This window comes from Rousettus aegyptiacus, unplaced genomic scaffold, assembly GCF_014176215.1.
Source record: "Rousettus aegyptiacus isolate mRouAeg1 unplaced genomic scaffold, mRouAeg1.p scaffold_m13_p_1, whole genome shotgun sequence".
NCBI classification, from domain to species: Eukaryota; Metazoa; Chordata; class Mammalia; order Chiroptera; family Pteropodidae; genus Rousettus; species Rousettus aegyptiacus.
The window spans coordinates 165,204,206-165,276,294 of record NW_023416284.1 but is presented as its reverse complement, the minus strand read 5'-3'; the positions used below and the strand labels follow the sequence as shown (position 1 = coordinate 165,276,294).

The 72,089-nt window shown below is 39.3% G+C and overlaps 1 protein-coding gene, 1 long non-coding RNA gene and 1 pseudogene across 4 annotated transcripts; 1 reads left to right on the top strand and 2 right to left on the bottom strand.

The window, feature by feature from the left end:
* Positions 1 to 19,833: 19,833 nt before the first annotated feature.
* TNFAIP3 (TNF alpha induced protein 3) lies at positions 19,834 to 34,962 on the bottom strand. 2 transcript variants are annotated; one of them, XM_016135580.2, is made up of 9 exons: positions 34,844 to 34,962; positions 31,422 to 31,731; positions 27,971 to 28,161; positions 27,151 to 27,298; positions 26,813 to 26,983; positions 25,777 to 25,957; positions 23,781 to 24,673; positions 22,932 to 23,113; positions 19,834 to 21,985 (listed from the first exon to the last, which is right to left on the bottom strand). In XM_016135580.2, the coding sequence occupies exons 2-9, from the start codon at positions 31,714 to 31,716 to the stop codon at positions 21,701 to 21,703; spliced, it is 2,346 nt and encodes a 781-aa protein (XP_015991066.2). In that variant the 5' UTR covers positions 31,717 to 31,731; positions 34,844 to 34,962; the 3' UTR covers positions 19,834 to 21,700. The 2 variants fall into 2 exon arrangements, with proteins under 2 accessions (XP_015991066.2, XP_015991065.2); XM_016135579.2 differs by lacking the exon at positions 34,844 to 34,962 and having other exon boundaries at positions 31,422 to 34,318.
* A 4,798-nt stretch (positions 34,963 to 39,760) lies between these two features.
* On the top strand, positions 39,761 to 67,715 carry LOC118603779. Of its 2 annotated transcripts, none has more exons than XR_004951241.1 (2): positions 39,761 to 39,880; positions 64,034 to 67,715. It is a non-coding gene; the product is annotated as an uncharacterized LOC118603779 (long non-coding RNA). The 2 variants fall into 2 exon arrangements; XR_004951240.1 differs by lacking the exon at positions 39,761 to 39,880 and adding an exon at positions 47,664 to 47,912.
* Positions 41,853 to 41,971, bottom strand: LOC118606606 (annotated as a pseudogene).
* Positions 67,716 to 72,089: the final 4,374 nt, after the last annotated feature.

Sequence of the window (72,089 nt, the reverse complement as noted above, 5' to 3'; positions counted from 1 at the left end):
ATCAAGAACAAAAAAGGGAAAAGCATACTAAGGGAAAAGGGACCCAATTATTTCATTAAATCTCAAATAAACCTTTCAATTTTTCTGTGGTCATCCTCAATACCCAGCAGAGTACACACTTAAGAAATGCATTCATAGTCATCTGACCTGATATATACACGCATTTTTTTATATTCTAATAGGCAGTTAGTAGTACTCAATGTTTATGATATGTATATCATCATATGGGTTCATTAAGAATACGAGTGACTTTACACTGAACTGAGCGCCTTTACAGGTCAGGAGTGGTCTTTGACAGAGTCAGGTTAAATCCATCACAAGGCCATCTCTTGCAAGTACCAATTGAATAGTGTGCACATTAGTGGGGGAACAATAAGGCCAAGCAGAAGGATTTTTTAAAAATAGCAGAACACAGCACAGACCTTTTCTCAAGAAATCTATTTTCTAACTGGACAGATTACTCGATCACAGTATCATCAAGTCTAAAGAGAACACCGGGAATGTAAATGCAGATACATTGAGAGAATCATAAACTTGAGTTGGATTAAATAAATCTTTAGCAAGAAGCACATTTTCAATTATACTGATAAACACCAGACTGCTTTTGGATATAGTTCAATTTAATTTCAAAGAGTTTGATTAAGAGAGTTAAAAATGGTAGAGGATAGAGTAGGCTGACAAAATAGGAAGCAATTGTGCTTGCTGGACAAGTTTGTTAGGACACCCTCAGGGCTTGCCCATAAAGAATCTCTAAAAAGGAAATGAATTAAAATGAAAAGAATGGCCACCAAAGAAGAAGAGCTTAAGGGGCAGGAGAGAGACAATTTGGCTCCAGGATTCTGTTGTTTCCCTAACATATTCCCTGCCTGTCCTCCTGCCAATGGACCTGTTTTGTAGCATAAAGGTGTTTCCCCAGAACAAAAGAGCTGTGAAGATGCCAAAAACGAGTACAGCTTTAGCCATCAATCCTCACTTTCATTCACTCCCTAATTCTGCTTATTTTTCTGTTTGATTTGATGGGAGGGGAGTTTTTGATGGAGAACAGCCTGGCTGACTGAAGCTATAGAGGGATTTATTATATAGATTGGCACCTGGCCTGGGAATATTAGCTGCAATCAGCTGAAAGTCATATGACCAGATGGGGCATTTCAGATTCTTTCCCTTCATTTTCATGCAATCAGCATTTGTACAGTGTCTATGTAGAGGTCCCATTCTAATCTGGAGGTTACGCTGGGCTCAGGGATTATGAAGTGAGTGCAGTATACTTGCACTTGAGGTTTCTGGTGGTGTCTGTAATACACATGACCGAATGGTGAAAACATGAGAGACTGCGAAAACACGTGAGGGCAGAAGGCCCAGATTTCAACCTTTTGAAGACTTTAGCCCTTGGGAGATCATAGAAGACTTCTCATGGGCATTGTGAGCCCATAAAAGGCACTCTTAAAGAATAGAAATAACAGCTTTTGTTTATTTATAGGAAAGTAAAATAGGAATAGAAAATTCCTTTGTTGCCGAAAAGAAAAATTACAGGGGTACAGGCAGATTTTGAAGAAGTTAGAGAATTTGTGGATCTGTAGCTTACCTAATGAAAGCAATAAATAATCCTCTAATGACTTCTTCATGTCTGCTGCAAGGATAGTTACAGCCACATTATACTTGAAGCCAGGGGATTTATAAGTCATAGATGCCAAGGAAGAGGCAAGGGACCTAAAAAACCTATTAGGTAAGTAATATCCCAAGGAAAGAATTGTATGGGTATGATAAAAATTAACGTTTAAAAAATACATATAGGTGTGCTGGCTTTATCGTAGTCTGGGGAAATTCCATAGGTTTGTGTTTTCATCAAAGGAACATACTTTAGAAGTTGGACTTGAAGGCATGAAGGAGGAGAGGAGCATAGAATGGGCTCCCAGCCAAAAGAGGGATGAGTGTGTGGAAGTCCCTTCGGTTTGGCTTCCCCAAACTGTACTCAACCCCCTTCTCCTGTCCCTCTTCCCAGGTGGAAGCGGAATAGCCACCCTCTCTCTTTCCCACGCTCCCTTGAAACTGAGAGTGGCCAGTTGACCCATTTCTGGTGAAGAAAGCATTAAGTAGATTTGCAGAGGGACTTTTGGGAAAGATATTTTGCTTTCTGATTAAAAGGACAAAAACTTCCCCTTACCCCAATTCCTACTTGAGATGCTGACTGAGGTCAAAATTTTATAACCATGAAACAAAATCAGAAGGACAGAGGCAATACCTGGAGTTTGGCAAAACAGAAAGACACATGGTTTGGGAGTTTAATAGTTACTGAGCCATCTTATGAATTCTGGAAGTGCCCACTCCAGACTTCTTGAAAAACAATTTCACTGAAAACATGTGTTTTTCTGTATATGCCATTACAGGCATTTTAATTTATGAAGAAGAATTAAAGAAGATGTCAGATAGTAGAAGCAATATTTTTCTCGCCTAGACCCTGACTTTAAACACACACCTTCTCTTTTACCATTTGAATTAAGGTAGATAGAAGTTATACAAAAAGAAAAACAAAACAAAAACAAAAACAAAAAGAAACCCCATAAATACATGCAAATGTATAAAAGGAGACCAATAGCTCGTGTTTATTTATGATTTGTGAAAGTGTAGACATTTAAAAAGAGTTAAGGAAAATTGAATGGTGCGATAAACAGATCACTGAGGAAGCTTACAGCATCTCCATCTATAATATCTTAAGTAATTATAGTCCTGTTTGAGAGCTGGGCATTGAATTGCCTTGCCTTTGAGACCCACTTGCACTCTAAGAGTAAGAGCATATGAGCAAATGGGAAAACCGACTTTTTTGTTTCTTACATTTTGGCTTATCTTCCTGTCTCATCTGAGCCTTGGGCATTGTTCCATGTGCCTCCTTTTCCTTGTCTATCAGTCTTCCTCTGCTTTAACTTCCATCTTCCCCACCAATTTTTCACTCAACATGTGTTTAATGAAATTCTTGCTTGCCTTTCACAGGATGCCTCCACTCAGCTATTGATCTGTTATTCCTCTGTACTTTCCTGTTCTCCTATATGGTTTTATTCATTCTTTCTCTCCTTATCCTCATTTGTGCCCTTCACATTTTGTTATGTTCTCTCTCTTTCCCTTTTCCTTCCCCTTTACCTCTATTCTTACCTCCTTTCCTTGAAAGGAAATGAAAAATAATGAACTATAAAATTATGCCTTTTGAAGATACTCATGATATATTAAGCAGATTACTGAACTGAAATGAATGTACCAAACATGATGACGAACTGATGAAGTTACTACACTATCTAATGTTTATAAAGCAGCATAATTTAAACTTCTCCTTTAAAATCATGTTTTATTACAAAAAGAGACTTTCACTCTGGCTTCTTGAGTATCCTCCTGCTCAGTTTCTTTCCCTTTTCTAGCTTCATTTTTCTTTGGAGAGGTCATTTCGATGATCTAGAATGGTGATGGATAGATAAAACTAAATGGGCTGACAACTGAGAAAAATTAAACCTGAATCTCAAGAGAGGGCTCAGACATAGACATAGCAAACAAAACAAAACAAAACAAAACAAAAAAACTTCTAAGTGATTTTAATATGTAACCAGCAGTGAGTACCTAGTACAATAGTCTAGATTAGGCATTGTCAATATAGTACTACCTATAAAAATTGTGTAAGTCAAGGTTGGACTGGAAATATAAGGAAACCCCCCATTGCTTTGAGGATGGTAAAATAAAGGAGAAAAAAACCTCTCCTCATGAGGGTATCAGGACTTCCCAAAAGGGTAAGAGGAGGTTGAGATGACACTGTGTGGGCGCTGCCCACGTTCAGGGGTATGCCCGAAGTTAAAATTGTTTCCAAAAACCCCTGTGTAACCACAGACAACGCTGAGCTTGTCATATTTATATTTAGAAACAAAGCAATAACTACATGAAGGAATTCCATCAGACGTGATAAAATTAAAATAAAAAGCTCTCTCTAGCTCAGAAAGAAAAATTAAGTTTTATACTCTAGCCATTTAGTTGAAAAATGCCTGGAGAAAACACGGTGTTTAAAAAAAAAAAAATCAGTGGGAGCAAGCATAACAATTTTTAGGGTGGGTAATTTTGCAAAAAGTTTTCCCAGGTAGTTTTACTGAAACTTTTAGGAAGTTTTTTTGTTCCATTTAATGATTCAAGTTTAGAGTGCTGGAGCGTGTGTGTGTGTGTGTGTGTGTGTGTGTGTGTGTGAGACAGTCAGACAGACAGACAGACAGACAGAGACAGAGAGAGACAGAGAGACAAAGAGAGAGACAGAGAGACAGAAAGAGATAAAGATTATAAAATGGATTAGACACACAGTTGGTGAAAGTTTATATTAGGACAAAACCTCTGGCAGGCAACCTGGCAGTACTATTTTTTTAAAAACTTAGAATTTTGCATTCTACTTCCATAAATTTTTCCTGAGGAAATGATCATGGAATTATGCATAGTTATAACTATTTATATTAGCAAAAAATTGAACACAGTCTGTATGTAACAAAATAAAATAAGTAAATATAATACACACACATATATAATTCCACATATAATGGGATGTACTTTGCATTCATCAGAAATAATGTTACAGAAGAATTTTCTGTAATATGAAAAAATGGTTGTATGAATTGTTTATTAAAAACATCAGGTTACATAATTGCATATATGATATTACCTTGCTTGTGTTAAAATATGTATTTATTGTTATAAAAAAGACTGAATGAGTATAACATCAAAAAGTTTATAGTAGGTATTCACAGAAAGCAAAATCCTTAAAAATAGAGAGTAAATAGCTACATTTGGATACATAGTGAGTTATTAAAAATATATTGTTGAATTTTATTAAATTGTGTGATAGAATTATAGGTGATTTTTATTTTCCTGTTATGCCTATTTTCTGTTTTCTGCAACTAATAGATATTACTTAAAAATGAGAAAACATACCAAAATTTATACTATAGAAAATTTGCGTATCCAAACAAATAATAAAATAAATAAAAATTAGTTTAATCTTTGTTTAAGTGGTAAAATAACAGAATAATGAATACTTTCTTAGTGTTTAATATATCTTTATATACATTTACATGCACACACGCACATACCCCTTGAAAATCACACTTTTGATGATATAATTGTGTTCATAGAGAACTCAGAAGAATCTATAGATAATTCATTAAAACACAAAATCTATATAGAAAAGTCAATTGTATTTTTATATAACAGCAAACAAGTTAGAAAAAGTAATCAAAATTTTTAAAAAAGACAGTAGTCACAAAAGCAGTTAAAAAAACTTAAGGTTCCTTTTCCAGAAGAGGAACAAGGATGCTATGGAGAATATTGTAACATTTTAATTATTAAACCCAAGTGGTCTGAATTTAGCCTATCCGGTTTTCCTGAATTCATAGGGGGAAAAAATCAAATTCCTCGCTATTTTCTACCATAACTCAAAATCAACTTCTGAGATAATAAATACTTATATATGAAAAACAAAACTTAAAAATGTTTAGATGAAAATATAGAATAACATTTTAATGACCTATGGAAAGAAAAATATTTCTTAACTAAGATTTTTGCTTATACAGAGAAAAACATTTGAGAACATTAGAATTAAGACTTTCAGTTTGTGATAACCCAGCCAAAAATTTGGAGAAGATCTTTGCAATATACATGTCTAATGAAAAAAAATGTGAAGGCAGCCTACAAATTAATAAAAATATGGCAAACAGAACGATAGAAAAATAATGGGAAATTGAGCAAAAGATATGAGTAAACTTATGACAGAAGAGCTAATTCGAATGATCAAAAAGTATATGAAAAAATTTTCAAACTCATTAGAAACAAGAAAAATTTATACCAAATTCAGAATGAGATACTAACTGTTTCATACCTACCAGACTGATAAAAATAAACAGCTTTTTAAACAACATCAACTGTTGGTAAGAATGTTGGACAATGAAATATCTAAAATACTACTTAAAAATCAAAGTATAAAACTATTTTTTCAAAATAAAAAAATGATTGGCATCATCATGTAACATTGAATGGTTATATACCCTTTGACCTGTCACTTTTAGTCATGGATAAATACCCAGGGTAAATAACGTATTTAAGAGACACAGACAAAAATGTTCATTTTTTTTTTTCTAACAGAAAAAACCAGAAACAACACAGATGCAGATGAACAAGAGAATACATAAATAAATGTGGTATATTGGTACAGCTAAATACTATGTCACAGTGAAAATGAAGAACGACACACTACACTCAACAGCATAGATCGTGATGAATGAAAAAAACAAGTCATAGAAGAACGATTATATGAAGTTCAAACCTAAGTAAAATAAACAATACATTCTTTAGAGGTAAATATCTATGTAGTATAACTAGAATGAAGAACAATAGAATCATAAACCTGTAACGAAAAACACTGCTCTTTTCTTAAGAAACCTACTTTCTAACTGGGGAGATGTGTTCACTCACATGCACTAAATTTCAAGTCTCTGGGATAATGAAGAAGAATGGGCCTGGGGAAGGGTACATGAGACTTCAAAAGTGTTGCTAATGTCTAATTTTCGTAAACCCAGTGGTGGATAAGCAAGAATGCATTTAATTATTATTTTTTGCACCTTATACAGACATTATAAATTTGCTTTTTTATAATATTTAGTCCAGTTTTTTGTTAAAGAATAAAAATATTAAAAATGAGAGAAACCTTTATTAAAGCAGTTTGAGCAGTCTAAACATTCCTCTTAGACATGGTGATGTGGGCTTTTGAGATGGATAAGTAAGTCATTTTTAAACTTGGCTGTGAGACATCTCTGAACCTTCGTTTTCTCATTTGTCAAACGGGAATAATACTTAATTCACAATGTATTGTTAAGAGTAAATGAGATTTTTTAAAAAGCCCGGCTCACGGACTGGCATATAATAAGTATGCAGTATGTGTGCTTTATTATTATTATTAAAATATATATACCATAATAGTGGAGTTCTTTAAAAATAAACAGAAATAGAAATTATGGTCTTCCAAAATGAAATATGCTGAAGTTATATTAAATTAGTGCTGCATTATTTATAATATTGCTCCCAAATTTAAAGAATATATTTTGTTCAAATAACTCCAAAAATCGCTGCACATTGTTTAGACTTTCTCACAGCTCATTTTCAAGGGGACGTTTACATGTCACTTGTATTTTGTTCATTACATTAGGCTTGATTACTAAAAATTAGAATGGGTCGCCAGATGGCATTGATGATCATTCATATTAATGTTCACTTCCCTTCAAAAGAAGATAAAGGGAGGTTAAGTTCAAAGAGGAGACTGTTAGGCGACAGGTCTAAGCAGACTTGACTGAGAAGTGCCGGCTTAAATTACACAAGGATTTAGAGGCAGGCAGGGACCAGGCTCCTCCTGAGGTTAAGTTTTTATGTGGGCACTCCATCTGGATGACATCATTTGATAAAATTATTTCAAAGAGAATTGGTTTTACAGCCCCGGAGAGTTGGACTTGGGGTAGCTCCCTCTGGCAAAAGTCAAACTACTTAAAAAAAAAAAAAAATGTTATACTGCTGAAACTTCTGAACCAAAAGAAGACAGTTTCCTCCAATCACAAGGAACTAAGACAAATATCACATTTCCTGGCTGCCCACTCAACTTACCACACCCCTCCCCCAGCTCCCCTTCAGCAACAGAGAAAGAAATCACAGTAATGAATTAATAATTCTGTGAGGCAGACTTTCCTGTGTGATTCAGCCCCGCAGCCGGAGGAGGGGCAGGCAGCAAGTTCTTTAACTCTGCGCGCTCTGGACTGGCTTTCAATATTAGACATCTGGAGTTTTTGAAAATTAACACTGGAACAAAAGTGACTATCATACTCCGTGTCCCCGTCACCCACCTTCAGTCAAAACTTTATTTTAGATTTCTTTGGGGCACTAAAAATGAAAAAGAAAAGAAATGAATGGGAAACACTATCTAGAAATATAGAAATCAAACCAATACTAAAAGTGTATTGTAGCAATTACCACCACCTATGATTGATTTTATGACAAACTAAAGGAAAAATGCGTTTTAACCATAAATGACACTTCTTTAACTCTGTACTCAGCTCCTTCCTCTCTCTTTCCAGCATATCTACTTAATCATGCATGACTGCAGCAAGGTGATGCAACAGTTTCAATGTAAGTACCTCATCTTGCCCTGGAACAAGAAACCTGTGTGTGACTGAGGAGCTGTAGACAGCACATCCCTTGGGCATAAGAATAGCAGTGAGAGTTTTTCCACTGTGGTCTCGCAGGGGTATCTGAGGCACCTGAACCCCCTGGGAAGTGCCCTCCAATGATCCACAGACCAGATGGGGACTCCAGAGCACTGTGCTGACTTTCCTGCCCTACACGTTTCTAAGATAAGAATCTAATAATAAATTCAATTTCCAGTCCCGTTGTCTGCTTTCTGGGTTTTCGAAACCTGAAATATTTACCTAAATACACGTCCAGAGGACATCCCGTTCACCCTCAGTGGGATGGAGGGACTCTGAGATGTCCCTTTGACGCATTTTTCAGTACTCCCCTGACATCCACAAGACAACATCCATGGGATATATGTTTCCAGTAGGTGCGCTTCCCACTAACAGGAAGTGTGAATTTTTTCAGGTCACTAGAGTAAAATCAACATCTTATGCTAAAACCTCACAGAACGCCCTAACCTAGGGAGGGTGAATTACTGTACAGACAATACTGCTGTATCGACAATCACATGGGATGGCTGTCTACCCAAGCACAGACTGAGAGGATCCCCAAAGCGTGACTCTCTGGGACCACTCAAAATTCACTATTATTGTTCTCCAACACATGACAAAACATTCTAGAAAGTGTCCAAAGGCTTCTCACTCGCAAAGGAATAAGGAACTTCAGATATGACTTCAGGCTGAGGGGTATTTGGACAACGGCCTTTCTCTGAGTAGGAGCGTTTGGGCTTTGGTTCCCAGGGTAGCAGAGAGAAGTCACCTCACCTCCTTCCCACCCTCTCTGAGAAACCTCTGCCTTGGATTTTGATATCACAAATTAATAAGATTCTAGTCATTAAATGCATTTCACAGAAGCTACATATAAATTGCTTGAATATAGACTGCCTTCCGGAAACAAGTATGTTCCCACAGTTAGGAAACATTTTGGCCTCGATCTTTTTAAATAATATTAACATTTACTTTAAGAAGAAACTGAGATTTAACCTTTGTGCATTTGATTCTTTCCCATAGCTTTCCCTGAAACTAGGGTAGATGGACACAAAAATTCTTATGATTTTAATACTGATTTAAAAATATTCTACTGGACCTTGCTGTTATTTATATTTTAATGCCTTTTATGAAAGATGTATGCTAGTAACAAGATATTTCTAGTTTGTTGAACAACATAATGGATTCTGGGTTAGGGATTTTGGAAGAAAGAGCTGGAGGGGAGTGTAATTGTTGATTAAATTTATCAATCTTTGCTTTCCCTTTCGAATAACATGCATTTGGTCTTGTTTAAGAAATTCTTTTCTATCCTCAAGTCAGAAAAATGTTCACTATTGTTTTCTTCTCAGAGATTTAAAGTTTTGGTTCAGACACATGAATGCTTGCTCTAAAGTTGATTTTTGTATGTGATGTAAGCTAGGACTTCAACTTTAATTTGGTCTGTAATGATATCTGAGTACCTTCCTTTCTCTACTGCTCAGCTATGTCACCCCAATTATGTAACATATTTCCATGTATGCATGTGCATGTGAAGTGATACTCAGTCTTACTGGTGATCAAGGTACCATTTTATACCCATTTAATTGATATAAAATGTGCCAACACCAAACTCTATTATTTACTATCAATTGTTTATCTGGGATAAATCCAGCTAGCTCTTGGCATATTATCTTTGTATACATGATTAGATTAGGTTTTCTAATAGTTTGTTTCACATTTGTGTACTTATATTGATGGCTGAATTTTTCTTTCTCAGGCTATTTTTCTCTAATTTTGGTAGCAAGGTCATTCCGAATTCATAGAATGGGCTGTGGAGTGTTCTTTCTCTATGAATTATAGGGCTAATATGAGGGATAGTTTATAAGAAAACTTTTTTTTATGATTTCAAAAGAAATATTTATTACTGGAAATTATAAAAATACCCAAAATTATAAAGTTAAAAATAATTTATAGCATTATTATGCAGGAGGTACTACTAATTTACTACTAAGTATATTTTGGTACTTTTCCTTCTAGAACTTTTTGTCAATTTCTGCAAGATGTATTCAATTCACTCATAAGTCTCTTTCTTACCTGTGGTTACTCACACACACACACATACACACACACAGAGTTATGATCATAGCAGCATATGCTATTTCATCTACTTCTTTGACTACTTTATTAGCACTTCCCCATGGTATTAAATATTCTTCAAAAGCAGGAATTTTAGTAGCTGTATATTAAAGCTAATTATTAAAATGAATCCATATTAAACTTTTTCTGGGTCTCAAAGCAAAATTTTAATATATTTTTAGGTGAGTAGTTAATTTAAAAAACTCAGTACAATAATATAGTAATGCATATTTTCATTTCCTGTTAAGCTTCAGACACCTGCCACCTTTATTCTTAGCTCCATCCTAGTCCTGAGCCAGCTGGCCTGACCAAACCTTGAAATACATCAGGTGCCCCAATCCTACCCATAGATGCCGTCTTCAGTTTGTGTCAGAGCCAAGCTATTGTGCCTGAAGTGGACGCCAATACCTTCAGTCCACTGAGACCCATCATTTCTCCTCCTCCTGGCCCGCACCGAGCTTGCTTAGCCCGTGACTCTGGGCAGCTTGTCTTGATTAATGCCAACACTCTCCATACAGGCCTGGTGTCAGGTCATGAACTGTACTCAGATTTCCTGGGGCCTTGATAATATGCTGTCCTATTGCCAGATATTTATTCATTTATTTTGCTAGTCAGTTGGTCAAATCAACAAAAGTATACCCATTGCCTACTCCATGCCAAGCTACCATGTGGACTTTGATTTTTCGCTGAGATAGCATCACACATATACAGACCCCAGTGAACCCTGCCTGACAAGTGCCTGATTCTGGAAATCACTTCTTCCTGGACACTCCTGTTTTGCTCCAAATTGGACCTCTTAGATCTTGATACCATGTCAAATTTACTATATCTCTTTGGGCACTTAACTTGAAAATATGGCCGCCCATCCTAAGAGCCACTTTTATAGCCAGACTGTCCTCCGTTAATTCTGGCTTCCTCTTCTATCCTCATTTCCCCATCGCCAAGGTCAAAGCAGCTTTTTCAGGTAAGCTTTCTTGGGTTCCGACCTTCATAACATTTATAGTTTACCTAAATGTCTTCATATATATTTTCCTTTTCTAATTTTTAAATCTTAAAATGACTCTGTGAGATACAGGGGAAGCTCGTTGAATATCTATTTCAGGGAAGAGGAAATTGGCTTTAAAAAGTCGGTGACTTACTTATGTTTATATAGTTAATAATTGGCCCCTTTTGGCCTTAAATGAAGACCTTTTGTGTCTTATTTCAATATTCTTTCCACTTGATGAGGGCTGGAGATGACTAATCTCCACTTTGAATTGCCCTTCAATTCATCTCAGGAGGCAGCCAATTTTCCAGCATGAAAGATTAATGTATCAGGCCTCCTAGGGCAACACTTTAACCCCCAAATAATTACACAAAAGGTATAAATATCAGATACTGTTACAGTTAGTAAGGCAAAAACCAGCGGATGTGAAGGACCTTTCAGAAATATCTCTTAAGTTGTCCTGGTCTCTTGTATATAGGGCCAGAACCAATGTGAGAATATGGTTCTTAGTAGGCACATATCTATCAAGGGGAAAGCTCTGTACAGCATTTCAACAGACTCAAACTAACTTGGCTATTTCAGGGTGCAGAAGTTATCCTAACATACACGCAGTCACATAGCATTTTAGTTAATGATACACTGCATATGTGATGGTGGCCCCATAAGATTATAATGGAGCTGAAAAATTCCTATTGCCTAGTGATGGACATTGTAGAGCAATGCATTTCTCACGTGTTTGTGATGAGGCCGGTGAAGACAAACTTACTGCGCTGCCAGTCATATTACAAGATAGCAGCTGTAATTATGTACAGTACGTAATACTTGATAATAATAATAAATGACTATGTTATTGGTTTGTGTATTAACTATACCTTACTTTTGAGCATTATTTTAGAGTGCACTCTTTCTACTTATATATAAAAAAAAAAAGCTAGCTGTAAAAGAGTATGCCGCGTGTTACGCTGGCAGCGGCCTCGTGTATCTTGTGTTTGCCATGTCTCTTGATTGCACCTTTTTCTCTCGTGCTTGATTTAATCTCACGTTGTTTTCTACAGGAACATGCTATACGGGCTTGCAGCCTGTCAGCAATAGGCTATACCATACAACCTAGGTGTGTAGTAGGCTATACCATCTAGGTTTGTGGTAAGAGCACTCTATGATGTTCACACAACAAAAGCGCCTAACAAGCACTTCTCAGACTGTATCTCCATTGTGAAGAGGCGCGTGACTGTCATGTAGAGGCAGTGCTAGGTGCTACCATTATTGCTGGCCCTTTCTAGCTCTCCTATCTGTACAGGAGCTGAAGGCTATCTTGCTAGCAAGATTCTTGTTTAGATGGCCCTTCTGAGAGGAACTCACCAGAGATTTAAAGCAAAAGAAAAGGAAAAAAATCATTATCCTCTGAAAACAGCCGTAGGTAGCAAATATAGGCAGAATGAAAATGCAACTTTTCCTGAGCTTTTCTCCTGCAACCATTCTATCAGTTTTGTTAACATTATATTTCCTATATTAAATCTCTTCCTGCTTAGAATTTCTAGATGTTTGTTTGCTTGTTCATTTTCCTGACCTAAGTTTGACTGATCATAGCCTTTTCACCATGGTGTTGTAATTTTGGTATTCATGTTTGTTTCTTTCTCTGAATGGGAGCTCCTGCAGATATGGGTGAGTCTCATTCATGTTTGTATCTCAATACTTTCAATACAGAAGGCACTCTCTAATTGTTATTAAAAGAGTAAACAAAGAATACATTTGAGTGGGGACAGTGTGAGATATTTTTGAGCAAACCATGAAATGCATATCCTGAGTAGGGAAAAAAGAACATCTTCAAAGTGTTAACTTTAATCTATACTTTTTTTGTGTGGGTCAACTAGTTGATTAACGTTTACGGCACTACCTTGATTAAGAAATTCTATGCTTGTTAGGGATCAATTCAATGGTGAAGACCTTCTCATTAAGGTTCATTAGTGGTGATTACTGTAAGAGAAACTACATATATGGTTTTCATTTTACTAGCCCCTAGCTGGAGGGAGAGAGGGCTGGGTAAAATATAAAATTCTGATTCCTAATTAACACTGTGTCAACTTTTGCTTCTGGAGAAAGTCCAAACTGTGTCAGACATTGAGTTAAGCATTTGGGACCCAGAAAAAGAGTCTCTTTACTTTAAGAAACTCACATTGGTGATAAACGAGTTAACCAATAATTATAAAATAGTGACAGAGAGCGCACAGAAAATCAGCTAACTCAGATTGGAGAATGTGTGTGAGAGAGATGTTTCTTGAATCAAGGGCCCCTTAATTCAAGGGGCCAAGGGGCCCTTAAGTTGAATCCTGAGGGCTGCACAGAAGTTGGCTGGGGAATAACGGTGGTGTGGGTAGTGGGAATGGCAGAGGCAAGCTGAGTCATGGGTTCTTGGACTCATGGCATGCCTGGATTTTATGCGGGCGTGCATATATGCAGATCGCTGCAGGCCCACATCACAGAGGGCCTTGTGGGCCACACTAAGGAGCTTGGACTTGGCTGAAAGTCCAGGGAGGGCTTTTAAAAACCAGTCCTATGTTTTGCCAAAATCATTCCCAGAGTTCAGGGTACCCAAGCTTCATTCAAATTCTTGCCTCTGAAATCCTCCTGGTCTAGGGTTTTCTATGGTTCCAAGGGGAGAACATGATTAAATGGACATTTAAAGAGATCCCACAGTCTGCAGTGTAGAGGATGGTTTGTAGGGGTCTTAATTAAGAGCAAGAAGACCAATTACCAAGCTGGTGTGGTGGTTGATGGGCATGGGGGCCTAGAAAAGCTGCTAAATTTCAAACAAATAGACTAAGTTTTCTCATCTTTCTTTCTTTCTTTCTTTCTTTCTTTCTTTCTTTCTTTCTTCTTTCTTTCTTTCTATTTCTTTCTTTCTTTTAATGAAAAAATATTTCTTTAAAAATTTCTGGCTTTATTTTATTTTTATTTTTATTAAATAATATTTTATAGTCTAATTCTCCATTTACCTTATGGTTTTCAACATATGCCTACTATACTATTATGACATCTGTTAGCAAATTCTCTGACAATGCGGTATCATCATTAATGTATTTTAGGGATAGAAGAGACATTAGTATATTTACTCAGACATGGAATAACAAGTTGTCTTTTCCTCAAAAATACAAAATCCTACATAGACAATAAGAAGAGGCATGAAATCAGTTTAAGAAATATGTTTCTAAATTCTGTAGATAAGTAATTGTGGTACATTTCCCACGGACCCACAAACTATTCTGCTGCCTCTAAAGGCTGTGTTTAGCTTGTGCTGGGCCAATGGGGCTGATCTTTTTGTGGATCCAGAAGCCTTTGTGTCAATAATTTCCTTTTCAGATGTCCAGATGACTCTGGTTTTTTTTTTTTTTTTTCAATGTGCAAAAGGCTGTTTCTTTTTAATGTCTTTATAAAATGGTTTTTTTTTTTTTTTTTTACATTCTTTCTCTTCCAGTCTGTTCATAGCTTTTGGAAGGCTAGAGATCTCAGCCTCCGATAAAAAAAATTTAAAAAATGTCAGTCTCCTACTTTGAATATATTCTACACTTTGAATATGGTGTTTTAAGTAAAAAGTAACTTCACATATGAGTTAGAAAACATAATAGTTTCAAAAGTGGGGAAAAGGTTGTAACATGACAATTATTTTTACTTTAAAGTGCCTGCTTTAAAAACCACAAACCTGATATTTTTAAATCCTCAAGAAGGCATAAGACAACTACTAGGCTTCTATTTAGTCATTTTAAGTTTTCTAAACTTAAGTTTAAGTCATTTTTAGTTTACGTTTTCTAAAGATGATTATCCAAAGTGTGAAGTGCTAACTGCTTCCTATTTTCTGACTCAATATTCTACTGGAAAATCTAACTATAAAACTGAAATTCACAGAGCAGCATTACATACTTGTGAAACTCGTTCAGCATTCGACTAACAGGTTAATTGATTTCACCTTTATTAAACTGCTGGTGGGAAGGGACATGCGACATCCCGAACATGGAGGATTTGAAGAGCAAGGACTTGGATTACGGTCGGTTCCCTAAAACCTGAAGAGAATTTCACTGACTCATATGATTGGAAGACGTTAGAAGGCCCCACACCTCCGCCTAGTAAATAGATCAGCACTATTTTAAAGGTAGGGGGTGGGTTGGGGTGGGGGTGGAGAGAACAGTGACAGAAGGATTTATTCTACTTCTTTCCTTAGTCATTTCAGGATTCTAAGTTTCTTAATATAAGGAAATTCATGCTAGCGCTTGCTGTGATTCCTCATGCTTTAATTATGTCTTCTCTTATTTCGATTTCTCTGTACTACGGCAGCTGAATGTCATTTTTAATATAATAAAGCATTATAGTAACATTTCAAAATATGTCCAATCTCATGATTGGACTACCTAAGAAATTCCAAGGATTTCCCAAATTAATAGCATTTAACTCAAGATTCTTAGGTAGAGACTGGAGAGAGTTATGTCTTGGAAATAAGATTTTCCCTGGGAGTTAAAAAATAAACCAGCTCAGAAATGTACAAAGTCATCAGAAGAGATAGTGTGTGGCCTAATTGAAGGTGTTGACATGATTAGGGGAAAGTGGGCCAATCAGAAAGTAGAGATGGTGACACAAAGATCAGGTAGAGTCTCAAAGGTATACATGGTCCATCCAAACACCACATGCAGACAATAGCGTCCTGGAGGAATCCTGCTGTATACGGAATGAAGACTTTACCTGTTGGAACCTGGAGATGGTCCTATCCCAATATACAGAAGAATGCATTCATTACTAGCTCCCTGAGATCTGATTCTGGGCTCACCAGGCATCCTGATAACAGGGATTCCTATGGAATAAGCCTCTGAGGAGGATGGTGCACTGACTAGTGGGTGCAAGTGTTCATCTCTTCTAAGTTGTTCTCACGTAAATTATCAATTTAGTAGCATATCTTTGATCTTGGTCAATATGATGGAGATTTTATTCCACTTCTATGCCAAAGAAAACTCACAATGATAATAAATGCCACCTAGAGAGAGTGCAAATGACAAGATGATCACCCGCAGAAGACAACACCTGAAAGAAGTTACCTGCCCTCTTCAAATGCCCTAGGTACATTTGTGTAATTGTGTTTCTTCTCCCTTCATCATCTGTGGGAAAATTGTTTATACTCTTTTGGCTATTAGTGATTTCAAACCCTGGCTACATACTACATTCACCTGAACTTAAAAAAATTAAATACTTGAGAATGCCATCCCACGCCAGTTAAAAGTGGAATTCAGCATGGACTCGGTTTAAAAGACTTCTAGAGGATTCTACTATGTCCTCAGGGTTGAGAACCATTTTACTGTAGGATGAGGGGAAGAATTTCCCTAATATATTTTTAAAAAACATTTAACGGGCATTTTACAGACGGAACCTGAGACTCAGACATGAATTAACTTGTTTAAGTCTGAATAACTAATAGGCAATGGGAGAGGGGTCCAAACTTATAATTTCTTTTACATAATATCAAGCTCTTTCCATGATATCTGGGAGAATGCAGAACAGAAGGCAGGGACTCTACCAGATTCTGGTGAAGGGAGAAGAGAGAAGGGAGTTGAAGGCAGGTGGGGAAACCAGAAGACTTTTAAAGATAAGGCAGAGATGTAGAGAAATTTGCAGAATGTTCTCCAGCATTTGTCTCTGGGGTGCGTGCAGAAGACTCACTGGGGCTTGGCAGGAAAACGGTATATTTTTTTTTAATTTAGTTTTTATCTCTTAATTTTTCACATGTTATATTGTGGGATACATTGATATGGTAATATGTATATATAATTTATAAAGAAATAAACACATCTCTGGGGAGTACATGCTGAAAATTTTTTTACTGGTAGGGACACACAGTCAAAAAAGCAGAGTCCATTGTTTATAGAAAATCTTCTCAGCCAGGGCTTGGTGCAGTGAAATTTACCCAGGCCCATGATTTACAATATACACTGAAGTCCCAGCCGGACTCAGGGCATGGCCACTGTGTCTATTTATTTATGAATAATTACATTTCACATCTGGCTATCAATTATAATAAGGTTTTTGTTGAAACTCAGCCAGTAAATTTCAATCTTTGATGTCGATTGGTTGGGAAGGTGTAGCTATGTTGATATTTCCAATAAATGGGTTCAAAACAGCCTGAAACTTTTTATCTGGATAATTTTTAAACATTAGAAAATTTGATTTCTGAGTTTAAATGTGTAAATAAGAGAGTTTATAGGTGGCACAGCTATATCGATTTTGTCAATAAAATCACCTAAAAAGGGTTCGAATGTAATTGTGCCATTATGCAGGAAGCAAGTAAAAGAGGTTGCCACCGCTACCCCTGTGCTGAGAACTCACAATTCAGAACCGCTCAGGTGACCATGACCCCTGATGCTGACAAAGGGAGAACACCAGTGGTAATTCATACCAAATATTAGCTCAATGAACTCAGAGGTTTCATGTTTTCTTCCTGCATCTCCTGGCTGCATGCACCCAGCATTGGGAGCAGTGGAAAGCCATCAGGGAGTTTTAATTAAAGGAGACGTATCCCCAGGTCTATGATTTACAGGCACAGGTAACTAGTAAAGGTATAGCAAATGAGTGGGCTAGAAGGGGAAAAATAGAGGCAAAAAGATAGAAGGAGGCCAAGATAGAGCAGCAGAAGGATAGAGGGGAAGGAATGGAGTTGAGAGGCATTTTGAAGATACACTTCATGGAAGTTTGAATGTGAGAGGAGGGGAAGAACATCTAGAGATGGCCAGGAGGATAATACTCTTCCCTGAGCATGGAAAGAGGGCAGGGATGTTATATAGTGAATTTAATTTTGGATGATATTGAGCTTACATCCTGGTGTGGTATGAAAGTGACATTCTACAGCATTGGAAGTGAAGGTTTAAACAAGCTGAAGCAAAGCCAGTACTTTCCAAGTCTTATTTTTCAGACCTTTTACACTTAGGTTTTGGAAAGTCGGCATTTTATTTGAGACCGAAGAAAACCATTGATTGGATCCACTTCAGAAAAACAATGTACACAGCCCAACATAAAATTATGCATATGCTTTATAGAGTCCCCAACCCCCAGACCTGCCCTAGTTCCCTGTCTAGGAGCCAGTCTTCTGAGTCAGAGATAATTTGCTAATCATAGATCACTTCCTATTTTAAAAATCCTGATGACTTATGGTCAAATGCTTATGTCCCTTATGCTGATTGAAGAATTGTAATTTTTAATGCTGGGAGAGAGATATAAGGAAGAACAAAGAAAAAGAGGGCAATGTGAGACTTTGTGATTCCTCCACAAAGGGTTCATACAGCTCGTACAGGATGAGAGGCAGTGGGCGCGCATACACAGTACCACCTGCAAATGATTCTTGCCTAATTGAGCCAGAATCTAATAAGAAGTGTAGACAAGCAAGTTAAATGATACCATAAGAAAGCAATTAGCCAAATCCAGAATGTGGGCTATTCTACAGAACAAATGACCTACTTGCCCTAACAAATTAATAGCATGAAAAATTAAAAGGGAATCATACAGAATAAAAGAGCCTTAAGAAATGGTAGGAATCGAAAGCAAAAACTATTTGTATAGTGGCCAATCTGAGAGATTAGAATACATACTTAGTATTAAATGATACTGAGAATAATTTAGTGAGGTATAATAATGGTGGTTACATAGAAAGAACTATTCTTCAGAGATGCACATTGATGTATTTGTGGGTGTGAGGTCACAATATCTGGGATTTGCTTTGAAATAATCCAGAAAAAATAAAAAGAGAGGGTGAGAGATAAAATAAATTTGGCAAAATGTTGATAATTATTGAAACTGGATGACAGATATATGGGGGTTCACTACACTCTACTTTACTGCATGCTAAAATTTCCCACAAGTTGAAAGAAGATTACACGTAATTTTTAAAGTGTGGTTCTAAAATATGGCTGATGATCAGAATCTCCTGGGGAACTTAAAAAAAAAAACAAACAAAAAGAGATTCCAGGAGCTTCCTGGTCCTGAGTCAATCCCCTGTGGGAGCGTTTGTATTGGGTAGAAGAATGTCACTTAACAATTTCCTGGGACACGATGCTGTCAGTCCTCATGGCCATCACAGCCACAGGCTGCCTCCTCTAAGGGCTGACCCAGGAAATCTTACACCAGTCTTCCTTCCTCCCCTCTTATTTCTCTTTCTTTCCTGTCTCTTTCTGCTCCTCCCCCTTGTTTGCTCTTTCTATATACTTTATTAAGGGTTAAGGTAGAAACCCTCAGAGGAGAGCAGGGAGCTAGCATCTCATGGGAGATGGAACTGGCAGGCCTTTCCCACTCCTATCAGGCCGTCATGTAAGTGTCACACACTTACTATTCTATAAAGTTCTCTTACTACCCATGGGTCAGATGTATCTCCTGCCCAGGTGCACCTTAAAACAAAGTCATTTGCGAACTCGATAGTTAGGCATTTTTCTTTCATCACTCGTAAATAGAAAACATGAAAATTTGTTCTTAAATAATTTATTTTTTAATAATCGCTTTTGTGAACAGTTACAATTATTTAGGAAAACTTGAAGAAATCCAAGTTTTCTTCAAGTTTACTACGGAAAACTACAGATGTCTACTAGGGACAACTACATGTGCAAATTTCAAATGTTTTCTATAATAAGTATAAATAATTCCATTTTTTCACATTAAGAATGAGAATATTGATACACACAAACTATTAAAATATCCTTAAAAGAATTAATGAAAACACTGAAGTTTCTTTAAAATCTTTAGAAAAAAAATTATAAAGGTTTATGTTGAGGAAATAACTTACGATGCTCCAAGTAAAGAACATGTCAGCTAATGAAAGTAAAGGACATTAGAGTTACAGATTGCCAATATTTTCTGGTCATAAGTCCAGCCCCTCTCCCCCCAAAATGGTAGCCTTTACCTCTGGGGAAAGTGTGCTTTCCCTTCTTTTTTTCTACAAACAAGTATGACAGTTACAAAAAGCACACAGAAAAACTACAGGCCAAGGATAGAAAGAAATCTCATACTTATGGTTGTAGGGTTTTGCTGTCCCCGATGCTAAGTTTTCCCTGGATGCCAGGTCACTGCCAAGCACCCCAGGACACAGCATTAACCCAGCAAATAAAACTATCATTAATGGCCACATCTTTCCCTGTGACCTTCTCGAATCTCATCCCTGATGCCTTCCAATCATATTTCTAAGGAGGCAGGATGCTCAGAGGCAGTCATGTATTGTGGCTGGGGAGTGGTTCTTTCCGAAATTTCATTAAGAAGAAGTATGAGATTTTAATAAATTTACTCTTGATGTGATTCCTTTTTTCCTAGGGAAGGCAACCAAAGTGCATCAGCGAGGCCGACTCCCCCACGGCAGTGAGGAACTTGCCTGGTTCCATAAAACCACCCAAAGTAGACATGTTATCTCAAGAAGACACTACAGTGTTTTCCCCAGAGAAGAAACATCTTCATTTAAATAACCTTAAAGTCTGTAATAAAATAAATAAAGTGAACTGCACAGACATGGGAACTTTAACAAAGCAGCGGGATGAGTTCATGAAAGCTGTGTATACAGGTGGTGCCCCAGCAACGACCAGAAAATAGGTCATTATTATTCAGTCTCCTTATTCCTCTAGGGCAGCATTTCAACATAATAAAAGAAATTCCCTCATACACAAGGGTACATTATATATGTACACATTTTTATGCACACCTCAGTTCTAGCTAATCTCTTTAGAAATGAAGACAGTGATGACCAAAAGAGATACACAGCTTTCCACTGAAACGTTGTCGTTGTTTACAAGGTGCATATTGTAAAGAGCAGCGGTTTTGTTTTTTGGTACGAACTTAGTCTCAGCAGCCTCAGAATCACAGTCCATGAGAAAGGAATGAGGCAGGTAGGGAAAAACCATTAACCACTGACACTCTGAAAAATGTGTTTTCCCTGAGCTCCCTGAGCTTCTTGTAGAGGGCCCGCAAGTCACGAGGATTCAGCTTCCCATCTCTGAGCATTGTCGACGGAAGGCAGGTGGAGTGGCTCTGACTGGGTGTCCTTCCCCCTTTTCTCAAAAGATGATGAAGGATTCCTGGCATGCATTCCAAGTCCATGAACATCCTGGCCTTCCTCCGGTAGGAGAGAAGGCGCAGCCCCGGGCTGGATCCGACACCATCTGTTGCTGGTCACACGTGTTGCTTGAAGGCTACCTGGGAATGTTCCCCAGTTACCAAATTCAAGGCCATGACACAGAGCTTATCTTTCCTCTCCTGCTCAAAGACACTGTTGAGCCCACTGTTGCCGGGACTGGCCCTCCAGAGGCATCAGTATTTAGAGCATAGCACCATGTTGGCTAACAGCCGGGGCTGGCTCACCTGTTTTGAGTTAGCCGTACAATTGCTTGAACTGAAAGCATTCGTTGCAGTAGCCGTTGCACTTGGCATTGCCAAAGTGATCGCAGGCGGGGGCCCGGCAGTGCTGTTTGGGGGGCTCTTCGGGAACAGGCTCGCCCCGGTGGGCTCCGGGGCCCACGCGCTGGCTGAGGTGCTGGCACTCCATGCAGAGTTCCTCGCTGCGGCAGGCCAGGATGTTCTTGCAGGAGGCTCGGGCACACTTGGGCCTGGAGGCGTTCTGTGTGGTTCGAGGCACGTCTCTGCGCTGGCTCGTTCTCTGAGGGGAAAGAGAAGAGAACTGTGGTTTACATCTCTCAGGGAAAGCACCATGCGATCTCATAGGACAGTGTGGATGCAAGAGGGCTCTGTGGGGTGAAGAGCATCTGCCTGACTGAGGGAACGGAGTCAGATGTGCAGCCAAAGATCAGGAGCTGTCGACTACCCTCCCAATCCCACGAAAGCAGACCTGGCCCCAGAGAGGCCGATGGAATCCCCAGTCCTCACGCAGAGGCCTGTCAACGCCGGCTCAGCTCACTGCTGTTGGGATTAATTAGCGGCCCTTAATTATATAGACAGTGTCCCTACCATTCTGTAAACAACAGGAGAGGCATCTATCAGAATCTGCTTTTCTTATGTGCCATTCGTGGAGGCACCTGGGTGCTCTGTCTCCTCCTCTTGTCTCATTTATTTATGTTCGTTTGTTTATTTATTTATTAAGCGAGGTAAGCCTTGGTTGACCTCACAGATTGCAAGGACCTTGTCAGCTTACAATCCCTTATTTTTTATTTATTTTTTTTTTATGCCTTCAGTACCTGGTCTTCCTAGGTGGTCTCCCATCCAAGGACTAACCAGGCCTAATCCTGCTCTTGTCTCCTCTTGATCAAGGATTATTTCAGAAAGTCTCCTGGCCACTTAGATGTCTGTGCTTCTACTACAAATCCAAAAAGTCTCTCTGATCGCCATCTGGCTTCTGAAGGCTTCTTAAGAGGTTTTATTCTACAGCTAGTTTTATTTGCTTTTTAAAACAAATTCTAAAATATACCTAGGTCATTTAAGTCAACAGCAGTTGCTGCACTTCCGGCCCTAGGACCAAAGTGACTTTTCCCCCAGGTTCTCACTGGCACTCAGCCGGGAGGAAAGACTACTTATCACAGTGGGAAGAAACAGCTCCAGCAAGGAGGACCAGCCCATGGGAGAGAGGACAGTTCCTCAAAATGTCTTACCAATTGCTCTTCTGTCCTTTTTGCTTCATGGAATCTCTGATTCTGAGCTTCGATGAAGCACTTCTGACAGTATCCTTCAAACACCGTGCTCCCGAGGGTGCCGCATTCCCTCCCCAGGCAAGGTACAGCATTCTGGAACCGGGAGGCTGTGGGACTGGTTCTCCCTGAGGCAGCAACAAAATCTAGAAGAAAATTGATGGTAATCAGTACCCCATATGAGTCACCAAGCAGAGACAGACAATGACAGGAGAAGAAAACAGGTTCCAAATACAGATCAGGCCAGCCTTCAATAATATATTGGGCAGCCTTTTATAAATTCAGCATAAAAATAATAATAATAATAATAATAATAATAATAATAATAATACTATTATTGAAGCATCTTTGACTTGACAGATCTCTCACTTTTGAACATGCCTCACTGGCCAGTCACAGTAAAAGAACAGAGACATTAACTGCCCGCCCTTCTTTCGAATTAGAGATTTCTAAAAACCACAAATGTTTTCTTGCAATGTCAGTGAAGACTTCCTCTCTCCCGCTGCTGCTCTTTAGATTTTGAATTTTCTCTAGTTTAAAGTCTACCTTATAAACTCAACACTGAGTGACCTACAGAAACAAATTCTATGAAATCTGTCTATGGGGCACTTTTGGGTTTTAGAACATGGGATTCTGTGCCTTTGGCTTCCATGTGCAGGGCCACTGTGACTGTCCCTCTGCGCAAAATTTTACCCCAGAATTTTTTTTTTTTTTTTTTTTAAACCAGAGGGTCTCCTTTCCCGAAGTTCAGGAACAAAACCCCTTCTAGACAGGTTTCGAAACAGAGGTTACAAAAGCCGTCGTTTCACTCACGTTTATTTTCTATGTACTCGATGAAACACAGCGTGCAGAAGCCCTGGTTTTCTGGAGTCCCAAAATACATGCAGCCGGCTTTTCTGCACTTGCTCGTCCCAGTCCTGTCGCCTGGAGTCCGTGCAGCCTGAGAGAGGCAGCCAGAGGGGGCCTCGCTTCCAGCTCTGTGGTAAGAATGCGGAGAAGGACTCTGGGTGAGCTGTGACGGGTCCGACTTGGATCTCTGATGACAGGAAGGAGGGATGCTGGAGCTGAGGTTTGAGGAGGGCTCTGCCGTAGTCCTTTTGAAGCAAGTACTGCAGATCCCATTAAATGTCCTGGTCACGTCCTGGAGGCAGGCTCGGCACTTACTAGGATCTAAATGCCTCATGCTGATCGAGGGGTGGCCCATATTCAGTTGCCGGGCACTGTGGCAACGCTCACAGAACCCGTTGTGCTGCACGTTCAGCGTGAAGGGGCAGCCAGGGCTCCTGCACTTCATAGCGGTGGTCTCGCTGAACAGGAAAATGCTGGGTGCTGTCGGCGGTGCCGAATGAGGTCCCCCGGCAGGCTCCTCGGGGCTCCAGGCCTCACCCCGAGAGACCCCAAGCGCCACGTCAGGGCCTGGCTTGGAGTTCAGCTTTGGGGATTTGTTCTGGTTCTTTTGCCGCCTCTCTGCACATTCATGGCACAAAGGCTGGGTGTTCACAGACATGAAGAAAGGACAGTTTGGCGTTTCGCATTTTACATCCATGAGAGAAAGTGGGGGAACAGAAGGTTCCAAAGGATTCTGAATGTGCAGCTCCCTCCGCCCTTGCTTGTTGTTCTCTTGCCACTTCTTGTACTCGTGCTGGACAAGTTCAAAGTAATCATCTACCAGATTTATTTCTTTTGGTAAGTTAGCTTCATCCAACCTAAAGACCAAAAGGAAAAATATGAGATTACACACACCCACACACACATACACACACACGTTTGTACCTCATTAGCTCATAAAGCAAACTTTTGGAGTATGAATTCCGGCAATAACTTTATAACCAGCCACTGAAATGCAGGCTCATCATAAGAAGTTTGCACCACCCAGCACTTCACAATTTCAAGAATCATAGCTTCTTTAATCAATCTTGGTCCACCCAAAATTATGTATAATTCCAAAGAAAGGCTGCTCTGCAGCTGCCTCTACACTTAATGACTCCATTCCTCTTTTAAAAAGTCACTTTTACTGTCTAACTTCTCAGAGATTGAATTTCTAGTTCTTTTGGGACTAGTCTACTTTATGCTACAAACCACTTTGGAACTCTGTGTTCTGCATTTTGCTGTTATTAATTTTAAACTGGTGCCTGGTCTCTATTAGAGTTAACTCTCCTGAACAGTAACTAAGTAAGAGGCCGACACATCCCCAGGTGTTATTTATTTTGACTCTGTAATTTGTTACTCTCCACTTCAGGAAACTGATTCTCTTACGCCTGCACAGTCATCTCATGCATTTCAAGTTCTAAGAAATAGGCATCTCTTTAACACAAAACTAGTGTTTAAAATTTGGATAGCTGTACACTGTGCACTCTGGGTGTCTCCTCCCCTTTCTCGGTGATGAAATCACGTGGCTGCCACATAAACACATTCTACAACCTAGTCTGGGTCTGGTGTGTCTGTCATTACCAAGAAGCCAAGAGCAACATGCTTTTGTTTCTAAGAATTTTCACTTGTTAGTCTGGTACTACGGCAGTTAAGAAAAACAACTGTCCTTGACGTAAACATACTTTTAAAAGCCACAATTCTCAGCACCCAGATATGCAGGAGAATCATTATGGATAAACTACTTGTTTCCATTTGAAATCAAAGTTAGTAAACGCCTCAAGTGACCCTCTTTGACTCATACGCAGGCCTCTGTTTGATGCATGTTGGAGGAAACCGGCTTCAAATAACTTTACTGTTGAGCTTTGGGGTGCCATCAGCTTATGCGGCTTAATTAAAAATAGTTAAAGACAAAGAATGGAGCTAAAAATAAAGTGCTTACTTTGCAGCATTAATCAAATGGGTGGTGCCATGATCCCAGCCTTGGACTGGGATTTCTATCACCATCAAGTACTCTTTCAACAGCTTTTCCTTCATCTCATTTTCAGGATCTGTCAAAAAGTGAACTTTCAAGTCTTCAAATCGTCCTCGCTCTCTGTTAACAAGTGGAACAGCTCGAATTTCTGAGCAAGAAAAACAAAAGCCCAATATGATTCAACTAAATGAGATTGTGTGTGAGGCTATACATATAACAATTAAAATTTGACAATACAAAAAGGATACGATTAGAGTAGAAAAGTATTAACTAGCCACAACCTCAAATGGGGAAATGAACTGCACTAAACTCTAATATAAAATGCATTGTTTCCAGGAGGGCCACAGAATACGAAGCAGCCTGGAGGCAGTGGATCTTATTGGTTAAATTCCCACATTTCAGAATCAGGCTGACTCAAGTCCTACCTTGGCTACTTTCAAATCTGTGACATTAGGTAAGTTATTAAACTTCTCTAAGCTTCAAGTGCCTTATCTGTAATATAAGGCTACCAATGTTTGCAGCCCACAGGGATGCTGTGAGGATGAAATGAAATAAAATAATGTACCTAAAGCATTTACAAAGTACCTTTTTCACATTAAGCTATTATGATAATAGCTAACCTGACATTTACCTGCTCCTTGCCAGGTGCTGTATTAAGGACTCTGTGTGCCTTAATTTGTCATGTATTAACAGAAATGGTGGTAGTAAAATGTATACAAATATCTTCTACTTGCAACTAACATGCTAAAAGTGCTTCCCAAGCCATACACAAAAAATAGGGGGGCGGTATCATCACACTGCTATTGCACTACTGTCGCTAACCAAGCAGATGACAGAATACCGTATTTAAATAAAAAGAATACACTTCAACGAGACAATTTCAATAAGGAGCAAAAGAACAAAAGAGCAAACCCTGACGTTCTGTGGGAACAGGTTGTGCCTGCTCTGCCCTAACGAGGTGTATCAGCAGTTACAAATGTGAGTTGATGTTTAGTTTTCTCACCAGGTCCACTGTCCTTCAGGGTGACCAGGGGTACAAAGTGTTGGCTGTCGTAGCCGAGAACGATGGGGTATCTGTAGCATTCCTGGGCCGGCCAATGGAGAGGCAAGTAAATTCCGCCCACCTTCAAAGGAGCAAAATTGGAACCTGATTCCAAACTTCTCAGCATCTTGTCTGGTGAAGAAAAGAGAAAGAAAAAATAAGGCCCTCACGTGACTTTCATCGAATTAATGTTTAGCTACCGTTGCCTCTAACTTTGATAGTGTAGGTTTTTCCTAAGAGCTAAAGCGTGAAAGCTGAAAAGCACTTAAATACAAATAAGCGATCTGCAGGCATCTCACCTGAAATGACAATGATTGGCCTTCTGAGGATGTTGCAAAGGACAAAAATGTGGATTTCTTCCAGCGAATTGTACTGAAGGCCGATGCGGGCCCCTGGTGTGTCTGTGGATGCCATTTTGATGAGGTTGTCCCATTCATCATTCCAATTCTAAAGGGAGAGGGATAAAGATGGAAAAAAAAATAATAATGATTGCGTGTACTCTGCATTAAAAAAGCAGTCTGGCTTCATTCTATAGTTATTCATTTATATAATTCAGCTTACTCTTCCCCTTTCTGGAAATGATAATTCAAATGATCACCCTTTTTTCCCCATTTGAGGTTTCTTCCTTTACTTTTTCCACTACAAGGCAAACTCAAAAGTGGGGGAGGACAGGGACAGTACCTGCTTTCAAAAAATCCCTAATGAGGCATAATGTTGAAGCCCCACATCCAAATGTATACAAAAATTCCAAACTCGTGACTGAGAATGGTGAGGTCTGAATTTGACCGGCTGGCTCAGTAAAGCATGCAAAAGACAATCAAACCAAAAAACAACCAAAATGCCACAGGGAAGGCCATGAGCGGAATGATCCAGCTAAAATAAATTCGCACACAGGTGGGAATCTGCTGCTCTGTAGCTCTCAGCAGTGACAGCAGTGACAAGAGCCTCTGATACATCCCAGAAGAGGTTTCTGGTGTTTTCCACTGACTACGCTTTGCTTAGCCAAGTTCATGCGACCTAGTAAACCATATGCTACTGAGAGCTGGGGGTGGCCTATGGGACCTTATCTCCCACCATGATGTTCTGTCAATAGATGCTTAATGGGGGAACAAATCATACCCGGGTATCATAGCGAAGCCCCGTTTCCACAAATTCCTGAGATTTAAGAGACTCCAGCTGCCAGCGGAATTTAAAGTTGCGTGTATCCGTCTCCTTGAGGGTGCTGAAGAGCGCCTTCCTCAGGACCAAATCTGTGTCCTGAACACCCCACATGTACTGAGAAGCAGCGTGCATGAGGCAGTTTCCATCACCTGAGGACACAAGGAAAGCAAATTCAAGCAATCCAACCCAGTAAAGGTTCTCAGCATACATGAGTCCTAGTGCTATCGTGGGGGACCCAACAGGGCATGCAGAAATGCAATGGTTTAATTCTTAGTCAAAGACCAACCAATAACATTGCACTAGGTGAAGGCAGCGTTAAGGAGGAAAAAAAATCATTCTTTCACTCTTATTTGTAATAACTGATAACAGAGCGAACAAGCCAGGGACAGAGAGCCAGAGACAGATAAGCACGGGACCTTGGTTCCAGCCCAGCTCTGCCCTAACTAGTTTATGTGACCTTGGGGAAAATTCCTTAACCTCTCTGAGTATTTTTCCTCTTTGTGCAATGAGGACATTGAATTATGATCTGTAAAGTCTGTCCTTTTCCGATATCCCTCGATGTTCTGGCTAAGACATTGGTACTATTACTCTGATTCTAGGAGAGGACACACAGGGTAACATGCACAAACCAGGAAGGCGGCCTGGCTCCTTACTCGACAGGGACAAGTCTGGCTATGACTCAGTGGTAAATGACTTGACCATTCCACTGCAGCCTTTCAGGCCTGGGAGTTTCCTCCACTGGTTTGTAAAGAGGGATTGAGGATACTGAATTACCACTCATCTAGCCACCCCCCAGAAATGCCTTTTGTGAACCTGCTTGTTAGAAAGGTGCAGAGTCCTTTTTAAAAGTTAAAGAGTGCCTGAATTTGGAAATAATTCACTGTTTAGGGTTGCATTTAAGAAATTTGAGCATTTCGAGCAAAACATAGGTCTAATTTTATTCCATTACTTTGTTACTTTTATAGCTTAAAATACACAGTTTAAGAGATTGTACTTCTTATCTCATGGCTGAACGATAAACATTTTGGGGGAATGTTGACTATAAAAGAAAAAGTTTATTCCTTAATCTCTTTTGGCCAGTGCACAATTGTTCTTCACGAAGAAAAAATTCAACTGTTTTCTTTCTAAGTAGGGCAATAAAGCTATTTTATCAAATTTCAATTACTGTCAAACCATAAACAACAACAACAAAGCTCCTCAAATACACATCCATAGCCAAAAACCCTTCAATTTACACACTTCTAAAAACTAACTAAATAAGTATTCAAACAAATGAACGAAAACTATCGCCCAAGCCTTGTATCTTGGCAGAAGTGTGGCAACAATTGCATTCTGTTGAAATTTCCCCTTTGCAAAATCTAGAGCAAAGATAAGACCTTTTTTCTTCTTGTTGTGCTTACTTTCAGTTCTTTATTGAGATGCACCAGTATAAAATTCCCTAAGTAACATCTGGAATTCCCCAGTGCTAAGTTATTTGACTAGCAATTGAGCAACAGCTATTGTACTTTTTGTTCTGGTGTGTAGACATTTAAACTGCGAAGTGCACCCTGGACTTTCCAAGTGGGTGTGGTCAGGGTGAGCTGGAATAGGGCTACTCATTATACAAGTGAAATCGCTGCAGCCAATAGACGCTGGAATTTTTCACATGAAGTTTCAATTTTATGCCACCTACTCCCTTCCTCATTCACCACAGTCTCATATCCTCAAATGCAAACTTGTGAATCACCCCCTCCCCAGACCACTGACTTTATAGAACCCTCCTATAGGCGGAAGACTTAGAAAAAAAAGGTGCTGATAAAAGTCAGAGGAAGAGTCTTTTGTATTCCCTCGCCCCTAAATATCTTTTCTTCCTTTTCCAGAATTTTAAGAAATTTTCTTGAAAGTGAGGGAAACAAAAGGATTCTGAGCCTAAATATCCCTATTTCCAGAAAATGTTATCAAACCTGCACTGGCTTTTGTAGTTTTCTTTTAGGGTGAAAACTTGTTGATTTAAATGACAAATCTTTGTGAAACAAGTGCTTATTCTTTATATTGCATTTTTTTCCTTAAGGAAATGGAGCAAGTTAAACTCAGAATGTCAGTTGATGTTGTTCATGATAATCAGGTTTTCCTCTTTCTACCATACCTCTAATTTGGCAGAACCTCTTTGTTTCCAACTCTCTCAAAGCTGACTCCATCTTTTTTTTTTTTTTTTGCAACAAAAGAGAGGATTATAAACCCATTAATGATGACTTAACATAATTACCTACTTCTATGCCTCACTTGATTTAATGCTAAGAACAACAGAAATACTAGCTATCTGTGCTTATAAGAATCTATGTTTCAAAAATACAAGCAAGATGTTGAGATGATGCATAAGACCCCTCAGAACCAAAGCAAAAAAACATGTCCCTCAACCTACCTACCCAAGTCAAATATGGCCAGAGTTAATATAAGTAATTAAGTTACTTAAGTTAGTGTTCTTAACATCTCATTGTCAACCAGGATTTTTGGCACTTGGATGCATGTATTATTTTGATCCGGATAATTTAGGGCCATAACCCATCTAAGGACCTGGGATTTCTGCCCTTACTTAGACTATAAGCATTCAATCAATCTGGAACAGTTTACTTGCTTTTTAATAATTAGCTACATCTATAAAGTAGAATTCCGTATCTTCATGAAACAGTATTCTTGGATGTTTCTGTGATGTGCATACATTGCTCAAAGGAAATAATGAAAAAACAAAACAGGAAAGCTTAGAACAGGAAACAGCTACTAGTGGTAAAGGGCCACTGGGCAGATAGGCACAGACAGTAAAAAATTCAGTACTATGCCTAAAAATAATGTTGTAGTGGTCTAAAATCAGCTCTAAAAATCTCAAATATCTTTCTAGTTCCTATCATGAGACCATACGCAACAGAACCTAGGTTAGGAAGGAGTAGACAATAAAACCCCTTCTTGTCTTCAACAGACATTCACTGTGAACTCATAAAATGCCATCGATTCAAGTGCAAGGCCATCATCACAAGCATTTTCTAATGACAGGGGGAAATAACAGTAATACTAGTTTTCACAACATGTCCTTTTGAACTTAAAGTCTTTTATTATTTCCATTACTGGCCAGGGAAGGCTATTTTACAGTTGAATTAAACAGTCAAAAGAATTAGATACACAGTCACCTCACAAAGGCATGGTGTTTAGAAATGCGTTCCCCAAGCCCTGATGCGCTCTGCTCTCTAATATACACAACTTGAAAATATCTTTAATGAGCATATTGATAAAACAAGCTTGCTTTCATCAGCTGCCCCCATAGAGTTTCTATGCAAAGGGGCCTCAAGAGATTTGAGTTCGGTCTATTGAAATTTCGTGAATGGAGACCCAGCACTGTGGAAGCCGCCCCTCCGCCCCAAACAAAAGCTTGTCTTACCATTTGTTTTCAGGGCCACAAGCTTCCTGACTTCTCGACACCAGTTGAGCTTCTTTTGGCTTTCAAGGGAGGCCTGGATGTTTCTGTCAATGAGGGCTTTTTGGATGATCTCCCGAAATTGTGGACAAAACTGGCAAGTTCTGAACATTTCCAGTGTGTATCGGTGCATGGATTTAAAATGATGAATGATCCCATTCGTAGGTTTAAAAATATCTTCTGGAGTTCTCTCTCTGATCTTCACAGCTTTCCGCATATTGCTCAAATACAAAGCCAGAGGAAGTTGTTGCTCAGCCATCGTGCTCCACAATACCTGAAGAGGAAGAAAAAAACCCATTCCGTTAGCCTGACTTTGAATCTACTCTCCTATATACCTGCCTGCAGGAAACCCCAGTGTTTGATCTTGTCATTACCCTAATCTGTAGGCAAAAGATCTTAGTCACCTCTACTCCCAGGATACTAGCCGGCCCCAATGATTAACTCATACTGGACTGTTTTAAGTTACATCACTCTTAAAGATTAGTCTAAACAAGAGAAGGAAGGTGGAGAGTGGGTACTGAGGAGGAGGGGAATAACCCTGTACTGGAAAGACAGTAAATATTTTGTGAAAAATCCTGCAATTTAATGCTGTCGTCTAGGCATCTGATTGGAGTTTCCTCTTTAGCACCAAAGAGAAATATTTATAAAGAGTTTATTTATAAAATATATTACAATATTTTTAAAGAGTTATAAAACTGAATGTTTTATAACCAATGAAAAAGCCTATTTCCAGCAAGATGCTTTGCAATTTTAAGAGCAAACAAACAGCAGTCTTTCCGAACCTCTCCACTGAACTTTACAACATCAAAATAATAACAATAATAGAATACTAAATTCTACACTTCCAAGAGCAGATACTGGAGCTCAATTACTTCAACACAACTGCCAACCAAAATTTATTATCGTCTTTCATGTATCAACATTCAGATGTATTTCCCACCCTGTCTTTACCCTGAAATCTTCATACATAATGAACTGGAAGAAGGAAATTAAAGTCTGGAAGCAGAAGAGGAAAGACATTGCAGCTAGGGGGCCATGCAGGACAAATGAAAGAGGAGGGACACAAAACCAGCATCTACAACTCATGCCAACAGTGTGGAATGATGTGAAGTGATGTAACTTGGGATCTTTGCAGTGTGGAGCTGTGTGAAGAGCCAGCTCTCATTCCCTTGCACTTAGTAGGGTGCCTCACCATACATCCTAATTTCCAAGATGAAGACAAAGATGGTTTCAGAGCATTAAGATATTCCCTAGAAAGTTTCACAGCAATTGTTAATCCCACGCCTGCATCATGTTATTTGCCAGGGCAAGCTGCTAGTTGACGAAGAAGTTGAACAGATAGATGTAAGTGTGAAAGAAAATCTAAATATTAGGGAAGCCACTCCAGGGTGGGTCTCGACTCTCTTAAAGCCATTGATATGGTGGTCTACATTCTTGTGGCCCATTCAAAGAAGAGAGTTGGTCTAAATGACCCCAAATGCTTCTGAAGAGTTTCCTGGTAGTAGTTTTGGGTCAGGATTCCTAATCTGATTGCCAAATGAGGTTTGGGAGAAGTCATTCTCTGGGTTAGACAGTAATCTTTCCTTTGATGTCAACCTTTCCCTGTAGGTAGAATTGGGCAAAATTATACCAGAACCACACGCACACACAATGAAGGGACAAAAACATCACACACACTTCTCCTTTGTGCATGGCAAATTCTCTTTTACTAAGTCATTCATTTTTCTGTCCATCACTCGACAAGCATTGTCCGGTCATCTAGTGAAGTCCGTACTTGATGCTGGGGCTAAAAATCGAAGATGACCTTATTCCCCTTCTTGAGTCACATAACCACTTTAGTCTGCAGCTAAGGCAACAGAAGTACAGGTCCTGCGTGGGTCCCACACCATCCAGGGCAGAACTTTGCCCAGAAGCCCAGTCTTCCAACACCTGCCTCTTGCTATTCTCACAGCACCATACCTATGGTTGCAATGCCTGCTCTTCCAGGTGGAAACAGGCAATAGGAAGATTTTCAAGTTGGCAAAGCCTCCTTTTGCTTTTCTGAAACTTCTATTATTTTCTTGTAAACCTAAATATCTTTCAAATGGTGAAAGCTGTCAACCATATGCAAGACATGCAAATGTCAATATTCCATAGCCCAAATGTCATCTCATTCATAGGTTTAGCCTTGCACAGCCTGCAGAATTGCATCCTTAAAGGAAATCAAAACCCAATGTCCAAGTGCCCAGTACTTGGACTTCTCCACACTCGAGAAAAGAATATAAATTTTCTGACCTGTGATTGTAATGTCCTTATTGGCAAAATTATACAATATTACCTTAACATTTAAGTTTCTGTTACCTCACTGACTTTTTATCAACAAATACCTTATGGAATTTTTGCAGCGCACCCCTCCAAAAATTCAAAAATTGTACAAAGAAATGCAAGAATGAAAGAAGCACAGTAGACAATGAGAATGGAGCAGTAACTGGCTGCCCAATAACCTGGGCCATTGGGGATGTAGTCCAGAAAACTGACTCTCTAATGAACAATGGTTCTCCCAGAACGCTGCCCTGAGACACTTGACCAGACCCGCTTTCCAAGGAAAGATCAGAGGCAGGGAGAACTGAAAAAAAAAAAAAGAGGTCTCAAAAAGCTGAGCTCCTTCCTTACTTAATACCACTGCTTTCCTGAGAGGCCAGGTGGCAGGATGTGGGACAACCCCGGCTGACAAAGACCTCCTGACTGTGAGATAGTTGCTGGGGCAGGGGCCTGCAGATCGCTCCAAACTGCAGCCCCCACGAGGCAGCCAAGGCAGGCCACTTAACCTGCACACTTTTCTTACACTGCTGCAGCTGAAAATGATAAACCCATCCCGCGACCCCAGCCCTCACCCGCTTGCAGAGAACTCTGGAGTGTTTGCAAGCTGTCCTTGGAAAGGTTAGCTGACTCTCGCCTGGTTTTGTTGACCCTAAGACATCCACCCCTGGTGTGCTGGTTCTGCACAATCTGAGAAGAGGCCATAGCTTTCTGCAAGGTCTCTGTGGCCACGAGCATGCAGCCCTTGATTCCAAAAAAAAAAAAAAAAAAAGACACGAAAAGGAGCAAAGCATCAACGACCACCCAAGCAAGCAGCCCCGGCGGCGACTCTCCACCAGTTAGCTGCACTTTAAGTTCTCTGCATAATCTGAAAGGATCAGCTGGCTGCATGAATCCAGGGCTGTCAACCCCAACGTCTGGGGCGGCGACCTCAACTTCTAGCATTTCAACACCTACATAATAGGCACAAAAGGCCAAAAAAATGCCCTCCAGGACCGTTGCAAAACCAATGGCAGGTCAACAGGTCCAGCCTCGGAGTCGCTGCCCAATGCGCACCCGCAGCCCGTGCCCCGGGATGCGGCGGTTACCTCTCGCAGCCGCGCGATCCTCTCGCGAAGTCCCGAGTCCCGGTCAGGACAGGCGAACGCCGCAGGCGGTGGTCGGGGTTGGAGCCAGAAGAAGGCGGCTCCCCATGGACGCCCGGGCTCCGGGATCGCTCACTGGCTGGGACAGCCGGGGGTGTGTGTGGATCGCGCTTGCCCCGGCCGCCGCTGCTGTGCTCCCGTGGCTGCTCCTGCCGTTCCGCCCCCGCCGGCTCTGAGCGCTCTGCACTTGGCCCGCCGCAAAGGCTATAGACTGCCAGTTCTCTTTTTTCCTTTCTGTTTAACCGCCGCGGCTAGCGGGGGATTTCCACCTAGGGACTTTCCGAGTCACGTAACGCCGCCGTTCAGTGCCGTAAAGAGCCGAGGTCGGCCCGCAGGGGTCGCAGGAGACTAACCAAGCTGCGGTCCGCCTCGCCCCGCCCCGCCCCGCCCCTCCCACCGCTGGAGAAACTCCTGCGCCCCGCCCCGGGGTGTCCCCGCGTGAGTCACCTGGGCATTTCGGAAGCTGGGTCCAACGTCACATCCATGTGGAAATCGCGATGATGGGAACTGGAAATGAAATAGGTTTTTTTTTTTTTTTTTTTCTCAGCCGTTTTTCTGCAGAAAATCATCAACTGTGGAGAATAAGAAGGGAAATAATAAAGAAAGAAAACCCTAAAAACCACCTTGGCGTCCGGGACCTCAGGCCTCAGGGCAGGTTGGAAAAGCTTAGACTGTGCACATGATGAGCTCGTAGGGGAGCTCCTTACCCTGGGGCCCCTGGGCCCCCAAGGGGATTTCTAGTAAAAGCAGCAGTGGCGGACTTGCCCCTCATCCGCAGCCGGGCCCCCAGGCTGATGGGATGCAGGTCTGAGGTGACAACAGACCCCGTGGCCCTGCAGCCTTAAAATTTGCAGGAACCAGGCAGAGCTTAGATAAAATTAGGAATCTGAACAACTACCAACCCCATCTAACATTTGATTGTTTTCCGCTTGCCCATTTCTGCAAACCAGGTGCCCAGGTGGCACCACATTCAGGTAGCATTTCAGTTTAGAAATCACTTCTAGTCCATTACTGCCCTTGCTATGTGCCCCCGCCTCCCCCCCCCCCCCCGCTAAGATCTTATTAGGCGTCTTTTTAGATGTCCTAATAATCACCCCCAAGGTGCCAATGGGGTAATTTTTACAGCGTGGTAACCCATTGTCTTCACCCAGGGGATGTTCTGTGGAATTATATGTCAACCACCTGGGCAGTGAAGGTGCAAGAATTGTGGAGAAAAGGGTGGTAGGCCCTTTACCACTTCCTCCACCCATTTCCTAGAATGGCTAGACTAGAACCAGATTGAAATATTCTGTACCATTGTCCCCTTGTAAACTTAAATAAGGCTGTATATTTCATGTTTTGAATAGAAAAAATATGCTCCTTTATCCAGTAAGGACCTGCAGGGACTGAGAGGGGGCCTGGATGGAGAGTTCCATTTTTTTTTTTTTTTCTTTTTCTTAGCAAAGGGAAACTTAGAGAGTAGAGTCCGTAGTAGCCAAGGCCCCAAAGCTGATGCAGGTCATTTTAAATGAGAGCTGGAATTTTTTCAAAATCCAAACCTCCCGGTATTTGTTCTCTTTTTGTTCATAAATATTTTAGAAGCCAATGCTCAAACAATGGACAGTCAAATGAATAATAATAATAATGTCTATCAATTCCTTACTATATGTCAATCTTTAGGTGGAATGTTTGAAATGCATTCTGCCATTTAAACCTCACAACAACTCCGCTTTGCAGCTGAAGAAGCTGAAGTTTAAAAAGCTTAAGCCATTTGCCCAAAGTCTACACAATCAGTAAGTGGCAGAGCTGCGACTGGCACTGGGGCCATCTTACTCCCAAGTCCACAGTGTTAAGTCTCAACTATTAAGACATTAACCTCAGGAAAGATCCTACAGGATTGGGCCTCAGGGCCCTGCTTTGTGTCCTGGCCCCCAGCCTCACAACGTATGGCAGTCGTTTGTCACTTAGCCAAACATGGACATTGGGCAGGGGCAGAATATGAACTTGGAAGCCAGACAGCCTTGATTCTATCCTCAGGAAACTTCGCTGGGCTGATCGAGATGATAAAAAATGAGGTTCTTCTCAATCCTCACACTGCTCCCTGCTTGTGCTCCTTTGGAACAGAATTTTCCTGCTGTCTTTTATCTCTCCGGCTCTGGCCCCTCATCTCCTCCTAAAGCCTCCACTGCCCCTTTTCAGATTGATGTCTGCTCCCTGACTTGATGAGCTAGGAATGCAATAATGGGAGCAATGCCTGAAAGAGTTGGTCATATCTGCCACTTCTGATTATCCCGAGGTAGGTACTATGCCACCTTGCCTACCAGGATTTGTGACAAGGTCATAGCAGTCAGATGCAGGAGTATCTGTAGATCTCAGTTTTGCTCTGCCCCCACCTCCTGTAATTCTACTACTGGAGTGATGGTCTCTCTGAGGAGGCATTCTTGGTCCCTCCCTTCCCTAGTTTTTACTGCCCTTTCCACCCTGTTAATCAGGGTCCTCTGGCTGATTACACTTTTCTCTTTCTAATACTTAACAGAAGGGCAAGACCAATAAGAAGTTTCTTAGTAATGAATCAGAAGGAAAGAGTAGAAGAGGGAGAATGTAGAAGGAAAAAGTCTTTATGAGAAAGAAGATAAAAGATTTGGGGAGATTTCTGGAATGAGTTGAAGCCAAAGAGATATAGAGTGTCCAAAAGCCTTGCAAGGGACTTTAATTTCTTCAATAGATCTTATCAAGATGAACAGAACTCGGAAAAGAGAAGGGAATATTTATTAACACCCAGCAGACACGTAGGAGAAAAAAGACGTGTTTCATTCGAAGGAAAAGGTGTGTATGGAGTGTTCCTGAGTTGCCTGTCATTTTCACCATGATGACAGCATTCACATATGAAATGCACGCAGTGAGCACACATTACCTCTTAGAACTAGACAGTCCGTGGGCCTGTGACTGAACCTGTATGTTTATGCCACACAATGAAGAAGATGGACAATCCCGAGATAGTGGGAGGCAGGAGAAACGTGTTTAACGAGAGCAGATACGGCACCTGAGCAGGAGATCCCAATCTGGCTCAGCTCAAACCAGAGTTCGTGAAACTTGAAATCAAGAAACGGTCACAGTGTATTTCTGAAAGTGTTTGTAATTTCAGGTCATGGCAATCATAGGTTAAACTAAAATTGAACATTTTGTGTTTGTTCTATAATTGTTCCCCTTTTCCCAGCATTGTGCTCTGTTGAAAAGGAAGACCGATGTTCAACATATTTTGAAACAGCCTTATGTCAGTATGACAGTTTAGTTAATGCAAGGTTACTTTGAATCCTGCTTCAAATTTTAATAACCCTTGGCTGAGCTTTGAGATTACTAAAGAGTAACGTTTGTACTTTCAAGGCTGCTATAAGGGCTAGTTCTGAAGAGACAGCAGAAGCTATTTGTGGGCTATAACAAGAACTGGGACAATGTTGTCATGGATTTCATCATCATAGGAATGCCGAATTCTCCTAAAATGCTGCTTCTTATCTAGGGACTTCGGATCCTTTACAGGTATTATCTGAGATGAATGGAGAAACCAAGACCCACCTTGGTGATGGGACTGAAGTTAGGTAGCCTAATGAGTCACTAATAACAGGAAAAAAGACCCTACACTGGAAGGGAGGGAGTCGGTTTACCGCCAAGTACAGCTCCTATTATCCTATTTTGCCTGAAAGCACGGGATGCTGAAATCTAAAACTTGGCAGAAAATTCACTCCCCCGTATTCGGGTTTAATTTTCTGTCAACACTTGACTGAAACACTTGGCAAAGTAATTTTATTTTACGTCATGAATATAAATATTCAATACTCAGTTTCATTTCTCTTTCTGTGGAGGCTGCTGTTAATGACCAAACATGAACAATTACAAAAGATCCGAAATGGGTGTTATTAGGAACTAACCAGTAATACAGTGTAGGGTTTAACAGTAAGTTGGATGTTAACAGGAATAAACGAGTTCCTGTTAGTTGGAGTCGTGCAGGCTGTTGTGAAAGTCTGCCTTTGATGCAGCCCCTTTCTTTTGTCCCTCAGTTCCTTCATTTGTCGCTCAATTTCTTCGGTCCAGTTTGAGGCGCCCAGAACGCTGCTTCCTTGCCCTTCCTGCCTCCTCGCCCTCTTCCCCCGACCCCCCCCCCCCCCGCACCGCCCCCGCCCCCCATCTCCATAAAAAAAGATTTCAGCTTTTGTTCTCTCAGAGGCCTAATTTCTAGGGCTGGCTAATCTAATAAAGTAATTCATGTTTATTTTTGAAAACAGATTGCAAGGTATTATTGTGTTAATATTTCTTGAGTAACATTCCTATTGAAACCAGAACTTCCTAGAGCTTCAAGGTAGAAATTGTTAAGCAAGTAAGCAGGCTGGTTCCACGATTCTGAGACTCCATGGTTGTAAGTCCCATCGTGGACTTAATAACAATGTGGCAGGTGGGGAAAACAACCACATTATATAAATGTACCACGTTCCTTCTTTTACTCGCTGACAGTAGCCCACATTTATGGATGTAATAACGTTCCTCTTTCTTCACTGTGTAGTGAAGAAAAGACTTCTGTCTACCCCCCTAGGTTTAGTAGCTAGATCTATGAAATAAACTGATATCAGGCCGATTAACAGGGGACAATGTGTTCGAATGCATTAATTTTTAACATTATACGCTTGGAGCATCACAGGAAAAAAGGCAAATACTCAAAAAATTGGTGAGATTTGACAGCTTATGTATTGTCCTATAGAGGAAAGGGAGGGGGGATGTAGGCAACCTAGAAAGGAGGAAGTGATTTTTAGGAAAGAGGAATGGGTCCTTAGAGGAATAGATGGAGGGCAAGATAGTTTGTGACAAAGTCTGTCTGGGTGTGGTGTCAACTTCTAGTTTCTACTCCTGTGATGAGAGTTGATCTTTCCTGGTGGATGGAAGTCCAGGGGAGGGGACCAATGACAAGTGAGCTACTTTTGGAGGCTCTGTCTCGAGGCAGATAAAGGGAAGGTAAGAAAAAGCCTTTTTTTTTTTTGCCCTCTTAATTGTTCAGAACTTAGCTTTGTGCTCACATGTCATTTAATCAGAGAGAAGCCTCCCTGACTACCTTCTCTCCTGTTCTTTCTGTCTTATTTTCTTTGCAGCATTGATCACAATTGGAAATTCTTTATTTATTGGTCCAATTATTTATTATCTTCTTCCCCATCTGAATGAAACTCCACGAGATTAGGGTGCTTGCCTAACATTGTTCACCTCCATGTCCCTTGTGCTCAGAAGTGTTCCTGGCACATAGTAGGCACTCAATTAATAAGAATTTGTCAGATGAATGAAACAATTGTGTGAATGAATGAAGAGAGAACTTTTCTAACTACAATTCTAAGCTTGCGGTTACAGATAATAACTGTATCACTTCACCCCCAGCATTCAAGTCTTTTTACGTTAAATTTTTAAACTAATCACTATGTCAGAAATTCTTAAATGTTAAAACAAAGTATGTCATAAAATTAAGGCATTACGGTATTTGGGGAGTCCAAACATATCAATTCAGTTTACTGAGCCTACTCTTTCAATTTGGTTCAACTCTTTCAATTCAGTTTACTAAGTCTTTTGGGTTAATCCTATTAAGTGATCTATCTTTTTATATAAGTTAGGGAATAAAGAGAATAACAAATAATAATAAGGAAAGAAGAGGTGCCCCTTTTTAAATTTTAAGTCCCCAAATGTACTGTTAAGTGTCTCTAATTCACTGAAGAAGAAAATAACCTGACTTTAAATAAGAGCGTGTGTCTCTGAGATGAACGAGGCAGTCATTTTTCTCTTTCTTATTTGAACAAATAAACATCATCAGGGCAGAGAAGCACCAATCCTCCTTCTGTTTGGGGTATTTATTATGTATGTTTATGTATATCTACTATTCTCTTGATTACAGTGAAGTTGACCATCTCCCCATGTGAATGTTTAGAAGTTGTAAAATGTTTATTTATGCACTTTAGTTTTTAAAAATTCATTTGTGAGCTCATCGTATACAAAAATATTAATTTCTTTTTTTTACTGAAAAAAGCTCTTATTTTTTTGAACTTGTTCTGTTTTCATAAAGTCCTAAGAACTTAGCCTTTTTGATTCTAGTTTTCATTAGAGAGCATTTAGAAACTTAGAAATGAGTTTTGCAATCGCCATATTTTAAGTATATACTTTGGTGGCAGCCTGGGTTTTTCATACTTGAAATAAATCTGCCAAATCCATCTTGAAACATGGTCATCTCTAGAGAAAACAACTAGATAGGCATCATACTTCATCTCTAGAATGAAATGTAGTTTTCTCTTGAAATAAGTAACTTTCATGGTATCTTATAGATGTTCCCCCCGAAAAACTGATTCTCGAGGCTTCACGGTTAGTTCTTGGCTTCTCTGGTCCAGTGAAACGCTTATCCTTTGGTTGGTTCTCAATGATGTCAAATATTCAAACGAGCAACTGTGGGATTTCAGATAAAAAAAAAAAAAAAAACTTCTTTAATGAAAGAATTTAATTCATATATACATTCCTGGCTTTGAAACTTCAGGAAAATTATTGTACTGCTTGGGTGACTGAAAAATTCTTGGCCCTGGGCATTTTAACTATAATTGCTCAGAAATGTACAACCTGTTACATCTTATTCCCTGGATACAGTAATTTTCTCTATAATAACTGAACTATTCATACAGAACTCTGGAGGCTGCCATGTTGTCAAATGCCTTTGTAGAACTAAATCAGATGATTCGAACAGAAAACTTACCACAGGAAAACATAAATAACCTAAACTAATGATCATTTAAGCTTTAAAGTGTCTATTTGTCTGATGTTTTCTGAGTTAGTACTTATTTCAGTTCTTTTTTGTGTGTATCTTTTCTTTTTTTTTCTTTTTTTTAGGTGAGGTAACCCTTGGTCGACCTCACAGATTGCAAGGACCTTGTCCACTTACAATTCTTTATCATTTTATTTTTTACGCCTACAGCACCTGGTCTTCCTAGGTGGTCTCCTATCCAAGTACTAACCAGGTCCGACCCTGCTTAACTTCCAAGATCAGACGGGATCAGGTTTGTTTAGGGTAGCATGACCATAGACTATATAAGTCTTTAAGTTGCAAATTCTGATAGAAATTATATTGAGAAACTTTAGGAAAAATGGTAGAATTTTCACCTGAGCCAGATGGTTATTTTTTTCCCTTGTTAAGTGGGTCTCATTTGTAAATTGAAACATTTGGATACACTAGTCCTTAAGAATCATTACTCCAACATGTTACCCCTCTGTTGTTCCATTGAGCAACATATATGTGAATTAATATTCCAGTGGGTTATATTTAATACAGAAATCTGAATAGAGGTTCTGAACCGCACTGCTGAGTTCAAAGCTCAGCTCTGCCACTTGCTAGATCTTGTGCAAGTTACTTCGCTTCTCTGAATAGTTCTGCATTTGAAAAATGGAGCTAATACTAGGACTTAGAGTTATTAGGAAAATTAAGTAAACTAATACATGTGATGTGTTTTCAGCAGTGACTGACACAGAGTAATGTTAGCTACCATTTGTTCATTCGAGTGACAGGACAAATCTTTTTATTCTAAGGTTTGCTTGGAATTAATTATAATAAAAGATACAACAAAGCTTTTCCTGGTTGTTTTACATATTACTGGCAAAGAGTGTTGCTTTTATTTTTCAAGGGAATTCAAGAATTTCTTTATGCATTTACTTATTTTTTTAATAAGTATGGAATTATGGAACTATTAACTGTCAGCATATGATAGGACCTTAGAAACCATCCAACACTGATAATTTTTATTCTTTTCCTTCATTTTGACAATGTTTAGTAAACATTTTCCTTCAATTCCATTGAGGTATAATTGACAATTGTATATACTTAAGGCGTACATGGTTTTTTGATATATCTATACATTCTGAAGTGATTACCACACTAAGCTAATTAACACATACAGTATCTCACATAGTTGCTATTTTGTGTTTGTGTGATGAGAACACTTATGATCTACTCTCTTAAGTATCCAGTATAGTACCATTATTTTTCAATAAGACATTTTAATTTCAATCCATTTGAAAATATTACACACTAAACCAAGAGTAAAGACACTCTTATTTTTAATTCACTAAATGTATTTTTATCAGGATCAACTATCTTTATATAAATGGCTTGGTTTCTTGTATACATCATAATTTACTTTTTTAAAAAATAAAAATTATATATATTTAAGGTGCACAATGTGATGTTTATACATATACATAGTAAAATAATTACTACCATCAAGCTAATTAACATACCTACCCATAGTTACATTTTGTGTGTGTTTATGTGGTGAGAGCTCCTGAAATCTACTGTCTTAACAAATTTCCAACATACAATAAAGTATTATTAACTACAGTCATGCTGTACACTGGCTCTCTTATCTGTCCTACATAACTGGAACTTTGTACCCTTGACCTACATCTTCTTATTTTTCCCACCTTTCCACCCCAGCACAGTCACCATGCAGTACAGTAGATCCCCAAACTTATTCATCTTATAACTGAAAGTTTGTATCTTTTGGCCAATACTTCCCCTAACAGGAATTCTAGAGTCGCTAGAATGATTCGAAGGTCATCCTCAAGGCTATGCAGAATGGCTGAGAAAAGATGAGGCTTTATGGTCTCTTATCTAATTTCACCATAATTTCTTATCTAATATTTCAGTTTTGCTTTCCTCTACTTTATATATTGCATTTCTTGATAAGAATTTAGCTCAAATTTCCTCATTTTGTAGATGAAGAAACTGAGTCATAGCGAGGTGAATTGATATACTCAGGGGCATACAACAGGTGAATAGCAGACCAGACATAAAAACCAAGTTTCCTGACTGCCCAGTAGACCACATTCTACACCATGCTACCATGGAAATGTTCAAACAGATGAAAATAAAAAATAAACAAACTCATAAACAACAATAGCCAAAAGCTCCCATAGTATCTCTAGGAAATAACAACTCATTTTTGTCAAGCCACGTTTCTTCCACTTGATACAAGTAATAAAATTAAGCCAAGGGATTTAGAATTTAGAAGTTAAATAAGATACCAGAGACTGGGCCTTTAGATTGTTTTGTAAAATCTTCAGAGCCTTAATCAAATTTAACTTGCCTATCTATAGAAAAATGAATAATTGTTTTTTTAAAGGAAGAATCTCAAGGGCCAAATAATTCATATGTGTCAAGTATCATGATTCAGGGGTGAAAAAATTCCCTATGGCTCTAAAGAAAGCACCATAATTTGAGGTTTCCTGACTGTCATATTTATTTATTTATCTATCTGTCATTTATTTATTTATTTATTTATTTATTTATTTATTTATTGCTAGGAAAGAAATACTAACCTATCTTTTCCAGGCCAAATGCCAAGTTAGGTAATTACCCTTTGCCCACTTTCTTTCCCCAAGCTGTTTTAATTAGATAAGAACCCTGCCTTCATTTCCTTTTGTGAACTGAATTGCAGTGTTGCCACATGCCTTTCAACGTCTGTTAATGCCCTAGTTTGCTGAACGCCTTTCCCTTCAGAAGGGAAAAAGTTTTGCCCTAAGTGCCTGACTTTCCTCAGGGGACAAAATGCTTTACAAGGAGCAGAGGGGCTAGGGAGAAAATTTTTCATGTTTCCCAAAGCTAGATCTCTCAGCTTCAAGTCTGCACCAAAGACGAATCAATAAGCCACACATTTCCTGCTTGTCCCAGAAATACCTGATAGATGTTAAGGGGAAAGCATTAATAAAATGCTCAAGAAAGAATTAAGTAGATCAAAGTCTTGCAGTCAATCCTCCACCCTGCACCCTGTCCGTTTACTCCCCGAAAAACTGCCCAAAGAAACAATGGATTCATAGTCGCAGTCTACTGACTTTCCCCATCTCATCAACAGCATGACTTTTCCACAGCAGCAGAATAGCAGTGCCCAGTGTCCACTGGAGCAAGGCTTTGTACTCAGAAAGAGCTGAGTTCGAGTACCAATTATTCTGCTTAACAGCGACGTTATTTTAAGCAACTTCTTGAAGCCTCTTTCCTCAGGTTTACATAGTTTTATATTTAAAATACCTTAGAGCTGTCCCATGTCAGCAACTTCTTTATTATTTTTTTATTTTTATTATTTTTAATGGCCACACAGCATTTCATTATATTAGCTGTACCATTATTCAGCTACCGACGGTCATTTAGGCTGCTTCCAGGTTCCCGCTCTGAGAAGCAACGCTGCAGTATGGGTGAGTCAATGCACACATAGGAATAAGTCTGTGAGATTATACGTGGAAGGGCTGAGTAAAAGGCTCTTTGTATCTGAAAGTTGGACAGATCGTGCCAAATTATTCTCCATTGTGGTTGACCCTCAGTGCTCACATCCTAGACTGCTATTTCCCTATGGATACCTTTGCTGAAAAAAGCATCTCATTGAAGTTTAATGTGCATTGCTCTTATTGCTACAAAGAGTGAGCTTCCTTTCACAGTTTAAAGTCCATTTTTATTTCCTTTTCTGTAACCATTCATGTCTGTTGAGCATTTTCTCTTGGGTGTTGGTCTTCTTTATCAAAGTATAAGAACGGTTTATGTACGTGGAGATTAGTCCTTATCTGCTGTACCAATTGAAAATCACTCAACACATACTTACACACATACTTTTTTCTTTCAACTTTGTTTAGTTTTCCAAGCAGAATTAAAAAAGAATGTTTTAATGGCTTTTGGGGTTTCATAATATTTAGAAATGTCTTTCTCACTCTGCAATTAAAAAAGTTCAAATCTTCCACTTTTCTTCTGAATATTTTGTGACTTCATTTTTCACATTTACATGTTCGATCCATCTGAAATTTATTTTATTTATTTAAAGCTGTGAAGTAAGGATCTTATTTTATATTTTATTATCTTATCATTTTATTTTATTTTAGTGATTTTTCCAGATGACCATCTTGTTCCAGTGCCATTTATTGAATAATACATCAGTCTCCAACTAAATTTATCCTAAATTTCTGTGCATATTTTAATACATTATTGGACTTTACACACTATTCTGTTGATTTTTGGTCTGTTCTTATGCAAAGAAAGCATTGTTTTAATAATTAGAATGTTATAATATATTTTAATATCTAATAGAGTATCTATCTTCTGATTTTTCAAGACTTTTCCTGGCTAATTTTGCTTCTTTACTTTTTCATATAAAGAATCTACATATCTAGTCCCTCCCCTTCCAAAAAAATTGATTAGTTTTTTTGTGGGGGTGGGAGAGAAGTGTATTAAGTCTATAATATTTTTTAAGAAAACTATATATTTATAATGTTGAATCTTTTTATTTAAGAATATGATATGTCTTTCCATGTGACCATTTTTGTGTCCCTCATTAGAAGTTTGAACATATAGATGTCATTAAGTAGAGAAGGTTTGAAGGATAACAATGGTACCCACCTCAAAGAGTTACTGTAAGGATAAATTGAAGATAATGGCCCTTAGTCTGCTCAAAAAATATAATGTATGACAAATATACACTTTATGGCCATATCCTGAAGGATGTGTGACTAATCCAATAAGGTAAATTAGTCTCACAATAAACTGAAATTTCCATGACTGTGACTCATTCTTGGTTCTACCCTGAAATAGAAACTATTTTCCATTCTATCCTGTATCCAGCTCACCTCTGGGACAGGTGTAGCAAGGTGACCAGAAGTCCCATGGAGGGCATCTGTGACATTCTTATTGGACATAAGAGTTAAACAGGTTATGGCTGTCCTGACGGTCAGCACACTTCTCTTGGCAACTGTCTACAGGATGAAGAAAATATTGCTGGACACTTTCCAGATTTCAAAGCTTTTTTATTTTTGTTTTGAAAGTAGAGAGTGTCCCACCATAGGATAGCAGAAAGGCTGATTAAGAACGCTCAGTCGTCTTCTGGCATAGGGTCCTGCACTTGCTGAGGTTCCCATCACAGGGGCCAGGAGGGACGTTATCACAGCCCCTCCAGTATGTGAGGGCATTAGCTTAACCACAAGGAATTCCTTGCCCCAATCCCTTCCCCACACCCAGAGAAATAGCAATCAATTTTTTAATTTTTAATTTTTGTTTGAAATAAAGCCACACACACTAAAAGGATGATTTGTGGTCAATCAAACGATATATGGATTACCATCTCCTGACACTAAGTGCCCCATATCCATACATTTTACACATCCCTCATGGCACACTACGGTATACCATAGTTAATCTTCACAAGTAGGTGTCATTATCCCATTTTACAGATAAAATAACTGAGAGTCAAGGTCACAGATCCAGAAACCAACAAAACTGCTACTAGAGATTTGTTTGTCTCCAGAGTCTGTCCTATTAACCACAGTTCTTAATTTAGCATATTTTGAAGAACTTAAACAAAATCAACTGAAAAAAATACTTTTTGACTTCATGTTAGAGCATGCTCCTTCATCTGGAATGGTAACATTGCCATGCTAGGCATTATTAGCATAAACATTCTTTTTGTTAATAAAATCACACCTTGACTGAGGCTATAGTTCCTGGTGCTTCTTGAAAATCAGCCTGAAAAAGTCCTGGGGAAATTAATTATCTTTTCAGCTGCATTTAATGCCTTCATTTGGTAGAAAACTTAAATGTGCCACACCTCCATCTGGCCATTCCCGGGTAATCTATCCAAACTCTCACAAATATTTCACCAAATATGAAAGACGAGTCAACAAATTACTTCCCAAGGGAAAAAGCATGTGGCCAATGAATCAGGGGAAACTGCCTGCCCAGGGGAGAGCACACTGAAGGCATCCAGCATGAGTCACAGAACATGAGGACTATCCCATGATCAAGAAAGGTGAATGAACAAAACCAGAGTTCCTTTTATAGTTTCCATTGGTGTGATTGGTTGGAGCTTGTTTCCACACAGGCTGATGAAGTCTGTTGTGATAAGGAATGAGGGCTTTTCACTTAGGCATCCAAAGGGCTACTCTATCAGAGAGAAGGTTTCAACCAGGTGTGGAGGGCATGGGGCCTGGGAATCACCATTGGGTAAGTGGGGAGAGATTTGGAAGGTCAACATAGATGAGGTCCAACAGTGGGAAAGGCCTGGGGTCTGGGAGCAGCGGTACCACAGTTATAGCATTGACAGGAGATGCTGGCTGGACTAGGTGTCAGAAGACCTCACTTTTAGGAGAACTGGAGAGAGCAAGCTCGGGACTTAGTCTTGGTAGAAGTGGAGTATTTGGTGTTTCTGAGAGGCAGATATTCAGGGAAAGGACTGACTCAAGGGAAGGCTGCTTTCTTAGAAAATATATGTCTGTCGTGTTATCACTGTATTGTCTTCAGGAGGCCCTCAGTTTAGCACAAAGAGAGACACTCAGCTAAATATTTGCTGAGTGAATATGTGAGGCATAAGGCAGGCATCCAGTTTCTGAATGTAGGACATGTGGCGCGAGCATGTCGCTGAGTGGGGTTGACTTGATGCTGAGTCACCTGAACACTAAGGACTTAGTTATCCCAGAGCTTAGGGTGGGGCTGAACCTGCAGGTGGTGGTCAAAGGCCCAGGGGGAGAGATTAGGAAAATGGAGAGTAATCAGGCAGTGCCTTACTCATTCTTTGACAGCTTTACATTATTATTAGGTCTTCGTTTTTAATCAAACATACTGCCTTAGCCCATTCAGGCTGCTATAACAAAAATACCAAAGACTGGTGGCTTATAAACAGCAGAAATTTATTTCTTATAGTCCCAGAGGCTAAGAAGTCCAAGATAAAGTTGCAGGTGGATTCAGTGTCTGGTGAGAGCCTGCTTCCTAGTTCACAGATGGTCCTCTTTTCACTGTGAACTCACGTGATAGAAAGAGCAAGAGAGCTCTTCTTTAAGGCACTAATCCCATTCGTGAGGGCTCAACACTCATGAATCACCTCCCAAAGGCCCCACCTTGAATATCAGCATAATGAGGATTAGGTTTCAACATACAAATTTAGTGGGTACACAAACATTTAGTCTATAGTACACACTGAAATGTTCATCACTTTTGATCAAACACACTGAAAAGTTTTGTCAGTTTCTTCAGTTTCCATGGAGCTAACATAGTAGACCCTTATTAGGGAGGTCTACCATTCAGTTTCAATTTATTGAATGCTTGTTATGTGGCTGTCGCTGTGATAAGTCCACTAAAGACAGTATCTCTATTCTTCCCAGCAATCTTTAAAGTTAAATGTTGTTGGATTCTCTTTATAGATGAGAAACCTGAGGATCAAGTTCAGGGTTACACCCAAGGCTACATAGATAGGAAATATTGAGGCAAGAGTATCAGGCCCTGAATCAACCATCTTTCTCTAAAGCTCCCTGATTTGAGCCTCTCCCTGGAATAACACTATTCAGACTTTAATGTGGAAATGGGTCACCTTGTTGAAAAGCAGATTCTGGTTCAGAATCTGAGATAGAGCCCAAGGCTCTGCTTTTCTAATGTTACTGCTGGTCTCTGAACCACATGCTGAGTAGCAAAAGTCTAGAAGAAGGTTGACCAGATAGTAAAATTTTCAGGACTGTGGGCTAGGTAGTCTCTGTCACATCTACTCAACTCTGCCATTATAGTACAGAAGCTATCATAGACAATACGTAATTAAATGAGTGTGGCTATGCCCTATGAAATTTATTTACGAACACCGAAACTTGATTTCATACAACTCTCAAGTGTCTCGGAGTACTATTTTTCTTTGGATTTGTTGACCCCTGTTTAAAATGGTAAAAACCATTATTAGCTCATGGGCCATAATTTCTTAACATGGGTCAGTCTAGAAATTCAGTGGCCTTGATATCCAGGGGCTGAAGAATTTTTTAAAAAGGATAGCCTAGGGTAAGACCACTACCAACCACGACAGGTGGCAAACAGGTGGCCGAGAGGGGAGAACACAGGCCTTAGAATCAGAGCTACCTCTGTGACAGGCTTTGTCACTTTTAGCAGGGTAATGTGGGAAAGCCTTTTAACTTTAAGGTCTTAGTTTCTTGAAGTGTAAAACGCGATTAAAAAGGGTACCTACTCATTGGATTATTGTGAAGACAAAAATGAGATCATGCACATAAAGATTTGTGACACCAAGCAGAGATGAATTATAATCTTATAATGTTTTCATCAATGACTGAAACAGGCTATGAAGACAAGAGCCCACCAGAACCTGACTGGAGCTCAGAGCTGGCCAGGTCCAAGATTCTGTTCGAAAGAATTTGCTGATCCTCACACTGTGGATGTAAACAACCATCCAGTTTTGAGGAAAACACTTTGAGGAAGTGAGAACTATGTGCAGCTATCTAAAGTGGGGACAAGGTCAATGCAGAGCACTTAGAAAGATGTTTATTTGGGGCAGGCCGAGGAACGCCTCAAGAGAATTGTTGGCATGGTTGGTATTAATTTAATAAAGATTATTAATAGCTGACACAGCACCTATCCTCTGCTTGGTAATGTTTTAATGTTCTATAAACTAATGTTTTAGTGTTCTATAAGCAGTAACTTATTTAATCCTCACAGTCACTTTATAAAATAGGTACTATTTTTGTCTGCATTTGACAGATAAAAAAACCGAGGCGAAGAGAGGGTAAGTAACATGCCCACAGCCATCCTTTTCGTTAAGTGGCAGCACAGTTTGGCTCTAGGGGACTTGTCCTTAATCATACTGGAAGTTTTTACCTCAAGGTTCTTTAGGTTCTTTGGATGAATTAGCTTAGCAGGGTGTGGGGACCATGGGGTGGGGGGATCTTCTCCCGGGGAGCAAATGGGCCCCAGGGATTTATCAGTTCTTTTATGTCGCTCGGTGATGACAGACAGCAAATCCAATTCATGTGGAAATGAACATAATTTTTTGGCCTTTGTATTTCACATTCACTAACAGCTCAAGCCAGAGACCTGTCCTACTTGTATAGCACACAGTGCAAGTGCAGACTGTACTTTGTATCTTGATGTAGATTCATTTTCAGAAGCAGGCGGAGCTGGCACACATATTTTTGTCTCTTTTCTGTATGGGTGATGACCTTGTCTTCATATGTGGAATGTGAACAGGCAGTATGAAATACGAAGATGCTCGTTATGGATAGGAAGGGAATGCCACCTGAACCAGGTCTCCTGAAATTAGTGCCTCTGATGACTTGGATCCAATGGATCTGTAGAAAACTTTGTGTGATTCCCCACACCATGCCTTTTTCTTTTTCCCCATCAGTTACATTCTAAAAATTTAACAGATCTTTTAAAATTGAATTTGGAAAAGGAATTTTTAATAAGGATATTCCTAACTCTATATACCTCAAAGAATTTGAGCTGGAAAATTGTCTCACAGTGTGTGTGCATATTTGGGAGTGTCCTCATTAATGAGATCAGATTTCCAGGATATTCCGGAATTGCTTTGACCACATTTTTTTTTTTAATTTGCAAGAGGAACACTGAACCTAGAAATGTTATGTTACTTTTTATAAAAAGATAAAGAATAATATGTGAATTGCCTATCTTTATGGCTTGTAAAAAACTATATTTATAAGCTTTGACCGTGATCCAGTATCAGCTTTCTCAGTCAAAGCAAAACAATCTCAAATTCTCTAAAGAATTCTTCTAGCTGGTTAGTGACTGTGTGCCTTCGCATTGTTTCCAAAAGAGTAAGAGATATATCTTAGATTCTGGCCCTGCACAAAATTAGTATTTTATTAATTTAATATAATTTAACATATTTTAATAATATTTCTATTAATTAATGATAGTCATTAATATAATAATTTCATACAGACGCATAACTAACTGGCATTTGTAATGTAGATTTCCTTTCAGTTTTTTCTTTTACCGATTTAATACTCAGAGATCTGTTTAATGGACTCTATTTGTTTTACAAGAAATATGCCTTAAGTGGTTCAAAAGGAGAGCTTGCCTAATTTCTATGAAATATGCAGCCAAGAAAATCATTGGAAAGAATTGTTTAGAAAAATGGGAGTCATAGAAAAAGTCCTGAATTACTTTAAAAATACTTTGTAGCAATTTCTTACTATGTTATGAGAGTCAGTATAATCAATTAGAAAAATACACGGAATACCAGAAATTCCTAGCCTCAGACCAGCCTCATTCAAAAATATCATATGACCTCTCGTAAGTGGCTGGGGTCAGATCTCTATGGCAGTAAAGTGTTGATTTTGTGTTCTAGATAGAAATTGTTCAAAATTTAACCCCCAAATATCCCATTAAGTAATATTTTCTTACATCAGACTAGGCAAATGAAACAGAACAACATAAAAAGCGTTGCTGAAATACATTTTCTAAAAATTTTTAAATGTGAAAAGAAATTCCTGAGGCACAATGATTTCTATAGGTGTTTGGACTTTTAGTAAGCAGATAACCTGACCAACACCATAATCTAGGAGAATACTTTTAGTTCCCTTTGGTTAGGCGAGGAATTTATGATCTATTAGGAAATATTGAGATCTGGGCAACTCCCAAGAATCTATACTGAACAATTGAGGACAATATACAATTAAGTATTATTTTTGTGGCTCAGATTATTGAATACTATAGGAATTCAAAGGAGGATAAACCAACAAGGCAAAAAGTTAACAAGCCAGAGCTTGAAGCGCCCTGAGAGAACTGAGAGTTGAGCCAGGTCTCAAACAACAGGGATAATGTTGGATGAGTTCTGGGGAAAGGTGAGGGCCTTCCGGGATGGGAAAGTCAAGTGAGCCCCGAGTCACTGAGGTGGCAAATGAGCCCAGCAAGGTAATGGGAGTGGAAAAAATTTGCCCAACTTGAATAGAAAAAAAAAAGACTGGGCTTGGTCACATTGTAGAGGCCACTGCAAGTCACCAGAAGACTTTAGCTTTGTTGGGGGAGAGGAAAAGGTGCCTTGGAAAACTTTAAACAGGGATCTGCTATGACGAAAATGATGTTTAAAGAGAATTGATTTGGCAATAAAGTACTCCAGAAGAGACTGAAAGGTTGTCCTTCGGGTGTCTTAACCTGGGGATTAGTGTTTTTGCTAACCAATGAATCTTTCACCTTCACATTCCCTTAGACATTTTATCTAACATTTCAAATTCATTTAGTGCACTATTGTTCTAACATTTTATATCAAATACTCCATGCAATCGCACTATGGTACTTTCATTCCTTTGGACCAAGGGCAGGTAAAACTACACAAATGTGGATAGAGTTGTGCTGGTAAACAAGGCAGATGTGGTGTTTGCCCTCAGAAAACTTATCCACTGAGAGAGATCAGCTGTAATAAATTGTTACAAAATTATTAGTTACAATTGTGGTAAGTGCTAAGAAATACTAGGTTATATGGGGAAGTCTCACAGCAGGTTCTAACTGCAGACTTGTGGCCTGAAAATTGGGGGAAGTCTCTCTGGGGAAGTGACATTCACAAGGAGATCTGATTGGAGTGGAGGAAGGGAGAGTAGAAGCTGAGGGGTGTTAGAAATTCTAAGAGGAAATTACACTTGTGAGGGGCCGGAGGTGAAACAGAGTCCAGAGCATTCAAGGAACTGAAAGAAGGCCAGCTGGGCCAAAGCGGTGGGGAGGCCTGAGCAGTAGGAGAGTCTGGGAGGAGGCAGATGGCACAACGCCTTGTAAGCCACAATAAAGGCTTTCGTGACACTTTGCCATCTTCCTCAAGGTGTGCCCTCCCCCTCCCCCTGCTAAGAGTGACAGTGGCTTCGACATCTACACCTAACAACGAGTCCTCATACTAACTCTATCACTTTGGTGTAAATAAGCTGCAGCTGACCTCGGCGACACAGTAGAATTTAAAGTCAAGCGAAAGTATCCCAAATGCTGAAACTCTCCGTGTGACCACAGCCACTGTGCCTGCATCTCCCACCGAACTGCCGGCTCTGACCTCATCGCGCTGCCTGCTCCCGTTCCTGTTCCTGACCTCTTCGACCTCTTCGTGCACTCACTAGGCTCACTCTGACTTCCACGTGACTGACGTGACGGCCCCGCACAGAGCTCAAGTTCAGCTGCTTAACTGAACACTCACCTCTCTCTGACCTCTCTCTTTCTGCTTGGCTTCTTGTCGTTGTCACACTCCCATGCTTCACTCCCGAGTGAAGATAAGCCTGTTTTCTCTGCTCCTCTCTTAAACTTTGCTGGGAAACTCAGATCCCTTTCAGGTGACTTCTGGTTTATGCTGCTGGTTTCAACTTGACCCTCATGTCACTTGATCACCTTGGTTTGTTTTGATAACCATTTTTGGTTGATGGCTTACCTAATTTTTCCTAACTGCTTTCAAACTTCGTCATCCAAGACAGTTCTTCTGCCACTTTTGCTTCTGTCTCAGGGATTGGCACCTAATCCATGAATGACCTGTGCCAGGGAAGCAGACGTCCTCTCCACTCTTTTCACACTCTCACATTCAGGCAGTGGCCAAAGCCCTTAACTTAGCCTTTCTTTTTAATTTCCTTCTCTTTATGCCAATAGCTGTTTCCCAAATTCATATGATCACTTTCTTTGGCTCTCATCACGGAATTCCTCCAATCGTTCTTCCATATGGCCTCAGCCGTGAAATCTAACCTTCCCAGTGTGTTTTTTAAAATAACTCTCCAATGGCTCCCATTACGTAAAGGAGGAAAATCCAATCTCCATACGGAGCAGAGCCCTCTGTGGTCTGCCCTCTGCCCGCCTCTCCCATCTTCCTGTTCAGGTGCATCACCTCCTTTTTCTGTCCCGTTTCATCCTGGAAACTGCTATACATTCTGTCTATCCCAAACTGCCCTTCTTCCTCTAACCCGCCATGCTATTGCATGCCTCTGGACATGGTGCTCCTCTGCCCAGAGTGTTCTTTCCCACACAGGCTACTTCCCAGGTACTTGTCATCTTTTTAGATTGAGCTTACAAGATGCAGGAAACCTTTGCTGAACCCCTTTCTTTCCCTCCCCCAGTCGTCCTATTCTCTTTATCCTCCCTGCCCCCACTTCTCCTACTGCATCTTTCTATCACAGCACTAATTATACTTAGTTGCAATAATTTGTTTTCAAATCTCTGTTCTTCGAAATGGCTACAGGCACACCTCTGAGATATTGCAGGTTTGGTTCCAGACCACCACGATAAAGAAAATATTGCAATAAAGTGAGTCACCAGAATGTTTTGGTTTCCCAGTGCATATAAAAGTTATGTTTACACTATGCTGTAGTGTATTAAGTGTGCAACAGCATTATGTCTAAAAAAGTGATGCACATACCTTAAATTAAAAAATAGTTTATTTCTAAAGAATGTTAACCATCATCTGAGTCTTCAGTGAGTGGTAATCTTTTTGCTGGTAGGGAGTCTTGCCTCAATGTTTATGGCTGTTGACTGACCAGTATAGTGCTTGCCAAAGTTTAGAATGGCTGTGATAATTTCTTAACATAAGACAGAAATGAAATTTGCTGCATTGATCGACAATTCCTTTTACAAATACTTTCTCTGTAGTATGCGATGATGTTAGATAGCATTTTATCCACAGTAGAACTTTTTTCAAAATTGGAATAAATCTTCTGCAGCTGCTTTATCAACAAAGTTCATGCAATATTCTCAATCCTTTGTGGTCATTTTAACAATCTTTATAGCATCTTCAGCAGGAAAAACATGGCGCTGATAGACTTGCTCAACACAGGTTTCCACAGATCTTCAATCTGTAAAAAGCACAGTATCGACAAAGTGCAATAAAATAAGATATGCCTTTTTAATAAGCTCTGTGAAAACAAGAACTGTGTATTATTGGACATTGCATGGTTGATGCCCAGCACAGTTCCTGACCTACTATGTGGCAATCCAGAGGAAATCACCACATCAAAGGACAATCTCTCTCTCGGCAAATGATCTTACGGTCTACCTTACAGAGATGAATGTCTCATGTTGAACCCTTGGTTGCCTTCCTCTTCCTTCTTTTCAGAGAAAAATTGTTATGTCCTCTCATTTTCCTCAGTCCTGTTTTGAGGAAGAGGTGTCCCTAATTCTTTCCAATGTTCCCCTCAACTCCAGCGTTCTGGATCTAAAACGATCCTATTTTTCCTGCACATTACTCCCAAATTATTGCCTCTCTGTCTTCTACTTTTTTGTTTCTTTTCGACTTTTATAGCCAACAAATGGGCTTGTCTCTCCATTTAAAACAAAACGAACCTACCTCTCCCAGCCCTTTCCCGATCATCTTGTCTATGGTAGTTTTGCCCTCCATACCCATCCCTGACCTCATTCTCACATACTTAATTATTTTAATTGCATTATCAAAATAGTGTAGTTTTAGTTTTTGGTTAACTAATTTTTTGTACTTGCTAGAATGTAAGCTCCATGAGAGCTGAGGTTTATCCTCAGTGTCTAGCATAGTGCTTTGTGCAGAGGCACAATTTATTTAATTTATCAATTGGATAATTTAATGTATGGGTAAATGGCGACTAAATCAGTGAATAAATGAAACTTATGTCTTCACTGCCAAACCCCTTTGAATCCTGCACTTTCTGTGCTCTTTCCAAACCGTTCTGGTTTATAGCTCACTGATCTATTGAAATTGTTCTTTCAAAGTTTGCCAATAACCCCTTCATTACCAAACTCAATGGCCTTGACATTTCTGTGGCATTTGATAAACCTTCCTTGAAATTCTATTATTGGTTCCAGGAAGAATGCAGTAACTTAATTTTCCCACTACACCTCTGGTCATTCCTTCTCCATCTCTTTCTCTGGCTCCTCATACTTCACTGGTTTCTTATTTGTTTTCTGGGAAGTAGTCCCTTTGAGTGCTACACAGCCCATCCAGAGATTTCAACTATTTGTAGGTGAATGGGCTGCAAACTAGTATTCCTATCCTCAGCCTCTTCCTGAGCTCCAGGTTGGCTGCTATGTATTTCAAAATGAGGGTTTTACTAGTAATCCCAAATTTACTATGATTTAACAACAAATCTATAAACTTTCCTCTTCCTAAGTTCCATATTTTAGTCAATAAGTACATGGTCCTCCCATGAACATAGACTTACATCCTGAGGATCAGCTTTGTTTGCTTTCAATCATTCACCAAGCCCTGTCAAGTCTCCTATTGCAAGATCTCTGCCTATAAGCTCCATCCTTTCTTTTCCTTTGTAACTAACCCAGCATTCACATTACCTCTAAAGTGATCTTTCTGAAACACCAATTCTGATCACATCAAGCCTCTATTCAAAAAACTATGATCATATAGAAAACTTTTAGAAGGGTTGATAAGAAAGTGTACTATTTGAATTTTGTACCATGACCATAAGTTAGTATGATAATTTTATAAAAGTGTTTTTTGAAATTCCTTTTATTGCCTACCAAGGCAGTTTATGAGCTTCTCTACTAAACCTTCATGTCCCTCTACAATATAATTCCAAACCAATTTTCCACCTTATTCTTCACTTACTCTGTGTTCTTGCCAAGGAGATTATTCATTAGAAATGTTCGTGTATATTTTTTTGATTCATGGTTGAACTGGTATAGTAGGAAATTTGTGGGATAAAGAGATGTTTTTAATTTAATTACTTTAGAAGTTTGGTCTTCAGTAAAGTTTATTTGCACATACACAGCTCAGAAAAATAAACCCAAAATACATACCTATAGATATATCTTGTATTAGAAACATCAAATTTAAAACTATCCCATAGCACAACTGAAGTTCCTTAAGATATACTTAACTCTGAGATGGGAAGACTGGCAGCCCCCAGGGCCTCTGTGCAGGCCATTCTCCAGATGTCTGGGAGCCACCACAGCCATGATGATTCCTACCCAGCCAATTTGCTATTGGGCCACTGTTTCCCAAATTCAGTAGATTCCAAGGTCCAGGGTCCAAGATCCAGAGTATGGGAGAGGCTTTGCAGTCAATCATTCTATTTTTTTCTTGCTATAGATGCCACATCTCAGGCAGGCAGAGCAAACAACTTCTTGTGCCAGTCAACAATGTGGAGTGTGGACTGGACCCAATCACTTGCTTTTCTTTTTCTCTTCCTACTCTCCTATACCCATGCCCTACTTTTTCAGGATGCTAGTTCTCCCAGTTATCCAGTGGCCTGTCTTGATCCATATTTGCTCAGCTTTGTCCCCATCACAGAGAGAGCATTCATCACCAAATAGAAAGACAAGCTGTGCTCCTGCTCTTTTCCACTAGCTCTGGGCCTCAGTTGCTTATACCTTCTCACCATAATATTATGAAAGGAAACAGGACTGCCCATCCCACTAGCATCCAGTAGACATCTCCTGCTTCCTCAGCCATGGGCTACTATGTTCCCACCACAAGGACGAGCACTTGGAATACATTTAAAAACATTTTAAAACAATTTTATTATTTTCATTTTTATTAAACTTATTAGAAAGACAATATATTTTTCTAACTACTACACAATTATTCTGTAACTGTAAGACTGCAATAGTATAGCCATAAAGTGTTGTGTATTAAATAGGCTGTTCTGGAAGTGCTAACAAACTATAATGATTTTGTTTCTATAAAAAAACACTTCATGTTTCAAACAGCCAAATGTATGCAAACTTTTGGAACACACAATTATAGGTGCTATGATTTTAACTTTCTTATATATATTCTAATGTATGTATATTATGTATACATAAATATAAATACATTTTTACTTATATACATTATATATTCTAATATATATGCATAGTGTGTATATATAAGTATGTATGAATATATATTTACATATGAGACATGTGCAAAGTGGTGAAAAAATGTTCTCTTTAATAACATTATATTATTTACACAATTGAGAAAAGTAGCCTTAGCAATAGAGTACTGCAAAAAAATCTCTCTAAAGAGAAAAAAAATCTCTCTTCTGCCCATACAATATATTTTTATGTCCTTATAGCATCTCATATATACATACCTTAATATAAGTCATATTGTAGAAGAATTAATTGCTTATATATCTATTTTTCCAATTAACTATGAGTTAGTTAAGACTGAGGATGACCTCTTACTAGTTTTTGTGTACTAACTCGAAGAATAGCATGTGGCATAGAGTAGTCATTTGCATTTTGTAAATTATTGAATGAATGAATGAATGAATAAATGATTGAATAGGTAAATTTCTTCATGTGGTCCACATTGGTGGAAGTAACACATTCATATCTAGTCAGTTACAATCGGAATACATGACTGTTGCAAAAAAAAATACATGAATGGCATCTACAACATTACAACATCTGAAAACTTGGTCAAAACAGAAAATAACATCCTTCGAAGTAGGGTGTGCAAATAATTTATAAGTGAATCTGGAGGAAGTGCGAACAAGAGATTTGGGGGTTGTTCCTTTGTTATGTTCCCTGACTTCAGACCTCAGACATTTTCAGTTCCTCAAGGTTTTTTGTTTTTGTTTTTGTTTTGTCCTGTTTTGTTTCCAAATTTTCCCAAAGTCCATTAAGATGATAAAATTCTTTCCTCTTGCCAAGGTTTTAAAAGTTCTTGGACACATATGACTCTAACCATTAGGATTCTCATGGAATTATTATCAGTGACAACTATTTATGTGGGAATGGACTAGAGATTCAGGCTAGAGATGTAGATCGAGACAGGGCTGCATGGCCATCATTTAAGGGAATAGATGAAACTCTAAGAGAGGAAAATGTAGGGAAGCAGGAGTGGAAACCAAGGAAAGGACCACTGACGATGTTCATGATAAAAACAAAACAATTATCAGGGGTGGGGGGAGGGGAAGGGGGAAAGCAGATGGGGTAAAAAGGATCAGAAAGAAATCTAACTATGGGAGGTGATCACACAGTGTAAAAAAAAAAAAAAAAAAAAAAAAATATATATATATATATATATATATATATATATGCCTTACTATTAAAATATATAGCTGAAACCTACTGGATTTCATTAATCAATGTCACTATAAAAAAAAATTAAATAAATTAGGGGAAAAAAACCAACAAAACAAACCCTTGGACAAATGAATGAAATATTATAAACAGAGCAATGTGAATCATTCAGTTCAGAAGTTCAGAATATCCTACACCTATACACCTACTTGATAACATGAATCACTGGAAACTACAACAGAGATTTCTAGGCTTCTCTCGAAACAGAATCTCTAGGACAGAGGCCTGGAAATTAGTACCTTTAACACATGGCCCCTGGTGATTCTAATAAACAGGCAAGTTTAGAAAGCATTGAATCGGTTCGTTATAATTTCCTGATGGGGAATTTAGGATGTAAAATTCCCATATCCTCCTCGTATACTCAAACATACATGTGTGTCTATAGAGTCCTTCCTTCCTTCCTTCCTTCCTTCCTTCCTTCCTTCCTTCCTTCCTTCCTTCCTTCCTTCCTTCCTCCCTCCCACCTTCCCTCCTTTCTTCCTTCCCTCTCTTCCTTCCATTCCAAAGCCATATTCATGAAATGCAAATCTGTGATGAAAATAAGACTCTGCTCATCACTGTGGGAGGAGTTAAAGGTTATAGAAAATTCAGTATCAAACGCTACATGCCACTACTTGATATAACTTACAAATTTACAAACTTTTGTAGGTGTTTTGAGTACATTACCTAAATACATAATAAGGCAGGTTTTGTGTCTATGTATGTGTGTGTTTTTTGTTTGCCTTTTTAATGCTCATTGAATGAATTTAGATAGTCAAGCTGAGTTATTTAGTCCCTTAAGAAATTCCCCAATCCTCCTTTTACTTGGGAATTTTTAATCTGAACAGGCTAAGTATTTTATGTAAGATATACTCTTTCTAGAAAATTATTTTCATGACTTCTTACACTATTTCAATCTGTGCATTCAGTGTATTGATACCAAGGCACATCTGGGAAATCTTTGACTTGAATTAACTAATTTTGGCCCTCTGATGATTTTCTGACCAGTACCTTTTTAACTTATCCCAATCAGTCTTTTACTCTTTGAGAGTGAAGTTTCTGGGTTGAACATAAGTATGTTTTATTTTTCCTTGATGCACACATTGTATTTATAGTAGTATTAATAAATGAATATGTCTCCACCTGAAATAGATTAAGAAAAATAAATATATAACCACAAATGGAAGTCTATAGTGAGGAAGTATGTTTAACTTGGACTGTGTGATGCTTCATGTCAGAGTCCTCTTATTTATTTATTCTGAGGACAGAGCAAAGCACTTAGCAAGTAGTAGTACCAAATAACCCTGATAATAAATATTAAAAAGTTAGTGAATATAGTTTGGACTCCTCCACTGGATAGTAAGATTCTTAAAGAAAAACCTTGGGTTAGTAACTCCCCATAATACATGTTAACGCAAGGTGACACATTATAGATATTTATAAATGCTGATCAGACTTGAATTTGAATAAGGAAAGCCTAGGAGTGATTCCTTTCTCTGTGTCTAATCCCAAAAAGTAAAGTAATCAGTCCTTATGTAAGATAACTTGATCATCTCTTTCTTCCTCTCTAATACAGTTTATTGGTGAAAAGGAGTAATAACAAAAATCTTTGGTTAATAAGCTTTTCATAAAATTAATCCAGTTGTTATGAAGCTTTTCTCTATCTCAGTTGCATCTTTTCCTAATACTTTAAATAGTGAGTTTCAGAGAGAGTTTTATTGGTTTGGTTTTTAGTATTGGTTAATTTTTCTAAAATGTCCCATTTTCACTGCCAGAAGTTCCTCATTTCTTGTTGGGAACTGTGGTTATTGAGGAGGGGGAGTTCCTTTAAGGCTAGTAACACTTTGGAATCCCCAGGGATGGTCCATGACAGAAGAGATTAGAATTCTGAAATGATACCCTTCAAACCACAACTAGTCAATCATCTGAGTCATAGTCATCAACCAGGTCGGCCTGAATACAAGAAGGGAAAAAAAAGATGAAATCCTCATAAAAGTACAGTGTACCCAGGAGAAAATTACTCAGTCATACTAGAATTTTCAGATGCAATCTATCAAAATAATTCTAAACTTAAAATTCCAAAGAGGCTGCCATAAAATTTCCTGAACTACACTATTATTTTAAAATATATTTCACTGGACACTTATTCTTTAAATTGGTTTATAACGTCTTCCTTAGTGTTCTTCTTCAAAAGAGATTTTTGCCAACATCCTAAGCTTCAAGTTAATTAAGTTACTTTTTAAAGATGTCTACGTGTCCAATGTAATATAAAAAATTAAATTTATTTGGAAAGCATACGCCATCAAATTATTTGTTAGAGGTTACGTGAGTGATAGGTCTGAATGGACATACAAATCACTACCATGAACGGTAGTCATTAAAGATTTTCTAGAAGGGGATCTCATGCTATCTTAGAGAGCAATAAAAACTGAGGAATAATTAATTAAAGAATTTTCCTTTCATAAATAACTTAGGAATTATTGTCCATGAAAATAGCTGAGTATGTCTAGTATTACTGAGAAGGGCCTTCTCTCTTTCTCTTCTTCTCTTCTGGACTGTGGCCCTGTCTCAGCATGGACAAATTGCTTAACCATGATGAATCCCATGTTAGCTGCCATTGCTACCACCTGTGCTACCGCCTGTGCTAGACTTAGCCTTCATTTTTTTTTTTTTTTTTTGTATTATCTTTTGCTCTCACAAGCAAAAGTTCTCAACACATAAGGAATATCGTATAATATATGGAATTCAAGTTTTGTGAGCCTGAATTTATTTGCCAACTCTGTAGCTTCCTGACCTTCCCTTCCCAACCCCTTCTCATAAGGTCATCTTCATCTCTAAAATGCAAGTAGTAAGACTTACCTTCTAGAGCCATAAAGGGTAGGTGGGAAAACATATTGCTAAGTTCCCAGCAAAATGTCGACACATAGTAAACTAATAAATGTTAATGTCCTAGGAAGAAGAGTTGAGGAGGGTCTGCCAAAGATCCAACCTGATGTCCTGGCTCCAGTATTCACAAACTACCCTCCTTGGGATTTCTCCTGACCACCCCCATCTCTCTCAGCCTCAGTTTTCTCATTTGTAAAATGGGCAAAATATTTCTTAACCTTCCTCACTGAGTTAAGTGGCTTAAAGGAAATAATTTTAGGAAAATTACTTTATAAAAACTATAAGATAGCAAAGTGTTATTAATATAATTACAAAGTTTTTAGACGTTAGCTTTCTTCCTGTTGGGGGTGTTTTTTTTTTTTTTTTTCAACTGGAGCCCAATGGTTTTTTCTTTTGAAGGTCATGGCACTTTTTTTTTTTCTTGAATGACTTACATGACATTTGTTGTGACCTATCATACAGGTTGCTCTTTCTTTCTTTCTTTCTTTCTTTCTTTCTTTCTTTCTTTCTTTCTTTCTTTCTTTCTTTCTTTCTGTTCTGTTGCCTCAATTCTGTTCCAATTGCTTCAAGAGCAAGGACTCAATTTTAAACCTGTGGGCTGCAATGCTCAGAGCTTACAACAAAGGCTGAGGGGACATACTCTGAGGGGCACAGCACCAAGGATGGAAAAGGGACAGGGCTGAGGAATGGAGCAGACCCAGTCTTCTCTGACGAGAGGACAAAAAAACAAGAACCTTGGTGATATGCAGAAATTCTGAGATAAAGAGGAACTCTGAAGAGCTTCCATCGACTTGCCTGATCTTAGTAAGAAAGAAAAAGGCCATGAGATGAGTGACAGCCAGAGGGAGGTCCTGGGATCTTCATAGAGTAGATACCAAACTCAAAGCATTCCACACATCTTTCTCCCTGTGTGATGAGCAAAGATTATGTCCTATTAATTTTTAAAAATCCCAATTCCTGTCACAATAGCTGGCATATAGTTGGCACTAAAAGAAATGTTTCTTGACTCAGAAATGAGTAGAAAATAATACAATTATTATTTTGTTATATTACATATAATATAACATACATAATATCATAATAATAATAACAACAGCAATTAGTAGGTAGTTATGACATCATACGTTTAGAACCTTATGTCCATTATTTCATTTAATACTCAGAGTGGCCTTACTAGCTAGTTGCTAACGAATATCCCTATTTTAGAGATGAAAAAACTGAAGTTTTGGGAAGAGGTTCTGAGACACTGTTGTGGGTCACAGGTAGTAAGCTAAGTAAAGAAAAATAAAATAATTATAGGGGAGAGCTGAGGGTCCAACTGCGGACAAACCGCATGAGTTTGAGATGAAACTCCCAGCACAATTATTATGTTTGCCTCAGCAACGTTCTGCAGCAGAGCAGATGGTTGATCAAGAAGGTCTGTGACCAGGCCAAAAATGTGCATTTTTGTTACGTTTCAGGTGATGCCAATACTGATGATCTGGGGACCATGCTTTGAAAAGCATTGCCCTAACAAAAGGGATTTACTTGGGACGTGAAAAAGAACCTCCTAACAGCAGTATGTGCATTCACAGCACACACCCTTGGTATGACGCGATAGTGGCACTTTACCTGTGTGGTCTTCCCAGCAAAAATACTTTAACCTAGTCTGACTGTGAGAGAAACATCAGTCGAGGGATATTCAACATTTCACGTTCTACAACACAGCTGACTTCAAAACTGTCAAGGTCATCAACAACAAGGAAAGTCTGAAAAACTGTCACGGCCAAGAGGATCCTAAGTAGACATGACTACTAAATGTAATGTGGTATCCTGGATGGGGTCCTGGGACAGAAAAAAAAAAAAATAGGCAAAAATTGAGAAACCTGGATTTTATCAGAGCCCATGCTCTAAATAATTAGCCAGTCCTGCTTTTCTGGAAGAGGATACCAGAAGTCCCAGTCTTGACTAGCCTGGCTCTCTCTAGGGTCTCTGTCGAGATCTGAACTGGAACGTCTCAGGGACCTCCACAACTGCTTAAGGTCTAGAAAGAGAATGTCCCATCGCTTAGCTGTACTTCTATTCACCGTGCTTTCCACATCACTACCTCCACCATCACCATCAGCAACTGGTAAATATTGATCGAGCTCCTGTTCTGTGCCAGGGACTATGGGTACAAAGATGAAAAAGAGACTATAGTCCTGCTCTTGGGAACTATGGAGGAGATAGACTTCCAAGCAAACAAGCCAACAGAATTCCCAACAGCCTCTAATAAAAGCCTAAAGAAAGAGCCCTCAGAGCCCAGGGGTGCAGGGACCCACCTTGCCTTAGGGAAGGATTCGGAGTGAACCGACTCCCTTCTCCTCTCATTGGGTTTTCCAACTCCTACTTCCCTGGTCTCTTCTACTTAAAACTGACCAGCCTAAACCACTGATTGTTGAAGTTCCCCATACAAGGCTTTGGGATGTTCAGAAGGGAGGTATTCTATTCATCCGATAAAGAGTTTATGGATGAATAGAAGCACCAACTCAGCATATGCTTATCTGCCTTCTTCCCCAAGGAATATTCATATCTACTCTGTTCCTTCTTCCAGGGCGGGAATCTTCTGTCCCATTTGTAAGCAGCCTTGCCCTCTCTTTGTATCCCTGTCTACAGCAATAACAAACAGCTGTTGCTGAGGCGTTGTTGTTGACGTGTTACCTTTCAAAATTCCCTCTTGTCATGGGATAAGCCTCTTCCTGATGATGAATCTTCATGATCTGGTCTGACGAGCGTCCCTGTTGCCATGGCGAGCTGACGGTATCAGGTGTGTGTGTTTTTGGTTTTTTTTTTTTTGCCTGCATCACTCCTGCCTGGGGCGCCACAAGGGCAGCAAGGACTCTTCTGTACGTCATGCGTGGCTGGCCTGTGGAGAGCTGTGGCCAGGCTTTTCCTGTAGGCAACACCTAATCAACCAATCAGCTGCAGATAATATCAAGACCTCTGTTTGATACGTTAATAGTGACAGACAGGCTTTCACAATTCATAACACAGTGCCCTTTGGCAATGAAGTTGTTTTGGGGGAAGAAAACACTCTGGTCACCAGACTTGGGATGCAAGGGCTTGTGTTCACATAAACATAATCTCGCATCACTGCTTGTCCGCACGAACTGTTTTGTTCTCAAAGAGTGCGTCTTTGAGCTCGTCATCTGATCTCGATTTCCTACATAACAACTTTCTTGGTTTATAGGTCCTTTGGCAAGTGCAGCAAGCACTGCTTCCTGTTTCTAAACTTGAAGACAAGCATTCATACATCTCACAGCTGTCAGTTTTAACCAGATAACAGTGGCACTTTCTTGCTGCTTTTTTTATCTTTAGATTCAGTTAAGAGGACCCTGGAAGTATAGTTGTTTTATTTGATACAATATTCTTAATTAATTTGGGTAGATTTCCATACGACTCATAATCTAAAAAAGAACGAAAATAGAAATACATGCTCTTCCTTCTTAAGGTTTCAAATTCAGTGATGACATGACGAAAGACATGAGCTCCCTCCATGCCCCATGCTCCTCGCTACGTCCCGTGCTCCCCGCCATACACCTGGGGTGCATTCGAATGTGGGAACTGTCCTGATGGGGGAGGCTTTCGTGTCTTCACTGATGGATTCAAAACATGGTACCTAATATTTAGCTTCCCTCGGTACCATCACGGCCATTCTCCCACCTGGGATGACCTCTTGTCCCTGATGGAGAGACACTCCCTAAAGCCTCTCTCCTCTCCCAGGAAACCAACTCTAATTTTGTTCCTGCCAGGTCCTAATCTTCCGAAAGAGGTTTGGATATTCTTCATTGCTACTTGGAAACACAAAGACTCTCTCGATTTAGAAGGGTGACAGTTGCTTAGCAGGGGTCGATAAGCAAATCCTGGATCCGGAGACTTTCATGTCCTGGGGAAGGTGAAGAGAGTAAAATTATCTTTTTTATTCTTTTGAGTCTTCTCAGATGATAAAACAAAATAAAATCTATTCTCCATATAGCTTATATTTTTATGTAATGGATGTGACATAATTTGTGAAACCATTGCCCTCAGGATAAAATTTAAATTTCTAAACACGATATACAGTCTGACCCCCATTTAGCTCCTGCCTACCTCTCCTTGCCCTTGTTCCAGCCCTGCTCAATTTCGAGGTTTTTTAGCCAATTTTTCTCTCCAGGTCTTGCATACGCTGTTCCTTTTTGCTAGAACACTTTTCCCTTCTACCATCCCTGTCCTCTGATTAACTTTACACATTCTTTCCATTTTCGTTTAAATGTCACTTTCACTGTTTCGGTTCCCTCTGCTGGGAGCTCCTGCAGCAAATGTTGTACTTATTCGATTAACTGCTCATCGACTCCCAGACCATAAGTTCTGCAAGAATAAGCACCATGTCCGTCTTGAGCTTGGCTTCCGTTCTAGGTCAGTGTTTGACACATAATAGATGCTCAATAAAATGTTTAAATGAGCAGAGGACATTTGGGGTGCTTCCATTTTTTTATAAGCAATACCGAAATGAGCATTTTTTAATGCATGATTATTCGTCCATAGTTTGGAATTTTTAAATTACTCTCTGATAATACATTCTTGGAAGTAGGATTAGTAGGTCAAAAGATATAAATATCTTTGAGGCCTCTTGAGAAATGACAGATTTGTTTTCCAGAAAGTTTTATACTCATACCAGCAGTGAATGAGATTTCCTGTTTCATTGTAGTCTTATCAGCCCTATTAGGAAAAGAAATTATTTTTGTTAACTGGATAGTAATAAAATTTCCCGGTTGCTGTCTCCATTTTGCCTTAGTAAGTAATGAGATGGACATATTTTATCTATTTTTTTATTCATTTATATTTTCTCTGTTATGAATTGTCTGATGTCCTTTGCCCATTTTTGTTCTGGAATTTTCATGTTTTTCTAATCAATTCTTCTAAGTTCTTTATGTTTTAAAGATGTTAGATTATTATCCTTATGTGCGCTGCATATTCCCCTCTCTATTTAGATGTTTGTATTTTTGTCTTATATCCTTCTTAAATTTAATGTTTTCATGTGATCAGGTCTGTCATCGTTCCCTTTGGGATTCCTTATATGACTCTTAAACTTTGAGTAATCTTCACCACCAGCGATTAAACAAATATTTGGCTACTTTTTCTTGACATGTATATAATAAAATTTCTTTGCCAGTGTGTGTGTGTGGGGGGGGGGGAGGTTGCGCGTGTGCGCACATGCACACATATATGTGCATTTATTTGTGCACGTCCTTGGGTCTCAACCATCAGGAATTTAATGGTAGGTGAGAAGAATCTTCTTTTGCAGACAGGTTTGAGCAATTTCTCAACAAAATCTGTTAATCTTTTCTTTCCTAATAATTTAAAATGTCTGTCATCACTAATTTAAAAGCAATATTAATCTAGTTTCAGTTTGTCTTCCTGGAGTGGGCCAGGTTCTTTTTTATCATTCTAGGTTTTAAGGAGAGACCGTGAGGGGGAGAGTAACTGCGTCTGATCTTCCCACTCATCCTCCTTGGCTTCGCCTACTGGGTGTAGCAGTTTAACTTCTCTGTGGCTAAAACTCTGAGGCATCCAGAGAAAGTTGGAGTCAAGATCTGAAACTGGTAGAGGCACAGTGCATTTGCATGAAAACCCACCAGGCTAATTTAGTCATGTTTATAAATGTCTTATCAGAGCACAGCTTTAGTTTGTCTGGCATGGGATCTAAAAACACAGCCTACGAACAGATGCCCACTAAAAAGCAAGTGCTATGGCAAGAGAGAATATCTGCAGCTACTCCTAGTATCCAAGAGACTCAGGTCACTATGGTGATAGTTTCTTCTTTTACATAACATCGCACAGTTGTACGAAGTGGGGAATGCCGGTCTTAACTAAGACAAGAGTCCGCAAAATGTTTCCTTTACAGGAAGCCACTAGCCACATACCCAAAAAGGTGGGTTGGAGTAGACATCTCTATACTATGTTAATTTGCCCTCTCTCTCTTTCTTTTTCTTTCATTCCTTCTTCCTTGCTTTCTTGCTTCCTTCCATTCTTGTCTCTTGGCTTTTGAGTCAGTCACACAGTATTTTAGTTCTTGCAAATTGGTCCCTGAGAAAATCAGTCACAGAATTTCACAGCTCAACTTCTGAAGCATTGCCAGTATTCATTTGCTGCATTTTCCATAAATCAAATAGTGGAAACAGAGACGAGTAATTATTTTTATACTTCAAGAAGTTGGTACAACGTGAATGAAAGAATCTTGCTGCTTCAGGAAAGTGTTGTAACTTATAGCAAAGTGTTACAGGATTAAAATGGAAGCATTTTAACAATCTCCTCACACCCTGCCCCAAAATGTGGATCTGTGTTTTAAAACGAATTAGTTCCATCTTTTTTCTGAATTCAAATGCAATTTTTTCCCCTCCTAAGTCTTAGACAAAACTAAGTAACATACCTTTAATCTCCCAAGTCTATTATAATTTCTATTCTGGATGTGTGTTTGGGTTGGCGGTGGGGTGTTACAAGTATTTAAAATGCCCCATTGATTTACTTGCAAGTAATAGACAACAAGTAACAGAGAGATCCAACTCACACCAGCTTAAGTAATAGAGAACCTGTTCCCAGGCTCTTACTCCTCCATTTCCACCTCCCCCTTTTATCCTGCTCTTCTTTTCCTCTTTTCTCACAGCATTTATCACCCTCTAACACACTATCATTTTACTCATTGTCTGTTTGTCTCCTTTATAGGACAGGATCATATTTGTCTGCTTTTTTTTTTTTCTTTCTGCTGACTGCTTGTCATTTATTTTCCATTTGGTACAAGGGATATTTATCTGTTTTATGGATAAATGTCTTCTAAGTGCCTGATATCATATTTGGTGCATAAGTAGTCACTCACTAAATATTTGCTGAACTCAGTTTAATCAACTCATGTCCCTGAAAAGTCCAGGTTTTTCGTGAGGTGAGGTCCTTTGGCTCAGGACTCCATTTTTCACTATTTTCATTGTCTACTTTGTTTTTCATAGTGTGAACTCTATCCTAAGTCAGGCTCCTCTGTGGTCCCCAGGTGGCTCTAGCTCCGGGGCTTCTTGGTCAAATACAATAGGAGGTACACGGACACTTCATCTTGCAGTCCCAGCAAAAGTCCTGAGAGTCACTCTGAACCAAATGGCTTAGGTCACAGTCACTGTGGCCAGGGGGATAGATGTGCTGATGTTTAAGCCTAAACCACATGTTCTCTCCCTACCACCAAGATGGAATTAGCTTTTAGGAATCGCATGGCCCCCAAACAGAGATTGAGGGGTTACTGGAGAGGAGGAAGTGGAGCCTGGATGTTCATGCTATTCGACAAGAAGCAAGAATACATTAGACAACAAGGGGTTACTATGAAAATCAAACCGAATTTGGGAAATCCCCTCCCTGTTCTCTGAAGTTAGACTCAGCGTATGTGGTTAAATTGAGATCGTCTTCTCACTTTTGGCAAATTTGAGATCTCCTAAGCATTGCAGAAATCCTCCAAAAAGGATTCAAGAGAGCAAGCTAACAAAAAGCTGACTTTAAGGATTTAAAAAATTGTTGCTTCTTCACTCAATTGTTATAACTTACTGGAGTTTTAAGAAGAGCAGTCTTTTCACCTCTTTTTATTCTTATTCTGCATTGGGTGCACCAGACTCTGGTACTTCTTCATCTTCGGGACTTACTGTCCAAGTGAGGTAGCACATAAAGAAGCTCAAGGTTGTGGCCAGTGGCCATGAACAAAGCTGTCTCTCACAGCTGCTCCTGGCAGAAATCCTCGTTGCCTGGAGAGGACCAGCTCACTGTGATAACTGACTCCTTGCCCTTCCTCATCACTATATGTATTAACTCAGTATTCAGTCCAAAGTGGAAGACTTTTAATTTGGCCACCCTCATTCTGTAACACAGGGGACAGGTTGCCACAGGTACGTACTGGGAGATGGTGCAATTTCCTAAGTTGTATATCAAGCCAACACGTGTGCAGGAAAATGTAATTCCATCTCCACGATCTCAGTATCCTGTGTTATTTACAGCAGCGGAGAAGCACTCTCATTCTCTAAAACCTCAGCTTACAAAAAAAGACATAAGTGATCATTATTTTCATTACTACTGCAGGTTCCCCAGTACAACACTTTTCCTGTGGAGCAGTTTTAACCAACCATGAATTCCTCTGAGGATGAGGTTTGACCTGCCTTGCCGACTCCAACTGGTGCTGCTTGCCCCGTTTTAGTTTCTGCTCCAGACACACTGGCCTTTAAGTTATTGAAATAATCCAAAGCCTTTCCTTCCTTAGTATCTTAGACTGCCTGGGTCCAAGTTCAGCCTTTGCCATGTACTAGCTGTGTGACAAGGGCGAGCTATTTAAACCTGTCTGCGCTTCATTACACTCGCCTGGGAAGTGGGACCAACAACAGTCCTACTTCAGGAGACGGTGTTAGGATTAAAGGGTATAAGATGTGTGACGTTCTAAGAATGTTCTGGCTCATAATCATTTATAATGTTAGCTTATTCCCTCCATTTGTTTCCATTCCCCTGGCCCTCCCCCATCTCCTCACCTTCCTTTTTCCCAAATCTGGATTTTCAATGTCTTTGCTGCTATGTAAACTGCCGCTGCTTCAGAGGCCTTTTCTCACCATTTTATCTAAAGTAGCACCATTATTTATTCTTTCACACCTCTCTTTTTTATCACTGTACCCATCTCAGTTTGCAGTTGTACATTTATTTGCTTTAATTACTTGTTCATTATCTTTTTCCACGAATAAACTACAATTTCCCAGTAGCGGGATCCTTGGCTATTTTATTTACCATTGTATGTATTATATGTGTTTGCACGGAGAGAGGAATCAAAAAATATTTAAGAATGAAAGCCTGAGTCCTCTGAACAGTAGGGGAACTACAAAGGGAAACTGAAATTCTGAATCACTAATAATTCTGCAATATACTAGGGCAGTGGGTTGAACATGGAGGTGGGGAAAGGAAGCATCTCTCCTACCTAAAAGAGAACACCATGCAGCTCAGACATCTTGGTTTTCAAGTCCTCAGCTGCAGAAATAGATGGGAGTGCCAAGTGGGAGGCAGTGGCAACCATTCAATGTCCAGAAGAGACTGCAAACTAGCTTGATGGAGGGATCTGGTCCAGCAGGACATGGAAGATCCCTTCTAGGGACTGCCAGAAATATTTGAAAGACAACTTTCAGGGGTTTGAAAGACCTCTGTCCCCAGGCTCTGGAAAGAACCAAAGAAACCTGAGTTGGGGTTGTTCTTGTTAACTAAGTTAGGTATGGCCAGAAGAAACTTGAATTATCGTATTAACATTTTCACAGCCAGGACTCATCTCATGTACGGGGTCCAGGAAGAAAAAAAACATTCCAACAAAGGTCCATAACCAGTTCATTGCTGGAGTACCGCAGTAAGGAAGGAAAGAGCACGATTTTGCCAAAACTCCCATATCATTGCCCATGTGACCTCCACAGTGGGCTACGACCCTAACTGGCTATAGGGAATGTTGGTGGGTAAAACGGATTGTTT

Coding starts and splice junctions, on each gene's coding strand:
- TNFAIP3 (XM_016135579.2), bottom strand. CDS start 31,755: ATGGGTTTTTTTCTTCCTCTTCAGGTATTGTGGAGCACGATGGCTGAG. Junction 28,162..31,421: donor TGTGGCCCTGAAAACAAATG/GTAAGACAAGCT, acceptor TTGTGTCCTCAG/GTGATGGAAACTGCCTCATG. Junction 25,958..26,812: donor CCTGAAGGACAGTGGACCTG/GTGAGAAAACTA, acceptor TTTCTTGCTCAG/AAATTCGAGCTGTTCCACTT.